Source organism: Jatropha curcas, chromosome 6 (assembly GCF_041381405.1).
Source record: "Jatropha curcas cultivar XTBG-Jc1 chromosome 6, XTBG_Jcur_1.0, whole genome shotgun sequence".
Classification (NCBI taxonomy): domain Eukaryota; kingdom Viridiplantae; phylum Streptophyta; class Magnoliopsida; order Malpighiales; family Euphorbiaceae; genus Jatropha; species Jatropha curcas.
Genome location: NC_143156.1, coordinates 22,420,837 through 22,492,925, shown reverse-complemented (window position 1 = coordinate 22,492,925; position 72,089 = coordinate 22,420,837). Strand labels below are relative to the sequence as shown.

The window sequence follows — 72,089 nt, the reverse complement described above, 5'->3', positions numbered from 1 at the left end:
GTGTTTTTGCCGTTTGTGTCTGGACGGCTTCAATACTTTTAATGATTACTAGGGACTGTATTAATGTTGATTTTATAGCCATAGCTGCCATTATATTGTTGTACTGTGCTTCTAGTTTTTCCTTACATGGTGCCATTATATATACATGTATAGATACACACACACATAAGCAGCCTTCCCCGGCATTTACAAAGATGTTTTCCATAGCTCGAATTCATGACCTCTGCGTCACAAGTGGAGTATCTCCTCTGAACAGTTTTCTTTTATGTTATAGTGAATTTATTTATGCTATTTTAGGATGAAATTTCTAACTAGAAATTTTGATATGATTTTAGTTTGGATTACTTGAATGAAAGGATAGCAAATTTAGATTAATTAAAATAATTAATGGAGAATGGATTTGTGATTGTGATCGAAAACTTATTTGAGGTAGAGGTGCAATAACAATATCGATGGGTATTTCAGAGTCTGCAGTGTTTATGTTTGTTTATAATTTCAGTGACAGGAAAGGTTGATATTTTGCATGATGAGGCGTGAAATCCTGGAATTGTATCTACAGGTGCTTGTTCTTTAACCATTGTGGAACTTTCAGTGGTAGGTACCAAAGCTGCTCAGCAGTCTTCAACAGTTATAGAAGATTCAATTGTAAAGGGCAGATTTGTTGGTAAGGAAGCTGCTGTCACGCTGAATGATGAAAATTTAAATCCCAGAATTGAAGCAGCTTTGGAGGGGGCACATACTGCTGATTCTGTGGAGGGTCCTATATATTCAGTTCTAACGGCAAAAGATCCCATTAATGTTGCGACCTCCAAACCTTTGGATGAACGAACTCAAGATGCTGTGGATGGGAAAGTGGTATTAATGGACACCAAAGAGATTACATGTCCTAACTTTGAAAGTATGGACACTGACGCTTTTAATGAAAATTTTTGTTTTTCAGTGGAAGAACTGCAGGCATCATTTGAGACAGCCAGTGGAAGAACTGAAAATCACTATGATGCATTTGCAGATGTGCAATCTTCACGACAGCCAACACTAGTTGTTGTTGAGCAACGACTTGGTGATGTTGCAGCAACAGATAACAAGGTGCTTCTGAATTCTGAAGAAAACAGGAAATTATTAATTGAAGAGTGCTCAGATCATAGCACAGTAGGTTTAAATTCAACAACTTCATGTCATTCTGCTCAAGCTGAAAATTATACAAATCCTAATTTTAAAGGTCCTGTTGATGCACATCTGGATGGTTTCTTAGCTTCCTCAGGAAATGATCAGCATATAAAGTTTGAGATAGATACCGAAATTACTTCAACGAACAAGGATAAAGTTTTAATTTTGGCTGCTGTTGTTGCAGAGCCTTCTGAAAAAGGCCAAGAGTTGAAGCTGAAAGAAAGCTTAGATAAGAATGTACGTGATACTCTTCAGGCTGATTCAAACATAGGGCAGTTGATGGTTGCTCAAGAACAAGTTGCTCATTTTGAGCAACTTGGAGACGAAGGTAACAAGGCAACAGAACGGAACTTTGACGCTGAGGCAGTTTTCATGAGTGCAGAAATAGGTATACTAAAGGACACTTATGATAAAATAAAACTTCAGGTGGTAGAAAACTCTGAAATCCGAGATGAATCAAGTAAAAGAGATGGCGAGGACAAATCCATGCTTGCTGGTTTATTTGAACCTGGTAAATTGGTGGCTAATATGAAAGCATTAGCACAATTGCCAGCTGGTGGGGCTGATCAACCAGAGCTTGTCATTGCCAAGTCACAGCTGCTGGCCTTTTATCGTTTGAAGGGTTATTCTCAGCTGTCTGAATTTTGTGGAGGATTATCAGAGAAAGTGGACAATTTACAGTTTGCAGATGAAGTTGTGCCTACATCTCCTGTTTATGAGGATGATGGGCATATTTCATCTCGTCAAGAGGTTTTACAAACTCAAAGAAGCTCATACAACAAACGTAAGCATAATATTGAACTTAGTCATAATTACTTAGTTTCACCATCTGGGAAGAAGCAAAAATGCTCTGATTCCTTGGCTGATGAGTCGGCTATGCCAAAAGGAAGGAAAACCATCTCGCTTGCAAAAGTCTCAACAACTGTACCTCCTTTACCAAAGCCTTCCATCAAGGTTGGTGAATGCATCTCTAAAGCTGCTAGCCTGATGACTGGGTCTCAGTCTATAGTGAAGGCTAATAGCCAAAAGCAAGGTAGCAACAGTTATGGCATTGCTTGGGATGGGTCTGATATTTCTTTCCAGAATAATCAGGATGCTGAGATGAGAAGAATGACTGTTCCAACAGAATCCTCATCACTTAATGAATTGTTGTTACAACTTAACATGGCAGCACAAGATCCATTAACAAGCAGCAGTTTTTTGACCACGATTGTTAGTTTTTTCTCAGATTTTAGGAACTCAGTGATTATGGAACAGCATGATAAAGTTGGTGATAAAAGGAAGCATCCAATTGGTGTTTCTCCTGAAACATTCAAATTTGGTTATCCTGAAACGTTCGAATTTGAGGATATAGGTGACACTTATTGGACAGACCGGATTATTCAAAATGGTTCTGATGAACAACCATTGTGTGGAAGTAGAAATCTTGATCATCTATTTGTGCGTATGGAGTTGGACAAGCCTGCTAGTAATTCCAATATTAGAAAGCGGTATTCTGATGGCAATTCTGGTCAATCAGCTAAGAAACAAGCTGGTTACTTAGATGAGAAGGCACCAGCAGAACTTGTAATGCATTTTCCTGTGGTGGATTCTGTTCCTTCAGAAATAATCCTGAATAAGATGTTCAGGCACTTTGGGCCAATAAAAGAATTAGAGACAGAAGTAGACAAGGATACCAACCGTGCCAGAGTTGTTTTCAAGAAGTGTTCTGATGCAGAAGCTGCTTATGGTAGTGCTCCAAAATTCAACATTTTTGGTTCGATTCTTGTAAATTACCAGCTCAACTATACTATATCTGTGCCATTTAAAAGTGAACCAGTAGCCACATTCCAAGAGGAAGATGCAACACTTTTTCTGCAGTACTGAAAAGGTAGATCTGATTTAGATGTTAAAAGTAAAATATTTTTCAGCTGGACGCAAATTTCCAATCTACCATCCTGTCACTTGATTTCTCATTTTAAAGAAATTGCTCCTACCGCATGTTCTAGTGTCTCAGGTCTTTTCTCTTGCATTGTGGGCTGAGGTCCAAATGCTGGCAAAATTGTTACTTTAGTTAAGGTTTCAAAATTATTTGGGTTAATTACAATGTAGTCCCTAGATTCTTTCCAAATACATTAGTGAATACTTTTTGGTTCCTACATTATATTCTGTTACACTTTAAGGTTCAACTTCACTATGTATTAACAAATTTGAAGGAAAATAACTTTTATTTTTGAAGAGGAAGTTAGTTTTGGAAAAGACAAAGGAAAAGTTACTTCCAAATTTCACAAACTATACATGCTATTAATGTCTTCTTACTATAATGAAAGTATGAAATGAAAACATATAAATATATGTTTTTGTTTTTATATATAAATTTCTCATGAGTAATGAGTATCAACTAATCTTGTCTCAATGTTCATGATCCTTTACAAATATTTTTCTACGAATTGATTGTCATATTTTTGAAGAAATAGTCCATTAAATTCAAGTTTGCCTTTATACTTGAATCACTTCTTAAAGATTTATATCTCTGTAATGGAAATCATCAATATAATCTCTGTCGAAAGGCCTACGCGTTTACAAATTTCAGTACCGGACCTTATTTCGATTTGCGGCAAATGATCCAAACTCTATTTCCCTCGACTGTCTGCTGAGTTTCCTTATTTTGTTTCGGCTCCTGCAAAGAAAGTTGCTTCCAGCAAAGTGGCGGGTGAAAGGAGTGGCAAGTTATATGATAATGGATAATTTGGAAGTGAAGCCTATGTCTATGATATCTAGTATCACTTTTCTTATCAAGTTTAATATTACTGATCTTGGTTCTCTCCAAGACATGGATGTAAATTTCGGAGTGGACGAGGTATGTACGTTTACTTAATTTATTATTTAAGTTTTGTTATTTTAATTGGCTTAATTTACAAAAATATCTCCAAACATTGAGTGTTGTTGCAATATCAATATAAAATGATATTTATCTCCGTAAGATTCCAATTTTAAAACTTAAATATATTGCAACTTTAGATTCAAAATTTATCTAGACTTTGCAATATAATAATATCAAAATGGGACCTACCAAACTAGCTTCAGTTAACTTAATCTAAGCAACTAAAATTTGTCAAATGCACTGTTTTGATCGTTGCTTGAATCCCTAATTTCCTTTGCGGCTCCATCATCTTATTTTCGAGTTGCTGTTATACACTACAATGGCAACATGAAACCCTGGCTTGAGATAGGCATACCGAAGTCCTGCAGCTAACTGTCAAAATATGTAGATTATGGTCATATTTATTTGAGAGAATATCATATTAACCCCTAGAATTATCTCTTGTGCACTAGTCATTATAGCTCCACTGCATGCCTTATGTGGCCACATACTTTCATAGGTAGTGCTTTGTGTATTCCAGATATAGTAACTTGTCTTAAGCAGATTAATGTAATTAGAAGTTATGCAATTATTCGTTATTTCTGTAATATTTGTGAAAAAGTTGTAAAATTTTAGATTGATATTTTTATGATAAGAATGAATGAATTTTAAAGAATAGTCTAGTATGTAATTTACTTTTCTTGTAGGCTTATGAATTTTATTTATAATGGTTTGAGTGGTTTGATGAAGATTGATTTCATTTCTCTTCTAAAGTAAATTTTTTAAAAAATTTTGGAAATTTTTGAAACTATTATTAGGTAAAATATTAAATTGTTAAAATATAAATAATTTTAATTGAAAACTAAATCCCTTGTAATATGTTTATTGGGTTTGCTTTATAGTGAGATAAGTCGTGACATGTTTATATATAATTTAACTTTGAGTAATTCATTTAAAATACTCTGAATTTTGCGAGTTGTATTAATTGTATTTATTTTTAACTTAACCGTCTGGACATCTAAATTTGAAACTTATGTTATAATGACATCCCAATTTAAAATTTTGGTATAAAAAGTGACTAAAATAATTGTGGGATGACGGATGACATGAGTTAATTTAACCCAATTTGGATAAAATCTAAATGGCATCATTTCTTCTTTAAGTGAGAAATCCCTATATTTTTCCCTAGGGGTGTCAAAATGCTTATAAATAAATAAATCTTTATATTTATTTATATTAAATATTAAAATAAAAAACAATTTATTCATCTTAAAAATAAAATACTTTTATTTATTTATATAATATTGACAAACAAGTAATGATTCCCCAAAAATAAAATGACGCCGTAATGAATAAAACTTATTTTTATAAGACATTTAACCTGAGTATAAACAAAATTTCATGCTAAAAAAATGACAAAATAAAAACTTAAAATTATAATTTATGCTTATAACTAACTAAAATTTATTATGTTACTTGTTTTTTATGAATTTAAATTCCTAACTAATAATATTAGTTAGGGCGTTGTTAAACAATGAATTTTTAGTTAACTTGACTATAAGAGAGAGTACAGGTCTAAAAAAAATAATATTTTATTCTTTAAATTGGATACAATTTGAAATTAGGTTGCTATTATAATTGAAATTGAAATTTAGGGTACTAGAAGAAAAAAGTTGAATTTAGAGTACAATTAAAATTACTTGCAAAATTTGGGATAGTTTTTAATGATTTGGCCATTTTAATCAAATTAAGAACTAGTCTGATTCCATAATTACTTTAGGGATAAGATTTGGTACAAGACTATTAAATTAATATTTGATTTTTCTCGGGACAAAATTTGAGACGATTTTCGAAAACATGACGGGATTCTCACAGTCCCGTGCGCACCCGAGCATAAACCTTATAAGATGATGAAATTATTTGAGAACCGAAAGGAGAAGAGTAAAAAAATAAGCAACCTATTTGTTTTTGAAATTACAAAAAAAAAAAAAAAAAAAGGAATTGCGTATTAGAATTTTCAACTAAGAAATTTTAATGTGATTCATTTGCGTTTTACAAATTTCACCTTAAACTCAAAATATAAATCGTTTTAAATCGTTTTAAAATAATTATTTTACGCTAAAATATAGTAAATAATTTTTTTTTTCAATTTTACTTTTATCTATATTGGATGCTTCCTCGTCTCAAAATATAAGTCATTCTAGAATGATTATTTCGTTTCAAAATATAAATTGTTTTAAATATTTTACGAAGTAATAAATGATATTTTTCCAATATTATCTTTATTTATAATAGTACTAGATATTCTTGATTTTGAGATAAATAATAATTTGGTCAATTTACTCTTGATTTTATTATAATTTTGGTAAAACTAATTGCTTACTTAATCCTTATGCAAAAACCTTACATGACATATATTTAGAGTCACTCTTTTTTTTTTCCAAAATATAGTAAATGGTTTTTCTTTTCAATTGCACCCTTATTTATATTTGATACAATAATTATTTTCATAAGTTACTCTTAGTTTTATGATAAAGAGTAATTTTGGTCAAATTATCTTAGGTTTTGTTATAATTTAGGGAAAATTAATTGTTTTCTTATTTTTTTGTGCAAAAACCTTAAATGACTCATATTTTCGGATAGAAAAAATATTTATTAAGATAGAGTGTGTAAATATTTTTAATTTTAAAATTTTATTTTCTCTTCTCTAAAACTACACGTGCAATTCATTAAAGTATAATTTAGTGGTAAATGCATATATATACAATCCAACAATAGATCCAAGTTGGAATCCCCTCCCCAATACTAAAAAAAAAAAAAAAAACTACACGTACAATTTAAAAATTGAAGGTAAGATAAATAATTACTACTCAATCCGTCATCAGCCAAAAATCTTATATATATATATATATATATATTAGTATATTTTGATATGAAGGAATCATCAATTAATTAATGTAGTTACTAGGTTTGACTCTTCCTTTTCTTCATTTACTTACAACTGTTGGAAATGAACAATTAAACAACTAATTAATCGTAAGTTTGTACAAATAAATGTAGATAAAATCCAAAAGCCAACAATTAATTACTTGGTTTGACAACCATTCGTTTTCCCATGTACATCAACCTTTCGTTTTCCACATCTGATCATGTATATATAATCAGTCGCAGAACATAAAAGCCAACCTTCCTATAATTATATTTTGCCCAGTCTCTAAAAACCTGAAGTCTCATGGCAACTTCAAATCTCAATTCCAAACTCAGTTTAAAGCTTCTGATAGACAAAATGGCCAAAGAGTCATTTTTGCAGAAGCAGGAAAGGATTTCGTTGATTTCCTTTTCACCCTCATGTCATTGCCCTTAGGAACTGCAATTAGACTCTTAACAGAGAAAAAGAATTCAATGGTGGGTTGCCTAGGCAAGCTTCATGAAAGCATTGAATCCTTAAGTGAAACGTTTCTTCAACCAACCCAAAACAAAGCATCAATTTTAATGCCAAGACTTCCCATTTTCTGCTAGTTATTATCAAAGCCCTTTCTTATGGTCCAACACCAAGGAGTCTCTCGATATATATGCTTGCTTATGTAGTGATTTATTTAACAAGGACCTTGTTAAACTCTCAGCAATTGAGTAATGAGTAAATTGTGAATTAACCCTTTGTAGGTTTAATTGAGAATATTTATATTGGTGGAAAGATAATCATGGTTGGATAAGGATAATGGGAATCCTAGTTTATATGTTAGTTAGATTTTATTTGTGTGTGTGTTAATATATATGTTTATACTCTAACAGAAATTAAATTATGTTTAAATTAATATATATGTGTGTTAAAATTTTAAATCTTAGCATTTCTATCTTATTGAGCTGAACGATTAAAAAGTGATATTAAAAATGGAATGTTGAATGCTTAAAATTATTTGGTAAACAAGATAGCTGAATTATCTTAATAAATATATTTTTACATTTGACCTTCTATTTCAACTAAATTCAATTTCAACTAAATTTATTTAAATTGAATTTAGTTGAGCTTTCTTTTTAAATTAACTTATTTAATTTATTTATATTAAAAATTAATTAATTAAATAAATAAATGTAACCTAAATCTTCATTTACATCTAAAGTCCATATTAATAAATTAATCAATTTAATTTGAAGCCCATGACTACATTACTAATAAATTACTACATTTATCCGAAAAAGATAGTCCATCTTTTCTTTTTATTTATCCAAAAATATAGTTCATTTCTCTTTTTTATATTATAGTTAATCCTGAAATTGTTTAGTATACCCTTATTAAATTTTTTAGTTAGTGATTTTTGGGACAAGGGAGTAATAATTAAAATTTTCTTTCGTTAATTTTGACTCCAAACATCTTGGAGAGAGAGAAGAATTTGTTAGCATTGATATGCGTGCGTGAGTGTGCCTATTTATGGTGTGAAATTGATATGTGTGCTTATCCGTAGCGTGGAAAAGTTCTTTTTGGCTACATTAAATGGTGGCTCTATGAAAGGAGTAGTGACTTGCATGGTTATGAATAATTTGCATGGTTCTCTTCAAGAGAAGGAGGTTGATACTGGGGTCAGTGAGGTATGTATGTTTAATTAATAGATATATTAATATACTAATAAATTAATAAATGTAGTAAAACTAAAATTAATGTAAAAATTATATTATGTATTTTTAGAAAATTAATAAATCTCAATCATTTTCTTAATTGTTGAGAAAAGAACAAATATTGCTATTAGAGTAAAACGGATGAAGTTATATATATATATATATATATATATATATATATATATATATATATATATATATAATTTTAAAGTAAAAAATATTTTAAAATTGCTGAGTTGGCATTCTACTTTTGCGGCATTTGCTTTTTCCTTTTTTTATAAATTTTCTCTATTTTTAATGTATTTATTTCATTTGTTTTGTTGTTTTAAAACTTACAAACTATTTATTATAATGAGATATAGATATAGACAATTATGATTTTGAAATTTTATTTTGTTTAGTATTTTGTTACGATTATCCATCTTACATGTTAAATAGATATGTAATAAAATATTTCTTCTCTCATATTTGATCAAAACTCCTCTACGTTAAACGCTAAAGGACTCTCTCTCATTTTTTTTTTTCCTCTCTAAACCAATATCGTGTTTAATTTCCATTGGAGCATCATCATCCCTGGCTTCTGGCTTCACAACATTAGGATTAGGAATCAGGCTTCTTATCATTCGTATTGGAAATCGTCGAAGAATTAAAGAATTAGTGGAGGCCCAAAATCATCTACTGAAAGTAAATTGGCCTTCTTTCTTTCTAGCCATCAACCGGAATTTGCAAAGTTTTCAGAATAGTAGTCTATACATGAGTAGTGATTTCTTTTATGAATTTAAAATTATAATATAAAATACAATTTCTAGTCTTTATTCACTGATTCTTTTATACTGTATTATGCTGCAATATGTGTTAATAATTAATCTCAAACAATTCCACAATAACCTAGATCGTGCAAACCACTAGATTCAACAAAATAGATTGAATAAGAAAAGGTTGCGTACCTGACATCGTTGTTTGTCGATCTTGATGTGTAGAATTAGGTTTGCAGCCTTCCAGAGAATTGAAGAATCGATTTAGCGGAAGCAATACGAAAGGAACGTAAAACTGAATCGTATTCAACTCCTCTAGGGACCACGACCTTTATATACCTGTAGGGTTAGTACAATTCCTATTTCGGTCCTTTAACGAAATAGGAATTATATAATGGTCTCTACACTTAATATCTATAATTAGTTGATACCTCAATAGTCAATTATTCACAATCAAAACCACATTTAAAATTGACTTTACAATTGGACTGCTGTACATATTTAATTTTACATATTAAGCCCACAATAGAAAATTAAATCCAACAATCTCCCACATGGGCGAACATATGTTAAATAAAATACATACACCAAAATGAGCTCAACAAACGCAGTCATACAAGGTATCCAAAAAAACAATCTCGTCCATTAGTTACATTGATAAAGAGCTGAAGAAACATTCGCCATAGATCTCATGACTAAGTTCATCATCAACTACATTACCAATATCCCTAAATGACATAGATTCATTATAGAAGTGTAGCATGAAAACTACATGCAATGTGATCATCATGTCTGTTTCCAACTGGTCACCAACAAAAGTGAGATCAAGCAAAACAATAATAGTAATACAGAGGGTAACCATCAACCAAAATGAGTACTCAACAAAATTTCATAATAAAACATATCCAAAACAAAATAGAGCATTCAAAAACATAATGCATACATAAAGAGCAAACTCCCACTAAAACTAGACAGTCTCAAACAAAACGATACCCATATGAGCGGTGTGCTCATGGAAAACTTTCGGTATCACTGCCTTTGTAAGCGGATCCGCAATCATAGAGTTTGTTCCAATATGCTCTAAGGATATCTGTCCACTCTGTACCCTCTCCTTCACAGCCAAGAACTTAATCTCAATGTGTTTTGATCGAGAAGAGCTCCTGTTGTTGTTGGAGAATAAAACGGCTGACCTACTGTCACAATACAACTTCAGTGGTCTTTCTATTCCACCTACTACACGCAGCCCAGTGACAAGGTTTCTCAGCCAAATAGCTTGATTGGATGCCTCATAAGATGCTACAAATTCAGCTTCCATGGTGGAGGTTGCTACTAGAGTTTGTTTCACACTCTTCCAAGAAATAGCACCGCCAGCCAATAGAAAAACGTAGCCAGATGTGGATTTTCTACTGTCTTGGCATCCAGCGAAATCAGAATCAGTATACCCAATGATCTCAAGCTGATCTGATCTCCTATATGTGAGCATATGTCCCTTAGTCCTCTGAAGATATCTCATGACTCTTTTGGCTGCTTTCCAATGATCCATTCCTGGATTGCTGAGATATCTACCTAACATGCCAACTATAAAAGAAATGTCTGGACGAGTACAAACTTGAACATACATAAGACTTCCTACAGCTGACGCATAAGGAACCTTTTGCATTTCCTGAATTTCAAGTTCACTCTTTGGACATTGTTGATTACTGAATTTATCACCTTTTGCAATAGGGGTATCCAATGGTTTAGAATTCTGCATACTAAATCTCTTGAGCACTTTATCAATATAGCTCTTTTGTGATAATCCAAGAATACCTCGAGAACGGTCTCGATGTATCTGAATCCCTAAAACAAAAGAAGCTTCACCTAAATCTTTCATCTCAAAATGCTTTGAAAGAAAAACTTTGGTTTCATGCAGCAAGACTTTACAATTAGTAGCAAGAAGTATGTCATCCACATATAAGACCAAAAAGATAAACCTACTCCCATTGAACTTATGGTACACACAATTTTCAACAGCATTTGCCTCAAAACCAAACGAGACAATTACTTGGTTGAACTTAAAGTACCATTGACGAGAAGCTTGCTTGAGTCCATAAATGGATTTCTTTAATTTGCATACCAGATGTTTTGGATCTCCAATTACAAAATTTTCTGGTTGCACCATATATATTGTTTCATCAATGTCGCCATTGAGAAACGCAGTCTTAACATCCATTTGATGAAGCTCAAGATCAAGATTTGCAACTAAGGCCATGATTGTCCTAAAAGAATCCTTCGAAGAAACTGGAGAGAAGGTTTCTTTATAGTCAATCCCTTCCTTTTGAGTAAAGCCTTTTGCTACAAGACGTGCTTTATATCTTTCCACATTACCTTGAGAATCCCTTTTGGTTTTAAATATCCATTTGCAGCCAATGGGTTTCTTTCCTTCAGGTAATTGAACAAAATCCCAAACTTGATTGTCTTGCATAGACTTATACTCTTCGTTCATTGCCTCAATCCACTTATGAGAGTCAGAACTCTGCATGGCATGATAGAAACTAACTGGATCATCATCTATCATGTCTACAGTATCCTCATGTTCCTGAAGAAACACTATATAATCATCTGGAATAGCACTTCTTCTCTCCCTAGTGGATCTCCTCAAAGGCATTTGAACAGGCTCTAATTCTTGAGGTTGTTGAATTTGTTCTTGAGAAAGAATAGCATTGTCTTGAATTGGATCTTGAATAGCGACAGGAGCAACTGGAGTCTGTACGCTATCAGAAACAACAAAAGGAATGAGAACCGAATCATCCTTACTTGGTTCCTCTTCAAAGACAATGTTTCTTTCTTTATTTCTCCCTCCAAAATCAACATCCTCAAAAAATGTTGCAATTCTCGTTTCAAAAAAAGTTCTGGAAGTAGGATTATAAAACTTGTAACCCCTAGACCGCTCAGAATATCCAACAAAGTAGCTGCTGATAGTTTTGGAGTCCAGTTTTGTTTCATTCGGCTTGTAAGGCCTTGCTTCAGCTGGACATCCCCAAACATGAAGATGCTTTAGACTAGGCTTACGTCCAGTCCAAAGTTCATAAGGTGTTTTAGCAATTGCTTTAGATGGAATCCTATTGAGAAGATAAGCTGCTGTCTTTAACGCTTCACCCCACAGAGACTCTGGTAAAGTAGAATGACTAATCATACTCCTTACCATATCCATAAGAGTCCTATTACGTCTCTCAGATACACCATTCATGCTGGGAGTACCAGGCATTATATATTGAGGGACAATTCCACATTCCTGTAGGAAGAGCGCAAAAGGTCCTGGACGTTGTTCGCCTGAACCGTCATATTTACCATAATATTCACCACCACGGTCAGATCGAACAAATTTAATCTTTTCCTAGTTGATTTTCAACTTCGGCTTTATAAGATTTAAACACGTCCAACGACTCAGATTTTTCATGAATGAGATATAAGTAACCATAACGAGAATAGTCATCAATGAATGATATAAAATATCTTTGGCCATTTCTAGCTGCAATATGGAATGGACCGCAAATATCTGTATGAATCAGTTCTAAAACATTGGATGATCGAATGGCACCTAGTCTCTTTTGTTTAGTCTGTTTTCCTTTAATACACTCAATACAAGAATCCAAACCTGTGTAATCAAGTGTATCTAAGATACCATCAGAAACAAGACGCTCAATTCTTGATTTGGATACATGACCCAAACGTCTATGCCAAAGTACAGCTGAGTTATCAATATTCAACTTTCTTTTGGTACCTCTTGTAGTAACATGCAGGGATTCATGATAACTAGTATCAATGTCTAACATATATAGATTATCACATTCATTCAAGCAACCAGTACCCAAAACTTTTGAATTCATAGATAAAGTAAATACACTGTCTCCAAAAGGACAATGAAAAGCAGATTTGTCCAAAAAGGAAACAGAAATCAAATTCCTTCTAAAAGAGGGAATAACAAAAGTATCTATAAGATCCAAAAAATAGCCAGTACTTAAACATAATCTAAAATGTCCAATTGCCTCTACTTCAACCAGATCGCCATTTCCCACATAGACGTATCTTTCACCGTCAGTTGGCTTTCTGTAGTTGAGGCAGCCCTGCAATGAAACACTTATATGAGCGGTAGCACCAGAATCCATCCAATAAGTGTTTTTAGGAGCTGAAGTTAAATTAACTTCACAACAGACTAAAACAAGGTACTTACCCCTCTTTGCAAGCCAAATAGCAAATTTAGGACAGTCCTTTCTCAAGTGATCCGTCTTTCCACAAAAGAAGCATTTTGGCACATAAGGCTTCTTTTGTACTGGATCTACAGCAGTAGCAGCAGCAGGTTTCTCAATAGCCTTTTCAACAGGCTTTGCAGAAGGCCTCTTTCTTTTCTTGTTCTTACCCTTCCCAGCTGAAGAAACAAAATGAGCACTCTCTCTTTTGTTAGAATTCATCTTTTCCTCCTCATCAACACAATGAGAAATGAGCTCGTTAAGAGTCCATTTATTCGGCTGACAATTATAGGAAGTCCTAATTTGTCCATACTGAGAAGGAAGAGAATTCATAACCAAATGGACTAAAAGGTCATCTGGTAAAGCCATACCCAGCGCCTTCAGTCTCTTTGCAATCTGAGACATGCTAAGAATATGCTCCCGAACACCACCATTGCCAGTAAACTTCATGGAGGTTAATTTTCCTAAAAGTGTTCCCACTTCGGCTTTGTCATTCTTGACATAAGCCCTCTCCAGCTCGGCAAGATAGTTTTGAGCATTGTTCTTTTCAGCTGAGACAGAGTCTCGAACATGTTCTGGGACTCCTTTCTGCATGATCATTAGACCTAAGTGATTAGAACGCTCCCACTTCTCATACTGAACCCTTTGAACATCAGTGCTCGTATCAGTAAGAGGAGCAGGTTCGTCCATCCTGAATGCAAGATCCAAATCCATACAGCCCAGAAAGATCATAATATCTGATTTCCAAGACTCAAAATTTGATCCCTCAAGTTTAGGGACACAATCAGGATTAAATGACATGTTAGCTGACATCAGAGAAAATAAACAAATAGATAAGTATAAGCTCACAATCCACAAATGAAACAATTCACATAAGTAGAGATTAAAAAAATGGAAATAAGATACAGACACAACATTAATATTCTCATCTTTGGATGTAAAACATTAACTTGTAATTAGTATCTCAATGCAACAATCAAATATTGATAACATAGTCCTGACAAATAATAAATCTTTCTTTGGGCCGATATATAATTGTCATGGAAAATAATCAAACAATTATCACATATTTATTGCCAAACATGTATTCAAAACTCAGCCAGATAGCAACCTTCCTTTGGGCCGATTAACTATCCGCAACGAATTCTAATACACCTGTCTAATATTCTAAAATAAATCAATTCAAGCAATAGAGGTCACTTTGGTGACTTATTGATCAAATCAATTTATTTTAACAAATATCAAACACAATAGGGACTTAATCACTCCAAAATTTAATCTCAAGTCGACAAATTAAATCATTTAATTGTAATTAAAACAAAACAATTGCAATTAAATGAATTGATTGTCTAAATATTTAATAATCTAAAATTATTTAGTCCAAAAAAAAAAATTATAATCTAGTCTTTAAGTCACTAAATTAGAGACTAAGTTATAAAATTGGACTAAATAAATTTGAATAAATAAAGTTCGGGGTCTAAACGAAAGAAAACAGAAATTTAAGGGCCTAATACGAAAAAACAGAAGATTAGGGGCCTAATCTGAAGTTACAGGAAATTTAGGGACCTAATCTGAAGTTACAGAAACTTATAGGACTAATCTGAAGTTACAGAAAATTAAGGGACCAATATGAAATTACATAAAATTAAGGGACTAATATGAAATTTTCCAGGGACCTAATCGTAATTTTCCATCCCTAACCTTGACACAAAAACGAGCAGAGACAAAACAAAGAAAAAGGAACCAGGTCCGCCGCCAACTCTCTCCACCTGCCGTTCCAGCCCCTTTCGGCCGCCAACACCACCAGTTCCAACCGAAGACAAGCTCCAGTAGCCATTGGACGGTGAATGGCAGCCAAGGGAGTAAAAAAAAAACGGTGTTGAAATCACAAATCTCTAAACTGCAATTTCAAAACTAATTCGCCGGCAACAATGGAGGTTCTCAGGTGGGTTTTGAGGTGTTAAACCAACGGCAACCATGAAAAACACAATCTTTGTTCAATAACTCCCTAAAATCATCAATGGCGTTATACTCAAGCCAAGATTTCGATCAAAATCCACAAACCTATACTGTTTTTTTTTTTTTATTAAACAAAACCCTCTATCCGTAAACAGTAGGAAAAAAAAGAAAAAAAAAAAAACATTACGAAAATTAATCTAAAATCTAGCAATTATGCACAAGGCTCTGATACCACTTGTTAATAATTAATCTCAAACAATTCCACAATAACCTAGATCGTGCAAACCACTAGATTCAACAAAATAGATTGAATAAGAAAAGGTTGCGTACCTGACATCGTTGTTTGTCGATCTTGATGTGTAGAATTAGGTTTGTAGCCTTCCAGAGAATTGAAGAATCGATTTAGCGGAAGCAATACGAAAGGAACGTAAAACTGAATCGTATTCAACTCCTCTGGGGACCACGACCTTTATATACCTGTAGGGTTAGTACAATTCCTATTTCGGTCCTTTAACGAAATAGGAATTATATAATGGTCTCTACACTTAATATCTATAATTAGTTGATACCTCAATAGTCAATTATTCACAATCAAGACCACATTTAAAATTGACTTTACAATTGGACTGCTGTATATATTTAATTTTACATATTAAGCCCACAAAAGAAAATTAAATCCAACAATATATACTGCACATTTAGGTGTTTCGTGTATGAAACTTGGAGGAAAGAGTTGATTTGAAATCTTTTTTATTTTTTATTTTTTATTTTTTGGAGTTGAATAATTTATAGAAAAGACAAATTGCATGTATTTGCTGAGGAATTGGAGGATCATAGAGAAACTGCAAGTGGTGTCATAAAGAGTGGTCTTTTGGCTAACAAGCAATTGACTTATGTTTATACCTTAAGGGGTGAGAAACTCCCAATCTTTTCTTTTCTTTTCTTTTTTTTCCGCTCCAATCATTTTTATAATTTTATTAAAATAACTATATTCACAATTTTAAAATTATCAGTAAGTGATTTTAAAATTATTAAAATAACTATATAAATAATAGTTATATATATATTATTCATATTAAATTATTTGAATCATAAAACTTTATCAATAGTTTATCTATGATAAGATATAATGTTTAAATTGTTGGAATTATAAACTTTAATTAGAAACTAAACATGATTCTTTGAATTTTATAATTATTATCTATAACACAATAATTTAATAATGTAAAAACAGATCTTTAAATAATATACTAAATATAATTTATTAAATAAAATGTATAACAATAAATCAACTTTCAACCTGCGCAAAGCGCAGGCCTCCATCTATTATATATGTAATTCACAAGCAAAAAAAAAAAAAAAAATCTTCAAATAACTCGGCAATCTCTCCTTTAAGGATTTCTATTTTTCTTCGTTTACAATTTTTTTAATTTTTAAATATTATTTTTTTATATTTAATATAATATATACAATATCTAAAATTTTAAATAATTAATATATAAAAAAATTTTGAATTTTGAAATTAAAACTTTTGAAATTTTTTTTTGTTATATATATATATATATATATATATATACCTTAGTTCCAATGATTTGTTTCCAAATGGTTTTCTTCTTTTTTTTTTTCTTTTGTTGCTTTTCAATTCTATGAGTTTTGATTATTGTTTTCTTTATTTATTTCTTTATATATATATATATATATATATATATATATATATATATATATATATATATATATATATGTTCAATTCAGAGATATATCATTGTGTTTTTCTTCGATTGACCTTAATGCTAACTCTTTGATTTTTTTTTTCTTTTTCGGATTTTTAAACTTTTTAGCAATCCTTTATGGTTTTTTCTTTATTGTGCATCCCGTGTAGGTATTTTCTTATGTGTAGATATAAAAAATATCATGTGGAGATGAAAATGAAAGAAAAGCTAACTATAAATCAATTTATATATTTTTTTAAATTTATTATATTTTTTATCAAATGACCCGAAAATTTAGTTTTAAAGATTTTCCATTTATAATTTAATTGTAAATTTAACCAATGAAATTTAGCAAGAAAATATTTTATTATTATCAAATCCGACTCATAAACCAGTTTGAAATCCTTAAACTCGAAGAAAAACTTTATATCAAGAGAAAACCAAAGTAAATCATTGATTTAGACGAAACCGGTTTAAATCGAACCCGAATCACCTAATATGCTCTAGAAGTTTCTTCTTCTCCCATTTCTTTCTTTCTTTCTTTCCTTCTTCTTCTCTTCTCTTCTTCTATCGAGCGGCCAACAGCGAATTTCTCTCTCCTCCTCTCTTGTTTCGGCCACCTGAGCTAAACGAACCCATCCTCTCCTCGTCGTCTGGCCACCAGCCTCTCTCCTCTACCTCTTTTTCAGTTTCCGGTGAACGTAGTAGAGGCAGGCGAATGACCTCAGCCTTCGATCACCGCTTCAAGCGATCCGAGCCTCCAATCGCCACCGCTCAACATCGCGCTCTCTCTCTCTCTCTCCTGCTCGTGATTCAAGCGAGCTGTGGTTCCTTCCTTCTGGACTGACAGTGACACTAATGGCGACTTTAGGCTCCTGTTAAGCCGTTCCGGCTGATTAGAGGGCCAATCTCGCCCAATGGACACCAAATATGGACTGATCGGTGAAATCTGAGCCTGGTGGTGGGAATAACACTTAATTTTGAACAACCGCGATTTCCTACCACTGTCGCGGCGCTGCCGGCGACCGACCAGCGAGTCTTCGGCGAGATCCGGAATGCAGAAATTTGAGATTTTTAATCCGATTTTTAATTTGTATAATTTAAGGTTCAATTTATTAAATTTAATGTAAATTTTAAATTTCAAAATTATTATTTTTGGGTTGAATTAATTTTGATTAAAATAATTAAAAATTAAGTATAAGATATGGATTTTATTAAATTGGAGTAAATTACAATTGCTACCATAAAAATAAATTTAGAATTTGATAAATATAAAGTTTAGATAAATCAAGCAAAACATATAAATTAAATACTTGTTCATAAAAAATATGATAAAAAGAAAAAAAATTGGATATATAATTAAATTATATTGATTCCTTAATTTAGGTTGAGCTAAGGATTACAAATAAATAAGTTAGATATTTAGTGTTATATGAATTGTTTAGGAAATCGAAAGTAATTTGAGTAAAATGAAATTTAAAGCTGAATGGGTACCAGTTATTTGAAATTATAATTATATGAATTAAGATGTTGATGAAATAGGTTACTTCTAGGATATAATACTATGAGTATTGATTAATTAAATAAAAAACTATTTATATTTGTTTATATAAAAGATTTATTATTTGGTGACTATTTAAGTAAAGTCATTTGTTTAATGCACTATTTTCTTTATATTTGTGTTTTATCTAGATTATTCGAGTTTGTCTGCCGTTCCTGCTAGCTAAATCCAAATTAAGGCTTGCTCCTTTTATCACTGTGAATAATAATAAATGATACATACTATCATTTGAATACATGCATCGATCATTTTACATCTTATAAATATATATATGAATGATACTTAGCCTTCACTCTTTTAATACTATATTATAAAGATAACATTATTTTCGTTATGACATATCTTATATATTATAAAATTATAAGCATATAAGAGTTATATAGTTATATACATTCCATAATTACACTCATGTAATACAATTTATCATGTAAAAAATTATTAGTGTGTTATTCAATAAATCTGTGGATTTTTTAATTGACTCTCTAAAAATACGATTGGCCCAATTTACCTATATTATGGACGATGTAAATGGTATATGAAATACAAGTCCGAGCTATAAATTATTTAAAAAATGGAAGCTGGGCTAGGAATATGACTCGATAATATAATTTAATATCGTCGTATTATGCGCTTCTTGTTCCTAGAATCGGCTCGAAAGAAGTGGATTAATGTAAATTAGGTTTACTACGGACTTCGGAGGCCTTAAGCTTACTTGGGCCCTAATGCTGGTCTGGCCTACGGTTTTACGTCGTGACATTTTAGCAAATCATAGAAAACTGTAAATTGTAAGTTTTTTCATTCATCCGATATTCATATATGTTTATGTAAATTTTAATTATTTATAATTATTTTGATCCATGTATTATTCTTGTAAATAATATTTTTTTGTCTCTGATTGTTGATTTTTCTTTTTCTTTTTTTTTTTTTTTGAAATATACCAATTGTTAAGTTAATATATATATTGCATACAATTAAAGTTTTTCATATGATTTGGTTTGATTTTAGTTTTGAAACTAAAACTGAGCTAATAAATTAGAGGAAGAAATAGAAGTATACTCTATATTTATTTTTATTTATTTATTTATTATTACTTTTACTATTATTATTATTATTATTATTATTATTATTATTATTATTATTATTATTATTATTATTATTATTATTATTTTGTCATTTACATCAAAGAGTAAATTTCTTTACTATTGAAGTTATACATATCAAAATGAACATTTACGTCATTGATTTAAAAGGGAAAAAGGAAAGAAACATTAAATTCATTATATTTAAGAAAACAAAAGGATCTTATAAATTAAAAAAAAATATATATATTTAATAAATTAAAAAGAGATTGAGATATCTCATCATTTATAGTTAAAATAAGATCCTTGTCATTTTAATTTTTATTTTATTATCTAAATATTAAAAAATTATATCTAATAATTATATTTTAAAAATTAATATTCAATCTATATCTATATTTCTATTTTGAATTTGTATTTTTTTTCTTTTTTTTTACAGTTAAGTTATTTTTTTAAGTTTAAAAATTATTATCTTTTCAAAAAAAAAAAATTTAAATTATTAGTTATTTAAAATAATTAGCAATATTTATATTTATGTTTGAATATTTGAATTTCTTTTAGTTTTAGATCGGATAGTTTATTTGTTTTGTGTTCATTTATTTATAATAATTATCTATTTTTACATCTATATATTTTTATTATTGTCTTTATATATGAAATTTTTCTGTATGTCTTTCAAATTTATAATTCTGCAAAAAAAATTTAACTAATCTTATTATCTAGCACTTTTGTATTGTATGAATTTACCTTATTTTAGTTTTGAATACATTTTTTATAATTTTTATATTTGCTTTTTTTGTATTTTTCATTGCTTGTAGGATTTTTTTTATGAATATTTATTTTTATATTTTCAATAAAAAAAGCAACCCGCTCGTTGCGCAGCTTCCTCCAAGTTAATATAATCTCAAAATCCTTGCGCAACCTCCTAGTTGATATAATCTCAAAATCCTAAATGAGAACTGTCACGCCCGACTCTAATTACCAGAGGAATTGTCCGCTTTGGATCAAGCCAAATCCCCCATTCAAGATTGACAGGATCCACACGGTTTTGTCCTGCAGATGAAATGAGAAACTTCCCAAGAGGTCACTCGTCCTAAGATTTCTGTTAAGTGAGCACGCTTAACCCTAGAGTTCTTTCAACTCTAGAGCAAAAGATCTACTTGTTGTTAATAGATTAATAAGAGTATTGTTCCGATAGATAACTCTTCTACAGAGTTCATTAATATCTGAACTCATTAGTTTACCTCCCATCTATCTGAATGATTGGTCTCAACTCGGGAGGAAGAACCGATAATAGACATAAAACCATCCATTCTGATTCTATATTTGTTCGAATAAAATGCTTAGCTAATTCCACGCGTCTAACCAAAAAATCCTTTCTTCTTTCAACTTTTCGATCTTCCCATTCAAATTTCTATGCGAATCAAGATCAAGAAAAGGAAATTTCCAATCAATGACTCAAATCCATTGTCGAACCCTACTTAGCAGAATATGGAGGTGCTTATGGTCGAACGGGCCAATCTGGTCTTTCACAATAAAGTGATAGATGGAACTGCCATTAAACAACTTATTAGCAGATTAATAGATCATTTTGGAATGGCATATACATCACACATCCTGGATCAAGTAAAGACTCTGGGTTTCCAGCAAGCCACTGCTACATCCATTTCATTAGGAATTGATAACAATACCTTCTAAGGGATGGCTAGTCCAAGATGCTGAACAACAAAGTTTGATTTTGGAAAAACATTATCATTATGGAAATATACACATGGTAGAAAAATTACGCCAATCTATTGAGGTATGGTTGCTACAAGTGAATATTTGCGACAAGTAATGAATCTTAATTTTAGGAAGACGGAACCCTTTAATCCAGTTCATATAATATCTTTTTCGGGAGCTAGGGGAAATGCATCTCAAGTACACCGATTAGTAGGTATGAGAGGATTAATGTCGGATCCACAAGTGTGGGTCCCGTATATGTATGGCACAACCCAAGAGGGGAGGTGAATTGGGTTTTCTAAAAACTGAAATAAATTTTAGAAATTCTAAACAAAAATTAGAATTCTAAGTGCAGCGGAAAACACACAGAACTTTGTGAGAATAGAATATGGATTAGAATCACCTCACAATGTTCTAATTGCAAAAGATAGAAAGTCTGTGCAAAGTGCAGCTATTGATTAGAACAGCTTTACACTGACTTATACACTATCAGAGCTTCTTTATGAAGGAAAGCTATTGAAATTGAAACTTCCTCATAAAGTTTGAGAAAACGAACAAAGCTATGTGAAAGACAGTTATTAAATTCAGAACTTCTTCATAGAGCCTTAATCAAATATCAGAATGACTTTATGATGGAAAGCTATTTAGAACATCCTCATAAAGTTTAGAACATTAATTAGAAACCCAATCAGTGAAATATACTGTGAATAGAACAATAGTTAGAACATGGTATATTCACTTTATTAGAATACCAGAGCTCTAATGTTCAGAATAGATAAGACTTATTACCGTTTTAGAACATCTGGATTATTAACAATTTGCGTTTCTAAAAATTAAACAAAAATATTATAAAGACAGTATCAAGCAAACTTCAGAAATAAAGAGATCAACACCGAGAATTATAGTGGTTCAGCACTAACTAGCCTACATCCACTCCCCAAGACGCATCTTAAGATCCTCAACTAAGTTATCTCTTTTAAAGGGTAAGAGACAAACCAACAGTACAAGGCAATAGATCAACACCTAGATCTACCCTTTTGTCCCACTAGATTTTCCAAAGGTTCTAGTTGACCTCAACCCTTTCTGTTTTTGGCAGAGTACAGAGAACTCAATTCAAGACATTAATATCCCACACATGGAAAAGGTCGCTTGATAACCTCTATCTCAATAGCTTCTAACCTAAGCTATTACACACAAACGTTTAACAAATAAAGAGCCTGTCTACTATAGATTACACAATCTAAATAGACAGAAAGAAACGCCCATATAAGTACAAGAAAAACAATTTTATCAGATTAGAAGATCGATTAGAATACAGAATTGTTTTTCAAAAGTAATTGTAAAAATTCTTTTCACTTTAAATATTGAAAACGTTAAGTGTATAGATGAAAAGATAATGGGGGTAGAGAGTAAGTTTTGAGAGATAAAGATTTGATCAATGAGAAAATGCTCTTAAAACAAAAACTATTACTTCACCAATGTTCAAGACGTGAAAGCTCCTTTATATAGGAAGCTAAGAAGCTGTCGCTTTTGGAAAGAGATTTTGAAATCAGAATATCTTCTTTCCTTATTTTAGAAGATATGAAAATCTTTGTTACCAAAAAAATCTATTTTATTCTTTTTGGTAGGAGAATAAAACACGATTTTGCTTTCCTTTAAATAAAAAGATTTGCGACAGCAATATTTGGAAAAATATTTTTGCGGAAGAATGCTCTTACTAAAAACGAAAAATATTCTCCTTCGTTTTTAAGGTACAAAAATAATTTTAAGTATTTTAGATCTTTCAAAATATATTTCTGAAAAAGTGTATGATTTTATTACCAAAAACATTAGAGAAGAAATCTCTTTAGTTTTAGGAAATTAAATCATTTTGATTTAAAGAATATTTTCGAAAAATAAAATATTTTTACGATAGAAATTATTTTGAAGAAATCTAACTTTCCGAAAAATATTTTTGAGAGAGAAAGATAATTTTTGTGCTCATATATGGATTTTCTCTCTATCCTACAAAGTATCCTAAATACCTAGTTACTAGGATCTTCGAAATCTTCACACTCAATGTAGGACTTGCCTTGTACGATTTCTTTCCATAGAAATTCTACATAAAATAAAATTAGTACACATAACATAATTTAAATTTATTTGTTTTGTATCAATCATCAAAATCCGAGATTTAGAAATTGACTCTTAAGCCAACAATATCCCCCTTTTTTATGATGACAAAAACCAATAAATTTAGCAAACATAAAAGCGTGTGCTCCCCCTAAATTTTATGCATATAAGTTCTAATCATGCCAAAAGATTTTTAATATGAAGCAAATTAGAACATGTATTTTGCTCCCCCTGAATAGATGCAATAAAACTGTTTTATGAAAATAAGAACTAGGGAGGCATATTTAAAAAATGATTTAGAACTAGCAAAAATAGGCAAGATATTCTAAGTTCTAACAATCAGAGCACATATATATTAGAACTAGCAGAAATAGACAAGATGTTCTAAGTTCTAATAATCAGAACATATGGTCAGAGCAAAGAAAGTAGAAGCTGATATATTAAAAAAAATCTTATGTCCAACCTGCAAAACAGTCGTTAGAATAAGAATCTAAGTTCTAAAAAACACTTAGCTTATCATATAGAAAATATGCTCAATCAACATAGACCATATAGAAAGTAATAGCCATCACCAATCAACACAGATATAAGTACCTTAGTTACTAAGTACGTACCAAAATATTCAGTACCTGCGTTCTCCCCCTTTTTGTCATCATACAAAAGGGTTAGACAGAATTAAAGCAAAATAAAGAAAATTAAACAGTTCAAAAATATAATCCTACGAAGATAAAGCAAAAAATAAATTGTTCAAAACACATAAAAACACAAATCAGAGAGGCTTAGAACCAGTTCTAAGTCTCTTAGAACTCCTCAAGTTCTGAGCTGGAGCAGTCTCAGAAGAACTTTCTAGCCTTTTAGAAGACGGGTGTAGTGGAGGCTTCTTTCCATGAGTCCTGTGCTTTCCTGCAGTGTGCTTCACGTTCTTGGGCTTTTCTGAGGAGGGGATGTAGGTTGTTCCTTTCACTCTGAGAGTGGCTAACTTCCTTGTATTTACATCCTTCATTCTTTCCAAAGTCTTGATGAGAGATTGATTTTGTTCAATTATAGTCTGACACTGCTGCATTGCTTCATCAAGTTCTTTATTGTGCTCTTCTATTAGCTCCTTTTCTATTCTCCCCAGCATAATTTCCCTGCTTCTTTGAGCCAACAACAACTCAGACTCTTGTTCTGTCTTATCCTCAGTTGTTTTCTCTTCATCACTAATTTCTAGCTTCTCAGTTTCAGCATCACTACATTCTTCCACTTTCTTCCCTTTTTCCATCTTCTCAGGCTCTTTCTTCTTTTCTATTTCTTCTTTTTCTGATTCTTCTTTTTCTGATTCTTCTTTTTCTGCAGTACTCTTCTTTTCAGTTTCCTCTTTTCTCTCCTCTTCTAATTCCTCTTCTTGTGTTTCTTCTTTCTCTTCTTCTGCCTTTTCTTCTATCTTCTTTTCCTCTTCTCTCACTTTCTCTTCTGATTTCTTTTCTTCTTCTACTATTTCATCTAACTTTCCTTTTCCTTTTTCCTTTATCTTCTTCTCAGCTTCTTCTTTACTTTCCTTGTCCTTCATTCCTTTTTCTTTCTTTGTATCTCCAGTTTCTCTTTTTACTTTCTTTTCTTTTTCAATCTCTTCTTTTCTCTTCTCTTCCTTCTCTTTCTCCTCCTTCTCTTCTTTTTCTTTCTTTTCCTTTTCTTTTTCTTTCTCTTCTCCACCTTCCTCGTCCTTCATTTTCAAGGACCCGCTATCCAACTTGGAAACAGAACTACCAACATGCTCATCTAGATTAACATTCAGAAACTCAAACACAGGAGTGAGAATCATACCGTAGGGTATCTTCTTGGGATTGTTTTGCAGCTTATCAAATATAATGTGACATAGATTGAGGGGTTTCCTCTCAAATATGTGCCACATTATACATAGCTCTACTTGATTCACATACGTCAGTGAAGCGCTCTTGGGATAAATATAATGTACAATGAGCTTGTACAACCATTTCATGCTCTCTGTTAAGTTAGAGCACTCTATCGAGCCCTGTTTGTCTGCAGAAAACTTTTTCATAATCTTTTTCACAAAGTCTTCCTTTTTGTAATCGCTAACCCTAGACAAGTCCTTAATTTTGGTCACCCTAGACCCAACATTCGGTACATAAAAAATTTTCCCAAAATCATCATACGATAACTCTCTGGTCTCACCCTGAAGTTTGACAGAGATCGACTCTGTCCCATTCACTTTCAAAGAGCCGTAAAATTCCTTAACTAAACTCTCATAGCACAGTTCATTCAAAGACAAAAAGTTCATCCAACCTTAGAACTCAAAAAGTTCCTTAAAATTAAACTCATCACCACCAAAGAACTTCCAGTCAATCACATAAGAACGCATGAGAGGGTAAGTTGAAAGAACTGATTTACCTTATCACGAGCTTTCGCTACCTGTTTCTGAGATGTAGCAGTTTCGATTTTTCTTTTCTTTGTTTTCTCTTCTGCCTTTTTCTCCTTCGACTCCTTTTGTTCATATTTCTTTGAGAGCTTCCTTAGAAGTTGAAGCTCTTGCTCGGTAAGAGAGTCGGATGAAGAGTTTGAACTAGATTCGGCCATTGTTGCAGATTTCAAAACTCAAAACAACTTAGGGTTTCAGTTAGCAAAGAGACAATAGAGAGAATAATAAGCAGTTAATAGAGAATAAAGACACTTAAGTGGCGGAAGAAAGAAATAAAGAGCAGTTTTTAAATGGAAATCAAAACGACAAATAAGACAAAAGAAACAAAATAAATAAAGGAAATAAAACAAAACAAAAAAATAAAACATTAAAACCGCCAAAGCACTAAAGACACGAAAACATAATAAAAAAAACTCAATAAATAACTGTTTTGGTCTAAAGCAAGATTCTGATAATGACTTTAGAAAGTCATATCAGGGCAATGTGCGTTTTTAGACAAAAATCAGTTTTCACACAGAATAAAAATTAGAACATAGCAAATCTTCTATTTTCGAAATTAGAAAGCAGTTTAGAACATACTTACAGAGTTCTAAAGTTACGAGTTTAGAACTAACATACCAAGTTCTCTTCTAATTGAGCAGAATTGACTTTCATTCAAAGGTTTTGTAAATATATCTGCCAATTGCTTTTCTGTGGGAATGAACTCAATCACGATATCACCTTTTTGTACATGATCACGTATGAAGTGATGTCTGAGTTCTATATGCTTGGTTCTAGAATGCTGAACTGGATTCTTAGATAAGTTGATGGCGCTTATGTTGTCACACTTGATTGGCACTGTTTCTAATTTCAGTCCATAGTCTGCCAACTGTTGTTTGATCCATAGAACTTGTGCAACACAGCTTCCAGCAGCAACATATTCTGCTTCTACAGTGGAAAGAGCAACAGATGTCTGTTTCTTGCTAAACCTAGATACAAGGGCACTACCTAGAAATTGACAAGTTCCAGACGTGCTTTTTCTATCTATTCTGCTTCCTGCAAAATCAGAATCACTATACCCAACAAGATCAAATGTATCATCTTTAGAATACCACAGACCCAGATTAGAAGTTCCACAAAGATATCTTAATATTCTCTTTACAGCAATTAAGTGAGATTCTTTGGGACACGATTGAAATCAGCACATAGACAAACCCTAAAGTGTATGTCTGGTCTGCTTGCCGTTAGATATAGCAAAGAACCAATCATACTTCTAAACATCTTGATATCCACGTCCTTGCCTTTTTCATCTTTTTCTAATTTTGACGAAGGACTCATTGGTGTACTACATACCTTGGCATTCTCCATTTTGAATCGTTTCAACAACTCTCTAGTATATTTTTCTTGATTAATGAAAATTCCGTTCTCACATTGTTTGATTTGAAGTCCAAAGAAGAAATTTAATTCTCCCATCATACTCATTTCGAACTCACCCTACATAATCTTAGAAAATTCCTTACAAAGAAGGTCGTTAGTAGAACCAAAGATTATGTCATCAACATAGATTTGTACAACGAGAATATCATGTGCTTTGTTTTTAATAAATAGTGTTGTATCAACCTTTCCTCTTGAAAAACCATTTTCTAATAGAAACTTACTCAATCTTTCATACCAAGCTCTACGAGCTTGCTTTAAACCATAAAGAGCTTTAGTAAGTTTGTAAACATGATTAGGTTTATCAAAAATTTCAAAGCCAGGAGGTTGTTCTACATACACTTCTTCATTTAGAAAACCGTTTAGGCACTTTTCACATCCATTTGATACAACATGAAGTTTTTAAAACATGCAAATGCACAAAGCATTCTAACAGCCTCAAGTCTAGCAACCGGAGCAAAGGTTTCATCAAAATCGATGCCTTCTTCTTGGTTGTACCCTTGAGCCACTAATCTTGCTTTATTTCTCACAACATTACCTTGTTCATCAAGCTTATTTCTAAACACCCATTTTGTTCCAATAACAGAATGGTTTTTAGGTCTAGAAACAAGTTTCCAAACTTGGTTTATCTCAAATTGATTTAGCTCTTCTTGCATAACAAGAATCCAACTTTCATCATTTTGAGCATCTTCTAAATTTTTAGGTTCTAATTGAGAAACGAAAGCAACATTACCAAAATATCTTCTAAGTTGAGCTCTAGTCATCATCCTTTCTGAGGGATTATCCATAATGTCTTCTTGGGGATGATACTTATGAAATCGCCATTCTTTTGATAATTGAGAATCTTCATTTTCTGTTTCTGGCATTTGACTTTCAACTATGTTCTGATCTTCATGTTCTAATTCTGGTTCAGCCTGATTATTGATGTTCTGATCGCCTTCTGGCTGTTCTAGTTGTTCTGATTGCTCATTCTGCTTTTCAGGATTAGAATCTACAGCATCATCACTTTCTAATGTTCTTTGTATAGCTCATATGGAGTCTTTTTAAGTTCAGATCTTACCAAAGCCCTGTTTAGAATATAACAAGTAGTGTTAATTGCTGCTGCCCAGAAATACTTTGGTAGTTTAGAATCACTTAGCATGGTTCTGGCCATCTCCTGAAGTGTTCTATTCTTGCGTTCCACCACTCCATTTTGTTGAGGTGTTCTAGGTGCTGAGAAGTTATGGAAGATTCCTGTCTCGTTGCAAAAAGCATCGAATTTTTTATTTTCAAATTCTCCTCCATGATCACTTCTAATTGCCGTGATGTTGTATCCTTTCTCATTTTGTATTCTCTTGCACAAATGAACAAACATGTCATATGACTCATCCTTATTTCTAAGGAAGAGTGTCTAGGTGAATCTTGAGTAATCATCTACAATAACAAATGCATAGAATTTTCCTCCAAGACTAGAAGGAGTAATTGGACCAAATAAATCAAGGTGTAGCAATTCTAAAGGTCTAGAAGTAGAAACCATGCCCTTGGATTTAAAGGAAGTTTTGGTTTGTTTGCCCATTTGACAAGCATCACAAATGTGATCTTTTTCAAATTTCAACTTTGGCAAACCACGAACCAAATCTTTCTTAGACAGCTTAGAAATAAGGTGCATGCTTGCATGTCCAAGTCTTCTATGCCATAACCAACTAGAATTATCAATAGAGACTAAACATATATCCTAGTTATGCATATCAGAGAGATCTACTAGGTATATATTTCCAAACCTTTTTCCAACGAATAAGGTTTTATTATCATGCATGTTCTGAACTTCACAATGAGAAGGTTCAAAGATCACTCTTCTATTTTTATCACAAATCTGACTCACACTTAACAAGTTATAATGTAATCCTTCTACTAAGCATACATCTTCTATTGAAGGATTGGAACCTACCACACCAATACCAATGATTTTACCTTTTGCTTTGTCTCCAAAGCTTATTGTACCTCCTTTTTCTTTTCTAATCTGGTGAACTTCTTTTTGTCACCAGTCATATGCCTAGAGCAAGCGCTGTCCATGTACCACATCTCTGTTTTCAGATCGCTCCTTAGGCACACCTGAAAAGATCAAGCAGATTTAGGTACCCAACTCATATTGGGTCCTGGAGGATTAGTGGTAACAGGTGCACTATGACTTTTCTTTCTGTTGAAGCTTTGATGTTCTAAAGTCACAACATTAGAAACAACATTTTTCTGATTAGAAACATGATTCAGTTTAGAAATGCTGTTAGAACTTGTCTTCTCTTTAGAAAATGATTCTGAAATTGACTTTAGAATTCTAATCTCAGTTTTCAAAGATTCATTTTCAGAATTCAGATTTTTGCATTTTTCTTCAAGATGTGTCAGATTTTCAGAAAATCTATTATTACAACTTTTAAGATCTTTAATTTCTATTATAAGATATTTGCATGTAACTTCTTGATAAAAAGCATCTTTTAAATGAATACTTTTAGATTTTAATTTTTTGAAATCTTTCTTTAGAACTTTATGCTTTCTAACAAGTTTTTCAAACTCATTGCAAAGATTATTGTAAGTATTTAGAAGATCACTTTCTGATTCGGGTTCAGAAATACTTACAGTGCTTTCATCATTTTCATGGATCATTGCATTTGTTTCGTTGATTCTAGCTTTCTGTGTTGAAGTCAGAGTACTGTTTTCTTTAGATTCAGAGTCAATAGTAGCCATTAGACAGATATTAGCAATTTCTTCTTGATCACTGTGGCTTTCAGGATTAGAATCATCTGAATCACTCCAGGCAGCTACGAAAGCCTGCTTTAGCTTCTCTTTCGTCGACTTCTTTTTCAATTTAGGACAATTAGGCTTGATATGTCCAGGTTTGTTGCATTCATAACAAATCACTTCAGAAGGTTCTTTATTTGCCAAGTTACTATTTTTGGATGGAAAATTCTTTTTGTTAACTTTTTCTGCGGCCTTCCACCCTTTCCATAGAACTTTTTAAATCTTTTAGCAACAAGTGCTAAATCATCACTATCAAGATCAGAAGAACTTTCTTCACTAGAATCTACCCTCAAAGCCAGTCCTTTCTTTTTCTTATCTTCCGTTGTCAAGGAAGATTTCATTTCTTCTGAAACAAGAGCTCCTATAAGATAATCATAAGTGACGGGAATCTCTTTGTAATTCATGTGATAAGTGCATTATCAAGTGTTTTTATTGTCTATATTCATATGCATTTTTGGGTTATTTATGTGCTTAATTCACTTTGTTAGACAATTTTTACCAATTAGACATTATTTTAGTTGCATTTGGAGTAATATGATTAAATTGGTAAAATTCCAGCATTTTTTTATCTTGACCTTTGTTCGGTTTTTCAGGGATATCTGGAGTTGTAGACCTTCAAATTGGACTCCATTTGATGCTCTAGAAAGATGAAATAAAGTTATACAATTGTCAAAGAGGAATCAGAAGCTAATTCAGTCTCAATATTGATCAAATTCATCTCTGAATTTTGAAGCTATGTGCTGTATAACTCAGCACAACCTGTTCTGTTGTGGACTTCATATCTGGAGTTCCAAGTGTCCAAACTAACTCAGCCCAGGCCCATTGAATTCTTAGAAGACAGCCCTACAGTTGTTGAGAAGACAATTAAATGAAATGAAGTCGTTTTGGTCTTCAAAAACGTCATAGAAGATTAACATTTTGAGCAGAAATATTTGCTTCAACCTGATCTGGTTTTTAGGTCGTATCTTCTGCTGTGAATGTTCGTTTTGGGCGAGCCTTAGTTCGTTAGAAAGATGAGAAGGAGATCTGCAAGTTTGTTGAAGAAGTCAGAATCAGATTCGAAGAGGAAGATGCTGAAAAACAGGGGAGAAATCAGAATAGCAAATATTTTCTGTTTACTGCTTTTGAATTTCCCAATTGATTAGGGATTCTTTTTCCTTTTGGAGGTGTTATATAAGGAGTGATTCTACAGCAGCTAGGAGGCACGTTTTTCTTCTCTTAATTCATCTATTAATCTAGGTTTTTGTTCTTTATTCTTTGTTTTGGTGATTGGAAGCCATGATTATGAGTGGCTAATTTCTTTACACCAATTTAAGGGATTTATCATCCTTGCACTTTTGTGAGACTCGGGTTTTAAATGAGTAGTTTCTTCTTGAATATCTGTTGTTTCTTGTTCTTATTGAGTTGATTCTATTGAATTCTTTGTTGAAAAGGCCTATTAGTGAATTGTTTGGTAGGATTAAGTGCTATTTCAGATTTCATAATCCGTAATTGTTATGAAAGTTTGAATGTTAGTAGCAATTAGGTATTACTGATTATATTTTAGGTTTTCAGTAATAATCTATAGAGACAATAGGGTTGAACTAAATGGTTTATGCTTTATAAATTGTTTTTCAAGTTTAACTATTTCCTGATTCTTAATGCTTTTATTAAATTAAAAAGGATTGCTTAATACCCGATCGTTTAATAATTAGAGTTAATGAGGGTGCTGGGCTCAAGTTAACGAAATAGGGGAGTTTTGGGAATTTATCATGCTTTTTGGTAAATTTCAGTTAAGTATTCAAAGAGTAATTAAATCATAAGTTGTCTGTGATCAATCGTGCATTGGATTAGAAATTACCTTGAATTGGTTTTTCATCAATTTGCATTACTACTTTAGTTTAATTAATTAATTTTCTTTTTGAACTGTTAAGTTGAATTTTTCACAAACAAACCCCCCCTTCTTTTTAAACACAAAAATTAAGATTTCAGTCTCTAAGGTTCGACCTGAATTCACCACTTCTACAGTTAAATTCAGTAATTTAAATTTGGTGGAACCGACAAACATCATCATGACAGTTCCTATAAAATCCCATTTTCTAGGTAGAATTCTAAGGATTTTTTTAACAAGCTCATCTTCTGAAATTTCCTTTCCGAGAGTTCTCAAAGGATTAACTATATTGGTAAATCTAGAATTAATTCTGCAATAGTTTCCCCTTCTTTCATACTAAACATTTCATATTCTCTCCAAAGGATATTTATTCTGGATTCTTTTACCCTATATGTACCCTCATAGGTGACTTTAAGCTTTTCTCATACCTCTGTCGCAGATTTACATCCAGACACTTTGTTGTATTCAGTTGCATCTAAAGCACAATGAAGAATATTAATGGCTTTTGCATTTACAGCAATGTCATTCCAGTCAGCATTGATATATTCTTCTTTTGTTTTTCTAACTAGCTCATCTCCTACAGTTTTCATGGGAATACGAGGACCAGTGATAACATTTCTCCAACAGTTTATATCAACTGATTTCATGAAATTCTCCATTCTATTTTTCTAGTAAGAGTAATTTGAGCCATTGAACAAAGGAGGTCTAGAAACAGATTGTCCTTCTAAAGAAGAAAGAGGAAGTGGGGTTGCCATGGGATCTTATCTCTTAAGCGGTTAAGCTTCGGTAAGTCAAGAGCCAAGGCTCTGATACCAGATTGTGGGTCCCGTATATGTATGGCACAACCCAAGAGGGGGGTGAATTGGGTTTTCTAAAAACTGAAATAAATTTTAGAAATTCTAAACAAAAATTAGAATTCTAAGTGCAGCGAAAACACACAGAACTTTGTGAGAATAGAATATAGATTAGAATCACCTCACAATGTTCTAATTGCAAAAGATAGAAAGTCTGTGCAAAGTGCAGCTATTGATTAGAACAGCTTTACACTGACTTATACACTATCAGAGCTTCTTTATGAAGGAAAGCTATTGAAATTGAAACTTCCTCATAAAGTTTGAGAAAACGAACAAAGTTATGTGAAAGACAGTTATTAAATTCAGAACTTCTTCACAGAGCCTTAATCAAATATCAGAATGACTTTATGATGGAAAGCTATTTAGAACATCCTTATAAAGTTTAGAACATTATTTAGAAACCCAATCAGTGAAATATACTGTGAATAGAATAATAGTTAGAACATGGTATATTCACTTTATTAGAATACCAGAGTTCTAATGTTCAGAATAGATAAGACTTATTACCGTTTTAGAACATCTGGATTATTAACAATTTTAGCGTTTCTAAAAATTAAACAAAAGTGTTATAAAGACAGTATCAAGCAAACTTCAGAAATAAAGAGATCAACACCGAGAATTATAATGGTTCGGCACTAACTCGCCTACATCCACTCCCCAAGACGCATCTTGAGATCCTCAACTAAGTTATCTCTTTTAAAGGGTAAGAGACAAACCAACAGTACAAGGCAATAGATCTACCCTTTTGTCCCACTAGATTTTCCAAAGGTTCTAGTTGACCTCAACCCTTTCTATTTTTGGCAGAGTATAGAAAACTCAATTCAAGACATTAATATCCCACACATGGAGAAGGTCGCTTGATAACCTCTATCTCAATAGCTTCTAACCTAAGCTATTACACACAAAAGTTTAACAAATAAAGAGCCTGTCTACTATAGATTACACAATCTAAATAGACAGAAAGAAACGCCCATATAAGCACAGGAAAAACAATTTTATCAGATTATAAGATCGATTAGAACACAGAATTGTTTTTCAAAAGTAATTGTAAAAATTCTTTTCACTTTAAATATTGAAAACGTTAAGTGTAGAGATGAAAAGATAATGGGGGTAGAGAGTAAGTTTTGAGAGATAAAGATTTGATCAATGAGAAAATGCTCTTAAAACAAAAACTCTTACTTCACCAATGTTCAAGACGTGAAAGCTCCTTTATATAGGAAGCTAAGAAGCTGTCGCTTTTGGAAAGAGATTTTGAAATCAGAATATCTTCTTTCCTTATTTTAGAAGATATGAAAATCTTTGTTACCAAAAAAATCTATTTTATTCTTTTTGGTAGGAGAATAAAACACGATTTTGCTTTCCTTTAAATAAAAAGATTTGCGACAGCAATATTTGGAAAAATATTTTTGCGGAAGAATGCTCTTACTAAAAACGAAAAATATTCTCCTTCGTTTTTAAGGTAAGAAAATAATTTAAGTATTTTAGATCTTTCAAAATATATTTCCGAAAAAGTGTATGATTTTATTACCAAAAACATTAGAGAAGAAATCTCTTTAGTTTTAGGAAATTAAATCATTTTGATTTAAAGAATATTTTTCGAAAAATAAAATATTTTTACGATAGAAATTATTTTGAAGAAATCTAACTTTCCGAAAAATATTTTTGAGAGAGAAAGATAATTTTTGTGCTCATATATGGATTTTCTCTCTATCCTACAAATTATCCTAAATACCTAGTTACTAAGATCTTCGAAACCTTCACACTCAATGTAGAACTTGCCTTGTACGATTTCTTTTCATAGAAATTCTGCATAAAATAAAATTAGTACACATAACATAATTTAAATTTATTTGTTTTGTATCAATCATCAAAATCCGAGATTTAGAAATTGACCCTTGAGCCAACAACAGGGACATATGATTGATTTACCCATTCAAAGCAATTTACGTGAAGGAGTGTCTTTAACAGAATATATCATTTCTTGCTATGGAGCCTTAAAAGGGGTTGTCGATACTACTGTACGAACATTAGATGCTGGATATCTTACACGTAGACTTGTTGCAGTAGTTCAACATATTGTTGTGCGCAGAACAGATTGTGGCACCACCCGAGGGATCTCTGTGAGTCCTCGAAATGGGACGATGTCAGAAAGGATTTTTATTCAAACATTAATTGGTCGTGTATTAGCAGACAATATATATATATGGGTTTACAATGCATTGCCGTTCAAAATCAAAATCTTTGTAGACAGAGCCAATCATTAGTTCCCAACTGTGGGGTGAGTGGAATCCTATACATAAATCGGTTAATAAAAGAATTGAAAGAGCTTTTATTGTGTCGCTTAAGTTATAGTGTCCAGGTAAGAGTTATTTTAGAATGTACCGGTTGTGTTCGAAACAGTGTTAATAAGAAATCAATAGGCATTTCAAAATATATTACTCAAAAGAATCAACACAATACGCCTAATCGATTGGAATTGAGAAAATTCTGTCCTTATTGTTACAAACATACAATTCATGGGGAGATAAAGAAATAGATGGAATCGATCGCTTGCGTGTCACCTTTACATACAAGGACATACAAGGAAGATGAAAAATGACATAAAAGGCATATTCATATTAATATATAATATGTTATGTTTATATAATATGTTATGTTAATATTAAAATTTTCTATTTAAATTGAAATATTTAATGAAATATTTCAATTTATAATTATAATTTTTTCTATTTAATTCTATTTAAATAGAAAAAATAGAAAATAAAAAAGCAAAATCCTCTTTCTTAATTCCGAACACGGGTATATAAGTCATGTTATACTGTTGAATGACAAGCCCTCAATTTTCTATTTCGATTTACAGAGAATTCGTGTGCTTGGGAGTCCCTGATGATTAAATAAACCAAGATTTTATCATGACTACAATTTTAGAGAGACGCAAAAGCGAAAGCATATGGGGTCATTTTGGTAACTGGATAACCAGCACTGAAAACTGTCTTTACATTGGATGGTTTGGTATTTTGATGATCCCTACTTTATTGACCATAACTTCTTAGTTTTTTCATTTAATGCCTATTGGTGTTACAAAAGTCCCTTTTCGAAATCCTGGGGAAGACGATTCAATTTGGATTGACGTATAGTGCGACTTGTCAGATATATTGGGTCATATGGGATTCCCCCGTTCTCTCCCCTAATTGAGATATCCTCTGTTTCGCCTAAAAAAGATTGATTAAATCATCAAAAATTTGGAGCGTGAAATGCAATGAAGTCCAATTAGATCTATGCTTTTGAGGTACCCAGATTAGTATTATCAATTAGAATAATTTATGGTTGGCTTGTATGGACAAAAAAAGTGAGTTATAAAATTTCAATCTAGTAAATTTCTAAATGAATCATTATATATTTAGACACCAGACGAATCAATGATTTAGCAGAATTTTCCCATTCAATTCTAGATCGACTCATGAGATAGAGTAGAGCCAAGATACTTTTATTTCTTACGTTTTTGCAAACATGATCGGATAAGTTACTACGTATCATACATGCCAACTCGAATTAATAAATATGAAAATTATATTCAATATGATTAAAACTACTTATTCAACAAATTCGATTGATTGATACGGGTTGATTTTCTATTACGGTAAATTGATGAAACAATAGCTGGTCCAATAGCTGCTTCAGCGGCTGCGATAGCTATAACAAAAATTGAAAATATATTTCCCTTTAGTTGGCGACTATCAAAAAAATCAGAAAATGTTACGAAATTTATATTAACTACATTCAGTATAAGTTCAAGGTGCATAAGGGCTCTAACCATATTTCGACTCGTGATCAATCCATAGATACCGATAGAAAATAAATAGGCACTCAAAATAAGTACATGTTCGAGCATCATTGACCAACTCCTTATAAATTTCGATTTTTTTCAATATGAACAAAAATTCAACATCAACAAATTGGATTGACTAGAATAAGAATATCACAAGTAGAGAACAACGAAATATGTGGATCAAATAAAATAAAAGAGTTTATACATAAATGATCTTTAAATAGAATTGAAGGAAAAAAAAGTGATAACATAAAATGAAATTTGTTAAATTTGGATTGTGGTTACTTATTCCACCAAAAGGCGCCTCTAATGATTAGTTCTCTCATTTTCGATATATGATTCGATTCATTCCTGTGAATGATTAGTTTCCCCATTTTTTATATATGATTCGATTCATTTCTGTATCTCGCATTCCATTACCCTAGCTAGCCTGCCATCCTAGAAGCTAACTAGGAGCTTCGCTCTACCCGCCCTCTTAGGATCGCTTTGCCGGGTCGGGATGTCACAAAAACTTAGAGTATAACAAGGTAAATGTCTATTTGTTGCTACTAGTGAAAGGAAGGGAGTCATATAATTAATATCTGTATAAATTATAATGAAATTAATAATATCATAAAAATTTTTAATTTTTTAATTTTAAAATACTCCCTCTGCTTTCTTTATTTAGAGAAAACAGAAAATGCACCAGGAATAAAGTGGCAGTTAAACTGAATATTTTTTCCATTTTTTACTTAATATACCTCTAATTTGCATTAATTGCTTTTTTAGTTTTGATGAAGCCAACTCACAAAGAGAAAGTCCCAATGGTACATTTATTGAATAATTAATGCATGAAATGGAGGGAATATTTAAGGAAATGTTGTAATTATTTTGAGAAATTAAAATTTCCAAATTTAATTTTTACAATTTGAAATTTTGGCCTTCCTGCATTTACATTAAGTATCAAACGTTTTCAATAATATGCATCCAAATTTAACAAAAATTTGGAGCTAAAATTTTTTATTAAACTAACAGTCTCCTCAACTTCTCCAATATGGCTATATATAAATTTCAACCGGACTTAGAACATGTAATTGCATTTATAGAGTTTCCGAGAATAAAGGAAATAATTTTTCATACCTTATGAATCCATCATTTTTTATTTGATCTGAATGACATCCCAACGGATTCGACACACATTCTGAAGATACGTCCACTACTTTTTCAACTGTCAGACTTGAACCACTTACCTGAAGACCAAGAAAGTGTTGTGCTTGTTGTTGACAGTAGTCAATCCCAAAATGTTGTCTCAAATTATTGTGTCTCTCTATATTTCGAAACCCTTATTTGAAGAGGGGAAAGAAAAAAATGGTGCATAACCCTATAAAGACACGCTATCAGATGTAATAAAAACATAATGCTGATAGACAGATATAATAAACTGAGCACACATTTGTAAATTGAGTACATTTAAATGACATAGATTCTTGTAGGAGAAATAGATGTGTCCAATATATTTTTTAAAATGAGCACATTTGTCAATTTTAGTAGTTTACAATTCTTTGATAAAATAACCGTGTACTTTTACTTTGGAAACACAAGGGCATTAAATGCCCAACCTTTTTTTTTGTCTGTCATTTTCTCTTGCTAACCGTGCGCAATTAATACAGAGACTCAAATCAAATGAGGGTATTTTAGATTTTAAACAATTGTATCCTTCTGAAAATTTCCATTTTAAGTAAATTTCTTTATATAAAAAGAATACTCAAAATAGAAATTTTCACTGAATAAAAAGAATAGAGGGAGTATCATTTATAGTGTTAATGATGTTTTTCAACTTTTCATTAATTAATAAAATTAATAAATTAATATTTTCTCAAAGTAAGAAAACGTTTAAGTTTTTGGTGGTAATTTAATTAATAATATTATTTTAAATTAATAAATAAAATAATAACATCATTAATATTTTCAATCTCTTTCCAACAAATATTGTTACTAATAATTTTTAAATAATCTGCGCAACAGGCGCGGCATATCATTAGTTTATAAATGAATTCCTATTCAAGAAACAAAGGGGTAGATGAACTTTTGCGAATTCTTAACGTAATCACTTGTTTTGACTCGTGCTCTCTCTCCTCCTTGTGTGCTTCAACTGTTGGAAATCCAAAAATTAACAATTAATTAATGTAATTACTCGACACGACTCTTCTTCTTCTTTGCGTTCTTCGACCATTCGCTTTCCACATTTGATCATGTATAAGAACCTCAAAGCCATCGTACCCATGATTATCTTTCGAACAGTCACTAAAGCAAAAAGTTCAATGGCAACTTCAAAATCCAACCTAAGAGTAAAGCTTCTCATAGACAAAAAGTGCCAAAGAGTTCTTTTTGCAGAAGCAGGAAAGGAGTTCGTTGATTTCCTTTTCAGCCTCATGTCATTGCCCTTAGGAACTGTGATTAGACTCTTAACAAAGAATTCAATGGTGGGTTGCTTAGGCAAACTTTATGAAAGCATTGAATCCCTAAGCCAAACGTTTCTTCAACCAACCCAAAATAAAGAATCCATTTTAAAGCCAAGAGTTCCTATTTGTGCTACTGAGTTCAAGAGTCCCCTCTTGTTATCCCAAAGCAATGAACCTCTCAATCAAAAGGCATATGTGTGTTGCAATTTCAATATCAGAACTCCTGTTGACGGTCGCTATGTGTATCATCAATACGTGGCTACTGGCCCGAACTCTATCTGCCCTAGCTGCAACACCATAATGTCTACACAAGTGCCTTATGTTGATCCAGCAGCTACAGCTGAAGAAGGTTCCAAGGAAGATGGTGATCTTAGTTCTCTTGAAGAGAAGGAAGTTGATATTGGAGTGAATGAGGTACGTACATTTAGTTAAATACATCAATTTTAATTTTACCAGATTAAGCATTTAGTTTTTATGTATAATAATAATTTCGTATAAATTATAGTAACATTAAAGCTGATGTTTGTTTTATTTGGATTGCTGTCAGGGTTTGAAGCTGCTGAAAGAGTCTTTGAGGTCTGAGAATGTTTTGACTGATGTCTTCCTCAATACTAACAAGTTTGTTTAAGGAGCATTGTTCAGTGTTTTTGTTTTTATTTAACGTAGAACTTATAATATGCTATTTGGAAGATTTTGTGTTCCGTTTTAAGTTAAATATGTCTTGGTTTATGTTTTGGTTTATGGCTGTGGCCATATATATATATATATATATATATATATATATATGTGTGTGTGTGTGTGTGTGTGTGTAGGCTATATTTGGAGCTCTAGTCTTTCAATCTTCCTCTCTGATACTGCAAAGTCAAGCCAATTACAAAGTCAAGATAAAATCAAGCACTAAACTAATCAATGATGGAAAGCTCGTAAAATTTCAGTCACTGATTCACCTAATTTATGTACTAAGATCTCTTTTCATGCTGCAATTTGGGTTCAAATATTACTTTTGAAGCAGCTGAATTCAAGGAACTAGTGTATGCAAAAATTGTCTCAGTTTAAATATTTCTACAGATATACAATATAAGAATGAGTATAAATTAGTATTATACATACTTTTAAAGATAAAGAAAAATTATCCTTAAAAAATAAAATAAAATAAAATAAAATATGCAACTAAGTGGTCTAGTTTTAGTTGCTAAGGTTTGTTAAGTTTTTTTCTGGAATTATTATTAATAAAATAAAAATTTGCCGATAAAAAAAAAAATTAGTTTCGACTGTGGAAGGCACGTTTCTTTGTAATTGCGAAGCACGATGCAGCGCGTCTTGTCCCTTCTTGGTTCACTGCAGCTTCCTTGAGATCCTGAACTCGAAGGATCCTCCCATAATGGCCTTTTCAAGAATATAGATACAAGGCAAACTCAAAGTCAATGGTATATCTGATAAATCTAACTCTCTCTACAGTCTTAAGACTTCGGTGCAGGGTTTTGATGAATGCTTGTTTTCTCTTCCTGAAATATCCTTCCCATATGAGCAATTGAATATTGCTTATGGTTAAAAGTACGCAGTTCATGCAGCCAGGATTTACACAGAAAAAGAAATAAACCTGATTAAAAAAACACCTACAAATAATATAGATACATAAAAATATTAGGCTCAAACTAAAAAAAATTCTGACTTATGTGACTTGCTGCAGAAATACCATAAACTAACCTTCGTCTCTTGGCACTCAGAATTAAAACTTCATAATATTAGCACCCTGAATTCAAATTCGGTTAGAGTTTTGAATAAAAAACTAATAAAATGAGTCTCAAAGAATCATGTTGGGTTAATTTATCCCAACCTATCCAAACACACCATTTTGATACCAAAACGCACCATTTCACTTTGGGCTTTTTTTTTTTTTTTTTTTTTTTACCAAAAATCCCTATTCCCTAACCCTAATCTCTCTACCGCTCGTCTTCTTTCTTCTCCTTCTTCCTTTGCGATAATGATGGGTTAACCCTAACCCTTACATAATATGATTTCAAGTTAACTTCTTCGAGAGATTAGGGATGGTGAGTCGCAGCTTTTGCAAATCGAACATTAATCCTTCCCTTTTGTTCATCTTTTGTTAGTTGATTGTTTGAATCCTTTGTAGCTCTTCAAAATCTCAATTGTAAATGTCTTTTTGAGCTCAATAAGGAATAGAGAAATCGAAATTGGGTTAGAAATGATAACCCGATCGAATTTGGCTGAGTAATTGAGAGAGTACCAAATTCGATCCAAGCATGACTGCGCATCTATCTCCTTCTCGTACACCACCAATCTAACTTCTTCCAGGTACACTTAATTACCTCTTTCTCTCTTTCTTCATCTTCAATTGAGGTGCTTTCTCATTTTAGAAATTTTAATTTTTTTTCTTTCTCCTTACTACAAGATCGCTGTGCTTTCTGATTTGCATATGCAGATGTTTTGTTTAGTTGGAAAAATCATTTATAGCTTTTATAATGTATAGTTTAGAATTCTATCTTTTCTATTGTAATTAAACTTCATCACTGTGTAGAGATACATTTTGTTCCTGGAATGTTTATATATCACTATAACTAATAATTAAATTCTATATGCCACTATCAAAATTTAAGGATCATATGTATCATTATAGTCCTATGTGTTATTATAATCCTACGTGTCATCACTAAGAATTTTATGTAGCAAGAGTAAGGGAAGAACATTAATTTATGAAATGTCACATGTCAATTACATGGAAAAAAATGCTTGCTTTGTATATAGACTAGCAATACCCGTGCTAGGTTAAAAAAAAAAAAAGAAAGTAAAAAATTGAAAGAATATATATATAATTTTTAAATTCTTAAATGAAATTTCTTTTATGATGCTATCAAAAAATATTATTAAGATATGTCAATAGTTAAAAAAATATAACTGTTTTTAATTATTAAAGTAAAAATTAGTAAATATGTTCATATTATTAAGATATGTCAATAGTTAAAAAAATATAACTGTTTTTAATTATTAAAGTAAAAATTAGTAAATAAACATATGTTCAGAACTATGAATTAAAAATGTTGAAATTTATAGAAATAAATAAAAAAAAAGTAAAATGAAAAGTGGTAAAATTCATTAATTTGATATATTTCAGAATAAATGTAAAAAATAATTAACTTGAATCCATGAATAAATAATTTATTTCGTAACTAAAAGTTGTATAATCATCAATGCATCATGTTATTAATTCTCTAAAACTATAATTAATCAAGTACATTTAACATAATTTAATTTAATAAAAAATAATTTATAATTTTTAAAATGAAATAATAACTGTCCATATCAATAAATTCATAAATTATGTGTCGTTAAAATTTATGTCAATTGTTACTTAACATGTTATTAATTTTCTAACGTTATATTAATCAATTATATTTAAGATGGTTTAATTAAATAAATAATCATAAATTAATTTATTTTTAAATAAATATAAAAATAAATAATTAAGGCATTACGCATGTCATATATGACATTGATTACTTAAAGACATTAATATATTAAATAATCAAATCAAATCAAACCAAACCAAAAACACTAATTCAAAATAAATTCAAACTAAAATAATACATTAATACATTAAATAATCAAATCAAACCAAATCAAAAACACTAACTCAAAATAAATTCAACCAAACCAATACATTAATACATTGAAAAATTAAATCAAACCAAACTAAAAACACTAATTCTAAATAAATTCAAACCAAACCAATACATTAATACATAAAATAATCAAATCAAACCATGCAAAGTGGAAGCTTAATTGGAAGAATATGTCATATGTTCAATTAAAATGACAAATGGATATTTGCACATGTGAACTTAAAAAAAAAAAAAGGCTCGCTATGTGTATATATATATATATATATATTGAAAATGATTGATGTCTATGAATGTTATTCTAATTAAAGTGTGTTGATCCCGATCTAAAAAATTAGGCCCAAATAAGAGGCCCGAAATGACACAGTGGAGATAAAGTTTATTATTAGCAAAATGAGCCAAGAGGGATACTTGGGCCTAAAAATCCCCTCTACATACAGTATTTCCTCCGTTCCACTTTAATTTATAATAAATATTAAAGTAAAAATATGAGAGAATAATAAAATTTTCTATATTACCCTTAATAAAATTTAAATGTTCTAAGATACCCTTAATAATGGCCAATTAAAAAATTACAGTTTATCAGTTGATAGGATATAATCTATAAAAATTATTTTTTCAACCAATCATGTGCGGCCTAATTATCTTCTCACTTATGTGGGGAGTGAAAGGTCTCAAGTTGAATCCTCTCGACCACAAGTGTAATATAAAAAAAGAAAAAAATATTTTTTTTCTTTATGTTTGTATGATATGATTGCATATTTTTTAAAAAAATAAAATTCAAATAGAAAATATATAATATTTTATTTAGGAGAGAGATAAAAAACAATAAAAAGTATATTATTTTTAATAATATTTTGTTTATGTTTGTAAGATTTGATTAGATATATTTTTTAAAAAATAAATTTTCAAATAGAATTTACATAATTAAATCTCGATGGTAAATAGTTAAAAGTTTTAATTTAGAAAAAAATTTATTGATATATTTATATATCTATATACATTGCGTTTTTTTTTTTTTTTTGTTAGGCGAGTTACCAGTTTAATTGTTGTATAGCACGCAGTATTATTTCAGCCATCAGGCTTCCTAATGAATCGAAAAAAATAATTTTTTAAATAAGTACATATATATAATTAAGCATTTCAAAATTTTAATTTTAATTTTTAATAAATTTATTTTTAATAAATATAGTAGATAATGAGACATTGAAAATTTTTTATATTTTATTATTAAATATTTAATTCTTCTAAGATATAGATAAAAAATATATTTTTTTTTATTAATATTCTTTTTTCTTTATGTTTGTATGATATGATTATGATTAGATATATTTTTAAAAAATAAATTTTCAAATAGAATATATATAATACAACATTTTATTTAGGAGAGATAAAAAAAGGAAGAAAAAAGTATATTATTTTTATTAATATTTTTATTCTTTATGTTTTTCATATTTGATTAGATATATTTTTTAAAAAGTAAATTTTTGAATAGAATTTACGTAATTAAACATGGGACAGTAAATAATTAAAATTTTAATTTTAAAAAATATATATAATATTTTATTGATATATTTATATATCTATATACATTAAAACGTTTTTTTCTTTTATTAGATGAGTTTTGAAAGGGTTTTTTTTTTAATAATAATTTTTTATTTTCTTTTCATTATTGAATAATTTGTAACTACTATCATTTTAATTTAGTAAGAGATTTATATCTCTCTTGCAATAAATAGATGGCCTATTGATAGTTAAGCATTTTTAATTTTTTTGATATTTTTGTTTATTATATTCTAAATCTGTTTGACTTTAAAGAAAATAGTGTTTAGAAAACTGGAAAAAAAACAAACTAGAACTACATATTTTTGTTGTCACTTTTTGGGATTTCAAAAATTTGTATATATGTGCATATATTCCTTTCTATGATACATTGCCTAAATAATAATGTCACTGTAGTCAAAGTGATTTTCATTATCAATTCAGATTATCTTTTCATTTTTTTTTTACTTAGCAGTAAAAATAATTTTTTATTATTATTCATTATAGTTGTATATAAATATTGATTTGAGGTTGAGAGCAGAGAGTTAGAGATTGAGTGATGAGTTGATTTTCTTTTTGAGCACCTATTAGGATTTTAAAAATCTGCATTTATAAATTATAGACTAAATGATTAGGTCTAAGGATTTGGTTGAACTTTATTCTAAAATCACTTCATTATATAAAAATAGAATTAAGTACTTAATAAGTAGCATTGCAATTAATTTGTACGGAAAAGTATAAAATAAATTAACCAATTGTATTTATTTTAATCTAAATAAAACTCATGATATATATAGATAAAAAATGAGTATGTAACGAGTATAGTCAACGTGCAACGTATGTCATATAAAAGACTAGCAGTAACCAAATGTCATTTTACTTTTTCAACTTTATGTGATTATTTGTGATTTTTAGAATATATTAATAAATTCTTTTTCAATTTCACCTATATTTATTAGGTGAATTTATTTTTATATTTATATTTATTTTTTTCTTTTTTTTTTTATCGTAGTTGTGTTGCTTGAGTAATTTCTACAATGTACAAATGGATAAAGGTAAAATGTAGGAAAGGCAAATCTATATAATGATATTCTAAAATAATGTAAGATTTGGATTATAAGCGATTTTAAATTAGAAGCAATTATATTTAAAGAACTCTCTAAAATGTTAAATGTCAAAAAAAAAAAAAAAAAAAAACTCTCTAAAATGTTGACTCTATTATTCCATCCTATATGGAATAAGGATTTTCTCATTTTATTTTACGAAAATATTAAGATTGCTAATTCGATTAAAATATTTTTCCCTTCTAATTGAGTTAAAAAACTCCTAATTAAGTTAAAATTGTTCCTCTATTTTTTTAAAAAAAATTAAAATTATTAATTGAGTTCAAATATCAATCTTTTATTATTATTGTCACAAAATAGATACTAAGCATAATTTTTGTTTTTTTTTCTATATTGAGTAACATTTATCCTTTTTTTAATATGATGATTCTTAATTGAGTTTAATATTTGTAATCAAGTTAAAATTATTTCTTTTTTTTTATTTTATAGAACTATTAGGACTCCTAGGTGAGCTAAAATATTTGCCCTTTTTATTTTTTTTAATATTAAAATTTCAAATTGAGTTTAGATATTTCAAATTTTTTTAATATTAAATTTATCTTTATTAGTTATTATTAATTAATTAATTAAGTTCATCAGAAAAAACTCAACAATTTCTAAAAACATGAAAAAATGGAATGCTTAATAAATAGAGTACTAAGTAACGCCTTTTTTTTTTTTTCTTGAGGATTATATATATATATATATATATATATATATATATATATATATATATATAGATGTTATACATCATAATGTTTAAATATATTTGCTTTTAATTGTTTCCTGGAAACATTATTATTTTTAATTCATATAAATCTATTATTATTCGCTATATTCTTTCTCTATAAATTATTTATTTATTTTCATAATTTTTTGATAAAATTTATTTTAATAGTTTTAATTACATTATAGTTTTTGAAATATGTCATAATGTTAAAAATCAAGGAGAATTTTAAAAAATAATTAAAATAAAAAGTAAAAAATACGTAAAATAAATTTTCCATAAACATAATTGCATGTTAATTGAGAGTCTAAATTACAAAGTAGTTAATTAATGTTATATCCTTATAATAGTGATAGTATTAAAATTATTTTTTATAGTTAGCTTATTTACTTTTTGTATTTATTTTGAAAAGGCATGATTAGCTTATTTACAATATTAATGAGAAAAATGGATTAAATATATTTTTTTATAGAAGAATTAATCTTTTTAATTTATAGTTTTTTGAAAATATTGAATTAAAAAATTTTTTTATTCAAGAAACTAATTCTATATTTAATAATAATAAATAAAAATGATAATGTTATTACTACATTGTTAACCTAATTTACAAGTAGCAAGTATCCTTATAAATCCAATGGTTTATATAAAAATCAGTTAAACTTAATAGTTATGAAAATTTTTTTATTGATAGAAAAATTTTTTATTCTCCACTGTAGTTTTATCTCCCAAGGTAACCTAATGTATAGAGATGGAACCTAATGAATTCCATCATTTTTAAGAACTTCTGAAGGACTGAAATCTTAAAAAAGAAAAAAGAGTTGTAGACATTCTAAAAAGAAGTACAATGCATTCAAAATAAATTTAATTACAACCAATAAAACAACTAATTTCAAAATTTAGTCCTCTGGCATGCTTTATTCAAGGGAATAGGAGGATTAGAAAATAATCCAGTAGAAATTTTATCAAAAATAAATTTATTGGCAGCTTCAGTATAATGAACTCCATCCCAATTTACTCTAGCCCAAGGACGATCACAAGACGAATCGAACACTATTTTGCTCCCATTTATTATTGCTGGACTTCCACATCTTGCTGTGTTGCTATTGTTGTATTTCCCTCCATGGCCACAACATGCTACTAGAGGAAGCTCAAACCCTAAAATTCAATATATACATTACAAAAAGATTAGCATTTAGCGACAGATTTTACCAACAGATAAATTTTGTTGTAGTTCCCAACATATTAGCAACTGTTTACATACAAAATTTAATTTCAAAATTAAATTCACGCCCAATTTGACAATTTACATATTGATTATCGACCCATTACTAATAAATTACCAACTAATTTCTATAAAATTTTTGAATTTCAGATGGCATAAACAGGTAGTAAAAATAAAAAAATATTGAGAAAGTTCAAACCTTAAATTCAATATATATAATATATGAGAATTAATTTTAAGGTTTATATACGAAGATTAATTACGTAATGTGGCTTACCGTATCTTTGTGGTTCACTAATCAAAGAATATATGACAGAGTAAATGTCAACATATGTGAATGCAGCAGAAGGAAGTTCTTTCCTGAGTTGGAAAATTGTTTCATTCAATTTGAAATTAAAGTGTTGAGCTATTTCATTGTATGGTTTTGCACAACCAGCATTGTCTTTCCCTGCTAAAGGAAAATTTGTTAAGATGTAAGGATGACAACCAATTGGCCTTGTGTTGTGAATCCAAAAGGATCTTGCTCCCAAATTTGTTATATTCTGCAACAAAATTAATAATTAAAATTGTTTAATGAATATGAAATAATCTTTTAAAGTATTGATAAATATGAAACAATCTCAAAAATAAGAATATATACAATTAATCATAATAATAATAATCAGTGTTTTTAAAATTGGACCGGACTGGTCGGTCGGACCGGTTCAACTGCAAAGCAATAATTGGATCTATCTAGTTTGACATCTAAAGCCGAAATACCTAAAAATGAGAAAAAAACTGGATTTTTGACAGTTTTGCCTCTTACTAGTATCATTTTTTTTTTGCCTTTACACAAAGTATGTCCACCTATTATTATTACAATCACATCCATGCGTAAGATTAATTTAAAATGGTGGAGTTTTCTAAAAAACTTAAAAATTAATAAAAAAAATGGTTGGATATCGGTCCGATTTTAAAAATATTGCTAATAATACCTTAATATTCACTGCAAACCTGTTGAGAATTTCTGGAATAGATGCTTTTACTTCTTCAATAGACATGTTACTAAAAATTCCAGCTTGAATATCATTTTGACCAATATCAAATGTGTATAAAGCTTTTCCAAAATATTCTTCCTTTGGCATCAATTTTGCAAATATACCACCTATATATACAAACACAGATTGAAGCTTATTGATACTAATTCATTAGGTAAATGTTAGTCGATGAAGATTTTAAAGACACAGGAAATTAATGAAGTTACCTTGTTTCCTTATTGTTCGAGATCGGTTCTTGAATTGCATGAACTGCAGGAATTGTATATCAAGAAAGAATGGACTGTATGAACCACTAGGTATGATACTGGATGGTAGCCTGATGCTGGATCCTCCAGTTGCAAAATTTGCACCATTTTTGAAGCTTGTTCCCATGGAATTTAGGTATGCACTAAGATATGGGAGGTTGAAGCTCTGGGCTGATTAATCTAATTAATATTACAATATTAGCTCCATTTTTAACTCCAATATGTAACAGGAAATGAATATGAATGAAAAGGAAAAAAGAAAAAAAAAAGATTATTGCATAAGGTAAAAATAATACTTGCCAATAAAATCAATAATTACTCTTCCATTAGAGTACCTCCCGGCTGGCATTTGAAAATAGGTGTTTCCATAAGGAGGATTAGGGGGAAAAAAGGCAGCCGGCAATCCTCCGGTATCGGAATTCGAGTCACCGAAGTTGAATATTGCCGGAAACTCGCAGCTTCTCAAAGCAAATATTGGGTTCAACGTGGCAGCTAAAGTTACAAAAAACAAGCACAAGGAAAATGAGAGAGAGATGGCAGATATATTAGCGCGAAAACACTCCATTTTGCAAGCAGTAAAACAGTATTTTGAATCTCAATAAACATCAACCTATATATAGGCATGGCAGCGGATCGAATACCCACTTAAAATGCATTATCGAACCCAATTATAAATTAGGTATTTAAATCTATAGCAAAACTTGTTTAGATAGAGATTCACTTTAGTATCCGAATTCATCCCGAATCGTACTACAATTACCCGTTTAAATATCCTAATCCATTTAAAAACTTATTTAACATTAGAAATGTTTCTTTTTCAAAAATAAAAAGTAAGTAAAAATTATAAAATATTTTTGATTTTATAAAAAATATAATATAAATATTAAATATAATTAACACCGGCAATCCCAATGTTTCCATCCATTCCCACTTTTATATATGCCACTTTTTTTTTTTTTTTCAATCTTTTATATATTTTATAGGTAGATATAATTCAACTTGCCAGATTTTATTAATACATAGCTCACATGGATATATTATCTATATGTACAAGTTGAGGCTTGACTAATTAGTTAATACATAGCTCACATGGATCACTTTTCCATTTTTAGTTAATTAACAAAACTTAGTTATTTAATTTATAGTCAACTCAACTTGCTGACCCTTTTGTGTGCAGAAAAATATTTCTTAGTTCCTTAGTTTGATGATTTTGATTAGGTATTCACTAATTTAGATTAATTAAATAATAATTTTAGATCTGACAACAACATCACTATTTATTAAATATGTTAATATATGAAAATACATTCACGTGCAATGAAAATATGGTAATTGTAATAATTATTTATTTGGAAAATGTACAGTAAATTAAATAAGCATTTTTTTATATAACATATTTAATGGAATAGGAGGATGGGAAAAAGATCCCGTTGAAATTTGATGGAAAAAAAAAAAAAAAAAATTGTTGGCAGCCTCTCTACAGTGAATCCCAAAACCAATTTTGATGGGCGATCACATGGACCTGCACCCACTTGACTACCATTTACTGTAATTTTGTCTCCATTGAGCATTATTATTTTAGTTGTACATTCCTTCATACCCTCAACATGCTATCAATGGAAGCTCAAATCCTACAGAGTGTATATACCCAATAAATCTAATAGTGATATTTGACTTAAAATACGAGCATAAGTTAAAAAGAAAAATGAATAAAACAGTAATAAACAATATTTTGAAAATCGAATCAGTGGTTCAATCAGTTACCCAGTAAACTGGTGATGGATTTGATTTAGTTTGACTTTAAAAACAGTAGAGTAAAAACCGGATTGAACTGGAAAATCAGGAACGATGAACAAGAATTGACCGGGGGGGTTTTTTTTTAGCATTATATTCCAAAGGTACCAAACAAAAAAACCAACTTCTTAGGTTTTGTAGTTCATTATCCCAATCTCTTTTTAAGCAAATCCCACCATTTTTTCTTGAAAAGACCGAGAGAGACACTACTTTCTCCCTCCTTTTATATACAAGTTATTAGGGTTATATTTCCAGAGAAACCAAAATAAAAGGGAAGGAAGAGAGAAAATCTACATAGAATAAAAAGATTGTGGAAGCCTATCAGAGAAAAAAACGGCAGTTATATAAATATCAGAAAAGAAATTAAAAGAGAGAGAGGCCAAAACACGATGCCTTGAAGAAGAAATGGTTTGTTTTTCTTCTTTTTGAAAAATTAAATTCTCTTTAGGCTTTTACTATGGTAAAGAAATAAAAAATTCTGCGTAGATAGAGAAGTTGTATTTGTGTATTTAGCATGGTAATCTATTATAACAGGTAATATAAACATAACCTATTGTATATGGCTTCTTTTTGTTCTTTTGCCTTTTTTTTTTTTTTGGTCTTAGGAGAGCTTTCTTCTTCGTAAATATATATAAAAAATGTTATTGAAATACCCCGAATTTTTATTTTCAAAACTTTGAAATTTTTATTAAATCAAAAATCCAAATTTTTGATAGTATGGGTTGGTAAGATCGAGCGATTCTAATTTGAGCCCAAAGTTTTACGAGTTGGGCCCAAGCCCAAATAAAATGTCGAAAATTTTGAATCGTAAACAGATAAGATTTTTGAGAAATAATACGAAACCCCGTAATTTAACCTATTATGAATATATATAAATTAATTATCCTAAAAATCAAATATTGTTACTATTAATATTTTTATTATTATTATTGAGTAAATGGAGAAAAAGTTACGGAACCTAACTAAAACAATCGAAATAAATGGAACCGGACCCAGAAATCAAATTGATTTTTTGAAAATCACACAAATAACCTGAAAACCAAGTGAAAAACCTGCAAACCGAGCAAAATCAAGCCAAATCGTTGAAACAGACCAAACCAGTTTGAATCGAACCGGAATGGCCTAGAATTTGCTAGAGACCGCCTTTCTTCTTTCTTTTTTTTCTTTCTCTTCTTCTTCTTCGGGCGGCGACCTCACCGCCTCTCCTCCTCTTGTTTTTCCGACCACCAGAACCAGCGCCACCTCGCCGTCGGGTCACCGCCGCAGATGCTCAAGCTTCCTCCTCCTCTCTGGCGAGCGCAGCGATGGCAGAAGTCGTAGTTCTGCTCCACCGCCAGATCGCGTCTCCTGCTCGATTTCCGGCGATCTCATCGTTTTTCGGCGATCCCCCGTTAGTAAGGTGAGTCCAAAATGCCTTCTTGTTATCTTTAGATAAATAATTAATGGACAAACTGAATTTGAATGAGCCATTTGAGATGATTGAAGATTTGGGTTTTGTCAATTGATAAAATTTGGGGTTTTAGTAATTAATTGCCATATTTTGTAGATATTGATCTCAAAATCGAACTTTACAGGAAGCATTCTTTATTTTCAATATACTATTGTTTGATCTCAGGCCTGCTGGCCGTCCGGCCACCGTGGCCTGTGGCGATGGTGGATGTTTCCGGTGACTGGAAAGTGCTAAATAGGCAGAATTTTGCACTCAACCCGTAGAGTATGACTATATTATTAGATTTGCAATCTGACATTGATTCATATTCAAACTATTGTTTGACTTGAATTTATAATTAGGCTTAGAAAGTATAAGACTGCAGAAAATTGGTAAATTAAGGATATTATGCCTTAACATTAGTTAATCAAGGATATTAGCTAAATAATTACATGAATAATACCTAAGAATGATTGTTATGAATCCAAACGCGAAAGATAAATTGAAATATTTGAAATAGTAGGTTTAATTCTTGCTAGGAATAGTTAATCGGTATATTTTAAGTTGTAAGTTAGATCTCTTAGTAGATGTATTCTTTAGATTTTAATTTAATAGAAACATTTGTTCGTAATGGCTAATATAAAATTTAACAAAGGGTATAAATATGTGGCTATTATCTTTAAGCAAGAATGAAGAAATGAAAGCTTGATAAAGAGTACTATAATAGTTAGACACTACGAAACTATCAAGTGAAAGTAATTGAAATTAACTTAATGATATAAGTTTTATTCGATTATATATATATATATATATATATATATATATATATATATATATATATATATATTAAAGCTTTCATTTGTTTGGTAATTAGCTATAGAAGCTAGTTATAATTATCTGAAGTAAATAGTGATCGTCATTATAATTGGAACATGATTATTGTAAATTAATGGTTGAGTGTTGACATTGTTGTTTTGGAAGGAGGATGGGGTTTTAAATTGATTAATTGCCCGACGGATGGGCTGTGTGTATTGATTGATAAATATATATAATGTTATTGTGACATTTAAACAGGTAGATAATCCTATTTTTAGGGAAGATGCTGTTGAAATTTCGATAGAACCTATACTAGTTTTAATTAATAACATAATAAATAAGCCTATTTAGATAATTTCTATAATTTGATACGTAATAAATAAAGTGCTTTAATTACTTTATCATTATCATTATTATTCATTCAATTATTTACTTATTTTCATTATCATTGTTTATTATTATTATTATTATTATTATTATTATTATTATTTATTTTATCGTTGTTGTTTATTGTTAATATTATTTATTTAATTATTTAATTGCATTTGAGAATGGATGTCTAGTTGTGCATTGCATCACGATGTTCAACTGATCAATATGTCTGCATTTAATTGCAATGTTTGATTAATTGTGTTGTGATAATGCTATGCTTGTTTGTGTGGAATTGGGATGAGGTGGGTCACCATGGGTTTGTGAGACCGTTACCGTTATATGGATCCTGATTATGATTACCGTTAGCCGGGTAAATAAGAGATCGGCGCCCCCGTGTGCACCTACTGTTATGATCTGTATGATATGGAAAACCACAGGTTGGCTTCTTTAATAGGCGCACCTGATAATCTAGATCTGATCACAGCCCACAGGGTGGCCTCCTGTTGTGAGCGCTTGAAGATCTAGATTTGATGGAGACGACCGGGTTGCCTCCTGTTGGTATAAAACAAAAAAAAAGAGAGAGATTATACTGAAATCACAGGTTGGCTTCTTTATTGGGCGCACCTGATAATCTAAATTTGATCACAGCCCACAGGGTGGCCTCCTGTTGTGAGCGCCTGATGATCTAGATTTGATGGAGACGACCGGGTTGCCTCCTGTTGATAAAAAATAAAATAAAAAAATAAAAAAAATAAAAAAAAGAAGAAAAAGGAAAGAAAATAGAGACTAGAAAAATAATGAGAGGATTGGTTGTGTGAGGATTAAATCGGTCAGCCATAATGGGAGATTGGCTCCCTGGTGCACATGTGAGTGGATGAGCCATGTGGGAGGACGGCTCATCGGGGGTTCGGTGACGCCACTAACCAATTTCCACGTGATGTGATTATATGAAGATATTTATGATTGTGAGTGCCGGTGATATGCCATTTGTGTGACTGGCTGCGTGAGTATATAATTAGTCGGATGACTAGATTAATATGTGTACACATTTGTGTGACTGCATGTGTTGTGCAATAATTATTACTCCTTAGAAAACTCACATGTCTTGTTTAAATTTTTCAGGAAGTAAGTTTATCTTTAATTCGGTTTAAACTATGTTTCTTCGCCGCAGGGTTATTAAGAAGTTTTCCTAATTCCATAATTATTTTGCTATATAATTATATGTATAAGAAGCTATGTATAACAAACAGTTAGTGACTCCGCAGTTGTAGAATTTATATATATCTAGTCGTGTAGTAATACAGATGAAGTAATTCTGTTAGCCCATATTAAAAATGTATTGTATTGTAAATGAGGCTCGAACTGTGAAATGTTAAAGATGATAAATTGGGCCGAGATATAATAAAATTTTGAGGGATATTTTTCATATTAATATAGGCTGAATGTTTGAAATATTTATTGAGATGATATATTTTAGTGATTCAGGCTTACTACGGGCCTCAGGGGCCTTAAGCTTACCTTGGCTTTAGTGTCGGTCCGGCCTATGGAAACGGGTCGTGATAGTTATATATTATGATTTTTAAATATATTTATTTTCTAATTGTTTCTTGAAAATATTAATTTTTTTAATTCATACAAATCTAGTATTTTTCTCTCTATTCTTTTTTCTATATAAATTATTTATTAAATTATTTTAATAATTTTTTTATGAAATTTATTTTAATAATTTTAATCACATTTTATAGTTTTTGAAATATGAAATAATCTTTAAAAAAAAAAGAACCTAATTAAAATAAACAGTACGTAAAAATAAGTTGTCTATGTACATAATAGTATGTTAAGTGAGAGTCTAAATTACAAAGTAGTTAGTTAAGGTACTGTACTGTACTTCTGGATCATATTTCCAAGTACCCAAGGTACTTATACAGCCATTGCTTATCGGTTGCAAAGACAACAGTGGTTGACGTGTATCTACGTTATGTTCATTATATTTGTAAGTATTCATATGATATTTCAACCCATTTATGCTTTTTCTTGGATCATAAAAAAATTCTTTTGAATCATAATTACACTTAATTAGAGATGTAAGATACTGCTTATGGTAAATCTATGGTCAATTATTTGATATAATTGATTCTTTTATTTGGAGTTGTCAAAATGCATGTTGATTCTTTTATACTCCCTTCATTCCATGTTCTTTGTGTAGTTTGACAAAATATGCATATTAAAATTTAGTCAACAAAAATTATTTTACCTTTTTTTACCCTTAACTCATTAAGATATTAATAAAAGTCCTTCATTTAATGAACAATCATAAATATTATTATGAGAAAAATAATTATTTACATATTTAAATTTAGAAACCTTGTAAATATTTTGAGACATCCAATAAAGGAATAATAAGCAAACAAAATGAGAGGGATGGTATTTTTTTTTTTTTAAAGGAATTTTGATACTCTTCGATCAATAATTTGTTTTCTATATTTAGTTGCAATATTTTCTTTATTATTTTTATAAGAAATTTTATATTCTTTGACCAGAATATAAATTAAAGTGGTTGAAGACGAGGTTTAAATCCAGATGTTAGGTCAGGACTTCATTAATTTGTTAGGTTGTATTATAATTGCGATTGAATAAAAAAAAAAGATGCCATTAGACATTTTATACATAGAATATCTCATTTTTAGTAATACAGCTGGACACAGCTAGAAAATTACACATTTAAATGCCAGATGTGGATTTTGATTTTTTTTTTTTTTTTAATTTTTATACTTGCTACATATAAGATATAAATTTTCATTCAATTCAAATCATGAAATACATATCTCCTAACTATTGGGATTATTTACACTGTTGTTTCTCAAGTATACCCCTTATTTTTTAATCGTTCCTATGGTTCGATTCGTCACTTAAAAATACATCAACTTTTATTGGAGTACATAAAAGTCATTTTACTAATTTTCCGGTTAAGGGGTTGTAATTTGCTGACATGAAATTAATATTTTAGCAAATCATTTTGTTCAATAATTTTTTATCTCCTGTAATTTTTTCTCTTTTTAAATTAATTCTTCTCTCTCCTATCTCCGCTATCCCTCTTGCTATCTCCTTGCGGCTTCAACAACTTAGTCTCCAACTGATTTCATCCTCTCCGGTGAGACACAGAGACGGAAACTAGAGAATATTGGCTCCAAATACATCTCTAAGCTCAATTCTGTTCTTCAATTTCACAATCTACTATGTACAAATCAAACGAAATATTTTGTATTCTCGGACGGAAATTAGTAGCTTCCGGTTATCTCCAGCAATTGATATAGGTACAAAATAATTCCTTTTCTTCTAAATTACAAGTTTAGTGGAATAGATTAAAATTGACTGTGAAACTCAGATTTCCTCTTTTGCTTGGAGTAATTATTTTTTTTCAGTTTTGATTTTAATTTTAATTTTTGATAGATTATAAAAAAAGGAAATTCGGATTAAAATTTGCAGGCCTTTTTGACATTTTAGATTTTGGGTTACCAATTCTTATATAATCAATAAAAAAAGGAAAATAAAAGAAAGAAACTAGAAATCAAGAACAATTGTTTTAAAAAATTAAGAAAGTATTTTGTATTATTTGTTCAACTAGGAAAGAGAGTGTTTTTACTCCTGTAAATCTTGATTTTTGAGATTTAAGGTAGGAGCAATTTAAGGTAAGAGGGAGAATATTGCTTTTGAGCAGGAAAAACGAGAGAAAAGAGAAAAGAAAAAAAATATATGATATGACATTTTTTTTATTAATTTTCCAAAAAAATAATTGCAGTCAGCTTTTAATCGGAATAACAAGAAAATTGATTAATAGATTTTTTCATTATTCAAATAAAAATTTATGTATTTTTAAGTGATAAATTGAAATATAGGATTGATTTTTCCGTTACTCAAATAAAAGTTTATATATTTTTAAGTGAGAAATTGAAATATAGAAACCATTAAGAAATGGAGTTATAGTTCAGAGATTACAGGAGAAAATAAGCCCTGACTAATAGCATTATCAAATAACTAAAATTTAAACTTATCAACTCAATTATAAATCTATTTGGGCATATTTGCTTTGATTTCCACTTTCAATTTTTTCATATTAAAGATGAAATGATGAAAAAATTCAAGAGTTTTCTTTTTTATTCATTATCTTTTTTTTTTTGAATTTATGGAATTTTATTTCATTTTTTATGATTTAATTGGATGTATTTTTAAAATAGATATATTAGACCTTTGAAATTTTAAGTTTTTTAAATATTTTTTTAAACAAATATATGTGACTTTGAAATTTTTGAATTTAATGTTATATATATATATATATATTTGAGAGAGAATATTTCATTACCAATATTATTGTTTAGCATTGATTTTTAAGTTACATATTAGCATTTATTTATGTCTTTTTGTAGCCTTTTTTAGCAAACAAAAAATCTTGAAACAATTGGAATAAAAGTAGTTGCATGTTAAATATAAAATTGGGTATTGCAAAGCTTTTAGTTATATTGAATATACTTTTAATTTAACTGAGTAGTAATAGTATTTTTTTTTTCTCAACGAGTTTGATCTTTTTATCACTCTTTTTGAAATAATAGTCCTTTTATTTTTTTAATTTTTTAACGTATATTAATTAAAAGGGAGAAAAATATTTTATATGTAAATTTCAAATGAGTAAAAATACATGTTAATTTTTATTTTTTTAATAAAAATAAATAGTAATGTAATTTAATAACAAAATTTATTCAAATAATATATTTATGTCCACGCCCGATGCACAAAATTACGAATAGAATATAAGATATTAATTATCACATTTAAAATAGGTATTTGAAATAAAATCAAACTCAAAAGAAAATTGAAATTAAAGAGATAAAAATCTCATAAGCATTTATAATCTATTAATTCAAGTTGGATAACTTAAAAACAAATGGCACAAACCTTATTTAGATAATAATTATTAATATAATATTTTCCACATTATAGCATGCTTTAAAAAGAGTATAAATGAAAAATGCTATTTTTTAGATTTTTCAAAAAAAAAAAACCAAAATAAAATTGCTATTTTAAAGGGAGAAGTAGAAATGTCATTTTCTTTTCAATTAAATGTTATATTGCAAGACATGTAACAAAAAAGAATTCATAAAGTATAAACAAAATGCAATATAAATTAATCATTGTATTTATTCTATTAAATAAAAACTTATACTTTAATATTATATAAATAAAAAATTAAACAAGTTAAAATAAATATATAATGAGTAACTTCAACGTGCATCGAACGTCATAAAAAACTAGTAATATTATAAAATCAACAAAAATAATATGATTCATATTAGGATGTAGCAATATATATAGTCACTATATGCATTAAAAAGTGCTAAATCCACAAAAAATATATATTGAGTCTAAGCATACTAAAATCTTTCAAACCATATATTCTAATGAAAAGTAAGACATTATAACTTAAAATCATAATTTTCAACCCAAAAAAAGTATACATGAGTATTCAAGCACATAGTATGAATAGAAATTTTCTTAAAAAATATGAAAAATTAAAGATATTGTATTTTAATCTTTAATCTAATATTTTGTTTTCAAATATATAATTACAAATTAAAGAATAATAAAATAAAAATTCAGTAAATGGATTAAATAATAGGATTTTATTTTTTGTTTCCATTCCATATTCCATATACCAATATTTTAAAAAATACATTCGATTTTAAATTCTGCATCCCAAAATTTCATTCCAAAGTAACATTTTGTTTGGAATTTCAATTTGGATTGGAATATTTTGATGAGATTTTATATTTTGGATAAAAATGACTCTTTCAAATTGATTATTGAGATTAGAAATATTTATATACAAGTAACCACAAGATAAGTATCTCAAACTATCTAATAATCCTAACACTCCCTCCTCAAGTTGAGCGTGCCAATACTCAACTTGCACATAAATAAACCTATTATATACAAGTTCTATATATGTACAATCCTTTCTTGTAGTTTTCAATGTTCTTTCTCTATATACAATGAGAAAAGAAAAACTAAAACTATGACGAGAAGGGAACAAAGAAACTAGAAAAGTCCCTATTAAAACTCTTCTTTGATGAGTTAAAGAAATTTTTACGATCAAATAGTTAAAGTACCCAAGAAAAGATAAAGAATTATCATTACTTTCAGTAGCATTCCTTTTGAAACTGGTGACATGAAACCAAGGGTTGCAAAAATAATAGTGACAATTGCCTTTCAATAATCTGAACTCCATCCCCAACCATGGCATAGAGAAGCTTTGAGCAATCTGGTTCTCTGAACACATCACCCACAATAAACTTCCAGCCTGAAAGCTCTTCTTTCATCTATGCTTGAGCTTCTTTGTCGAATTCCTCATACTTAGTCAAATTCATCCTTACAGTTCTTAAGAATATGACAAAAACGATGCTAGTTAAGAAAAAAAAAAAAATCACCATAAGAGAATTTAGGATTGAGAACTAGCGGACACGAGCACCTTCCATTTTCAAATAAGCATCCCAATGAGATGGCCATCTAATATCATCATATTTAACACTGCATATGATAACCTCAAAACCAACTATCTCAAAATTAGAAGTCTTCTTTTGTCTACTTCAAAAATCACACCCATACCAATATAGTACCAGCAAAAGAATAACCAACTGGAACAATCACATCTTAAGATAGGGATGTGAATTAAGCAATTGTTGACCATGAGGGATCACTTCATCAAAACATTTTTAGTTGAATTAACGATAAAAGAGGGAGAAATTGATGACTAAATGAGGAGAGCTTGAGCGTTAAAGAAAAGAATAGAGAAAAAGAATGGCTGACGCAAGAATAAGATTTACAGATATCAAAAGATGAACAAGAGGTTGAAAAACAACGAACATTACAAACACCAATCAAAAGGTAAACAAATTTAAGGATCAATCCAAAATCAGGTAATCAAAATGGATATACTCCACAAACCAAACAATCAATCATCAGGTAAAGTGGAAACAATCCACAAATCAAGTAATCAATCAAGGTAATGCTTAATTCAATAGAATCTAAGCACAGATCAAAGGTAAGAGGGATAAAACCCTAGAATCAATTCTAAGAGGGATTAAAAATCCTAAATTGATATTAATCGACCAAAAGACCTCAAAATAGAGGAAATATCATAAACCTAAGAGAACAATCTCAAAGATAGATCAATCAAAGTAAATTATAGAACAAATCTTGAATCAAAGTCGAAATTTCTAGCAAAATCAACCACAAAACAGCGAATCATTCAATGGGAATGAAAAGAACGAAATAGGAAGATAAATGGTAGTAAACACAACAAAAAAATTGAGAATCAAATCTGAACAAATCTGGAAAAATTAATGAAGCATCAATAAACGTCAATTAAATGAAAAAGAAAACGAAGGAAAGCCATGGAAAATGAAGGAAAAACAGAGGAAAATATGAGTAACCATTTTTGTTTTTATTTTTTGGGAGAGAAAAAGAGGCTCTGATCCCGTGACGAGATTTGATATTTTTAGATAAAAATGAGTCTCTCAAATTGATTATTGATAGTACAAATATTTATATACAAATAACTACAAGATAAATATCTCAAACTATCTAATAATCCTCGTATATTTACACCCCTGCACACGGATAAAGCAAATATTTGTTAATATAAAAAAAAAAAAAGTTACAGATTGGAGATATAAATTATAGATAGATAGATATATAATATATTGTTTGATTGATTAATAGGGTAAGAGTGCTCACTTCAGGCCCAAACCATCAAAAATCAATCACCAGGTCCAACACAGTATCTAAGATAAAAGCCCAGCCCATAAACCATGGACTATGTAATTGGTAACTGCAAGGCTTAATTAGTAATTTCGTAAATCTTATATAAACGATCATTTTATCTTTCCTGCTTTCCAAAACCCTACTGGAAGGGAGCAGCTGCACAACCTCAGGTTCGTCGATTCTCCTTTATTCATCTTCCTTTATGTTCCTTAATCAATTTTTGGCACTAATCAACCTCTGTTATGACAGTATAGTTCGATCACAAAACCTAAATTTAGCTTAGCCCTTTTCTTTTTCTTCAATGATCTACTGTTAGTTTTGAGATGAGCTGAAGGTTACATAGATCTGAAAAGATTTTTAAAGTTTACTACCTGATTTAATATTGGCAGCCTTCGCGTTTTTATTTATTAATTTATACTTTTTCTTTCTAATTTTTGTTGGGTTAATGTGTGTGTGTATTTACTTCCGTATTCGTGTTCATAATTTTGCAAAAAATTTTCTGAATTTCTTTGACTTAATTTTTAATTTGGGCTTTTCCAGGTAAGTTGTGTCTTTGGAAGAATTTGAATCAATGGCTCCAGTTAAAGGTTAGCTCCTCCTCCTGCATTGTTTCTTTCTTTAGTTTTTTTAATAATATTTGTTATTTTTCTAGTTTTTGGTTAGTTCTTATCTGCCTATCTTTACATTTGCTTGGAAGATCATTTTTTAAAAATTTTTTTATATTAAACTGAAACTTATGTTTTATGCTATCTTTTTGGATTTCAAATGGCTACTTTTCTGTGGTTAGCTTTTATTGCAATAGGAGCCTCTTCCTTAGTTGTTGTAGCTATTGTAATATGCTGCCAGTTTTTTCTTATATGGTGATTAGTTGTGGTTTGTAAGATATAAATTAGAAAGAGCAGTTAATGATTTATTTATTTATTTGTAAGATATAAATTTGTTGTTTTTTCTTATATGGTATTATCGTTTGGAAACGTGAATTTATTTATGTTATATTATATTGGAATTCGAGACAAGGGATTTTGAAATGATTCATGATTTTAAATTAGCTGTTAAAGTTTAGCCAATTTTCTCATTAAATCCGGTTAATATGAAATCTAGCTAATGGAAGAAAACCTGATGGAATGGATTTGCGTGCTTGGCAGAGGTACTAAAACTTATCATGTGCATGAAATAGGTTTTTTTGGCCTATTTTGATATTCTTATTTATTGTTTGTGGTTATATTATGTATTAATATGCACCTACTTCAGTTCTGAAGCAATTTTATTTTTTCTTTGTATAATCGCGGGTCCAAATTCATTCATTCTATATCCCTCTTCTGGTGTCATCCGTGTCAGTGATTGTATTTTTTTGTCTTATTTTTGTTAAGTTTATTATGATTTGATTTTTTGATCTTGAGCATTGAAGTTTGAGAACTTATTCTTGCTTTCCTATTTAGTTTTTACATTTTCAACAAAACAAGTACATTTTGTCCGTGGTTTTTTTCTTTGTTGCTTAAAAATTTATTCTTCAACTCTTGCAGCTGATGCTACCAAGAAAACGGATCCAAGGGCACAGGCCGTGAAGGCTGCCAAGGCTGTGAAATCAGGACCGGCATTTAAGAAGAAAGCCCAGAAGATCAGGACAAAGGTCACATTTCACCGTCCCAAGACATTGAAGAAAGAGAGAAACCCAAAGTATCCACGCATCAGTGCGCCTCCAAGAAACAAGTTGGACCATTATCAAATTCTGAAGTATCCATTGACTACTGAGTCTGCCATGAAAAAGATTGAAGATAACAATACTCTTGTGTTTATCGTTGACATTCGTGCTGACAAGAAGAAAATCAAAGATGCAGTGAAGAAGATGTATGACATCCAGACCAAGAAAGTGAACACATTGATAAGGTAACTGTTTTTTTGTTTGATGGAGTCAATTTGTTTATTTCGGGTAAAATAATGTAACTTGGTGATAGTGATCTGTTCATACTTTGACAGAAATCTAATTAGTCATTAGTTATTTTTTCGTTAAATAGGACTCTGTTGGTGGTAGAAGTAAAACCTCCTGTTATTTGAATAATGAACTGTTTTATGCTAATGCAGGCCTGATGGAACAAAGAAGGCATATGTTAGGTTGACTCCAGACTATGACGCCTTGGATGTGGCAAACAAGATTGGCATCATCTAAATGACAGTTTTGTAGCTATAGATCTTAAGTAAAGAGAAATCATGTTCTGATGACAGTTTTGTTAGGTGTTATCCAGTGTGCTAGGACACCAGTACCATGTTTGTTTGTTTGTTTTTTTTTTTTAACATATGTTGAGAACTATATTCTGTTTAATTCTATTTCAGTTAAAATTTTTTTTTGGCATTGCCAATTTATGAGAATCTGGAACCTTGTCAAAAGAATTAGTTAAATTTGATGTTTTGTTGGAATTATTTGGTCAATGGATGGTTCTTTACCGATTTAGGATGGCCTAGCGTTTGGAGAAGAAAATTTTGGAATGAAAATAATAACAATAAAAACAGGAGTGTAATAAGAAAAAGGGAGGAAATTTTTGTTCAAGACCTAGGATTAGAGCTTTGGACAACCGGCCGGGATTAGATCAATTTCCTATAAAAGGGAGACAAATTAACAAATTATAAAACAATGACAAATTAGAATAAAGATTTTGAATCAGAAAATTTTAAAATTATGTATAATTGAATCAGATAACATAACCCCGAAAGGGTCAGGAAGCAATGTACAGAGTAACAAGTTCTTGGTGAAGGCAAAGACAGGCAGAGGTACTCATAATATCAGCAAGGGTTTTCGAGTTTTATTATAATAATCAAGGTTTCAAGAGGAAGCCCAACAATGACATTCTCAAGCATGACTTAAAACGGCAAGTCTATCTCAAGCGTCTTGTGCTTGAAGAGGAGCTTAATCAGATTGCAGAGAAGCTTGAGGAAGCTAAGAATATTTTGGATGCCAACTCCAGCTGACGATGTCTCTTTTCCATCCATAAATTACCACCATTTTTCCCTCTGCTCGCCGAGGGCTGACAATGTCTCCGCTATGCATGTTCTTGCTTCCTTAGTGGGGCAATAAGAAACAACAAAAATACAGATGGCGGAGTTGGAAATACGGAGTTATGATCTCTTCGTGGAATGGTTATCATCAACATTCGAACAATTGTTAGAACAAAGGGTATAGTATTTGCATACAAAATTGACTCATACAATTATGTTCCTAATCATTTTCTGAATTCAACAAAGTATATTACTAATGGGTTATCATTTGAAATTTTCTTTTAGTCGTCTGTGCTTCTGGTTGTTGAAGTGAATGCCTCGCCTCATCCGAAACCTCCAACTGCAATTGTTTAACGTTTGGCCTCGTAATATGTCCTTGGCTGTTAGACCTTCCGAATTCTGTATGTTTGAACATATTTTTCCATTAACAGGTCTGCTTCCTATCTGTTTCTCGCAGGCTCTCATCCTTGCTGGCTATGAGGTTTCAAATGGATCAATCAATGTCAATTTTACTTAAATTCCAGGATTAAGGAATTTATGTGTTGTCTGTTTCTAGAGTCATGAGTCTGTGATTGTCAGTTCTATTTTTCTTCTGGATTAAGATTTGGATGATGTTCTTCCTCTGTAAATACATGAAGTAAATTTTACGTAGATTTTCTTGAAAATGACATGCTAGCTGCTATATATGTATACATGTCTCTCACCATGCCAAAAACTTTATCACATTACAATTGTACTTTTTTGAAACTAAAATGGATAAATACTGAATTTTCTTTCCAATAGAAACAAGCATGTGGAATTTTGCAACTGCAAAACTCTTATTAACGAGCCAAGAGAATTTTCGCAATGCAAACAAAATACCCTAAAAAGAGAGAGAGCCAAAAAAAAAAAAAAAAAAAAGCAGCAAGAGAAACTATCAAAGCCTCACATCTTGCAAGAGCAAGAGATTTATTTCAGTAGATTATGTATTATAGGTGCAGTTTTAGCAGGCATTAGGATTTGCCAATAGGTAGGCTTCAACAGCCTTGAACAATCCTAAGGCCTTTTCTTTGCCAGCCTTAATTTGGTCGGCGTTCAGCTCAAAGTCACCAATGGTATAGTATTTGCTGCTTTCTTTGCAGACACAACCTCCATCGGGGGATTGCTCAAGCTCAATATCGTAAGTGATTTTCTCAATCACATTCATCAACATGTCACCTTCAATCACACTGTGACTAAATTTGAAGTTTTCTTTATCAATTGCTTCAATCTTATGCTTGGAATACTTGAATTGGCTACCTGCACAAAAATTTAACATTCAAAAGTTAGAAGAGTTAGAGTTTATCCGACAAAATTAGCTGTTTTAGTAGTTTTTTCATAAAATATTAAAAGTTAAACATTACATGATTTAATTTATTATGAAATGATACTTCAATTTCTAAAAGTTAGATCAAACCCTTATATTATCAAATACCATGAAAAACAGTGTTTTGCCGAACATATCTCGCTACTGAATTTAAATTAGCAATTTTAATAAAATGACCATGCCTTTTCCAAAAATAACTTTTTTTATGGTTCCAGGCCCTCCATCTCCTTCAAGGATTTCGACACTCTCAAAAGCTTCTGGTACAATCTTTGGTAGGAGAGTGTCAGCATCAAGGACCAAGGCCTTGTAGAGCTTAGCCGGAGGGATAGAGGAGGTGACCACCAATTCATAAGAAACAACACCCATTATGACTATTAGGAGATTGAAAGTGATGAAGGAAGGAATAGGATTGAATATTGGTTTGTGGGTTCTTCAATTCCTAACAAAAGAGTGTATTTATAGGCATTGTCAAACATAAAACATTATGATGAAGTTGTTTATTTTGTTGGATTTCTAGCTTTATGTTGCCTAATTTGATTCTATATGGCTTCTAAATCTTTTCATGAAAACAAAATTTTGGATCAAGGTTACCACTGTGGTTGGAAAATAATTAAAAAAGTTCATAGAAGTTAACGATTACTTGCATAATTAATACTTGACGGAAGCTTCATATATATATATATATATATATATATATATATATATATATATATATATATCTAGTAACGGAGCCAAGAATTTTGTTAAGGAGGAGGGCGAAAGAAAATAAAATACTTTGATTTATCGTGTAATAAACGTTAAATTAGAAAATAAGTCGTATTAAGTAGACAACTTGTCTTTAATAAGGTATCAAATAATCTATTATTTTGATGCAAGTGATATATAATAACGGTTGTTATAATCATGAAAAAAAAAAAAACATATTTCATATATGCATTGTAATTCAAGACTAAAATTTCAAAAAATTGGAGAGCTGCCATCTATTAATTGAAATTTTTGAGGTGAAAAGATAGCATCTATGAATAAATATAGTTGATTTTGTCTTCATGTTCATATTTGTATTCATTTATTTACCTATGAGTATTCCTAAATCCTTTTTAATATAAAACTAATCTCGTTTCAGAATTCATGATTGCTTCTCTCATAACTGATTTATCTAATGAAAGGTCGAATGTAACTTTTTCTTTTCCTTCAAATTTACTGATGGGGATAGGAAAATGTAATCAATAAATATATATTACTATTTTATTGACTTTTAATTATTTATTGTAATATTTTTAATATTAAAAATATGATTTAAATCTATTTTAATATGATGTAATTAATTAGTTAACTTTAAATTAATTATAAAATACTAAAATTTTTAGCTTGAATATATACAATTAAAGTATACTTTATTATAAAAGTTTAGATTATTTATTTATATATAGTGTTTAGATTTATAATTTTTTTATTATATATTTTGCAAAAATGTTATAAAAATTAATTACATCTTACATCTATCAATTTGTAATACAAAACTCTAATAAAGAAATATATCATAAATAAAAATGTGAAATATGGAATGTTTATAATATATTTATAATAGAAAACTGCAACAAATATTTTGAAAAGTGTAAAAAATTGGAGAGATGTTCATGGGCACGAATCTAAGCATATCCGAATCTCATTAAATATTATTCTTAGAAATTTTAAAAACTCATCTATTTACTGAGATTTTCATAGTAAATGTGTTATTTTCAAATGATAATCCTTTGCCTGAAAATTGTTACCATTCTCATCAAGCTTATATAGTTGTATTTATACAATGAAAAGCAGTGCAGGGTTCGGTATCGTTTGAACCCATGCAAGTCTCTTGCGATATAAAGTAATTCGGCACATTGGATAAATTATGAGAATTAACGATATTTTTATTAGGTATGGTTAGTGTTTTAAAATTGTCAGTTTCAATTTTAAAATTGTTGATTTCAATTATAAGGAAAGCGAAATCGAAATCAAAACTAAATCGTTTTTAGGTGGTTTCTAAGACAAATTTAGAATACGATTTTGATTTGATTCCACTTTTGAAACCTAAATTATTTCAAGTTTTTTAAAATTCTTTTTAAATTTGTAATTTGAATAAATAATAATAATAATACTATTTAAAAATACTAAATCAATTTAATAAAAATTGTAAAATTTTTTTAATTTTTTAAGAATATATTTTTTTCATAATTTCAAACTGGAACAGTTATTTTTAAATCAAAACCGTTGGTTCCAGTTATAAAAATAAGGAATCAAAATCGAACTTTATATACATAATTTTGATTACGATTTAGAACCAATAACCATTAATAATGGTTTTGTGCTGATTTTAATCAATTTGATTTTTAAAATCGAATGGTGTTAGATGGCTAAACTTTTTAGCATAAGACATTTAAATTTTATGCTTCTACGGGAATTATTTGCTCAATGTACCGGTAGGTACTGAAATCTGACGTTGAGTTTTTAAATTTGGTGAAGATCATTGGAGAAAACTATTTTACTTTCGTACATAAAAAACAAAAATTTCTATTATTTAAGATTAAAAATTTAAGAGAGCATTTAATTTATTTTTGAAGAATTTATTAATCAAGTCAAATTACATTTTGGAAAAGAAAAATGAATGGCTGGGGATGTGAACCGAGGGATGTGAATGGCGAGCCAAAGAGCCATACAGGTGTCAACCTGGACCCGCGCCTCTTCAACGTCAGCCTATGACCAACAAACAACACAGACAGATTCTATTAGAGGATAAGCAAAGCGCAAGAACTCAAAAACGAGGATAAGCTGTCCACCACAAAAATTTTGCGGCTTCCATACTCGATAACAACAACACTCTCATTTCGTCCTCTCAGCTTCTACCCATTTCTCACAGCAATGGCTTCTCTACAAAATTCACCTTCACTTTATCGCACATTGTCTCCTACCTCTTTTCCTCAGGTCTTCCCTCCATCTTTCTTTGTATATATGCCTTTTAATGCACTTAATTAAGAGTTTTATGGGTTTGTTCTGTTGCTTTTTAGATAGGACTACAAACGTATCATAGCTCGTTTCCTTGCTGTAGAAGAGGCATTTCATTTATTGTACGGTCGGAGCAACCTTTGGCTCATTCTCAAGGTTACTTCTCTGTTTGATTAATTGCCTCAGTCAACGCCATTAGCTATGTCATTATCAATCTTGAGCGATGAGCATTTAGTTTGACAATTGGGATAATGTATATGAAATAAGCAAATTCTGACGGATTTCATTCTCATAAGCATTTGAAGTTTATTTAACCAAATTAATGTGTAATTATGTTTAAAATTACTTTACCATTTGATATATATTAGATGTCCACTGCACTTCAAGTGAATTTATGGAAAATGCTGTCCTTTACTGGCAAATTGGTTTTAAAAATTAAGGTCAAGGTAATAGGCATTTTGATTAATGTCAATGGTATAGATATGCCTAATGTTATGCGGGGTTACTTACTGAATGCTTTTTATTCTAGAGTGGTGTTTTGACAAGTATTGATGGTTCATTATTGGCCAACTTAACAGTTCATAAAGAGGCATAAGGTTTATTCTAAAATTCATTCATGTTGCTGTTGTTACATTAAAGTAAATGGTAGAAAAGACCACAGAAAATTCCATTCTAATGCAGTAATGCTTATATGGGAAAGTTGATATCAAGAATAACATGACTAGTAACTCATACTTGTGGTTGCTTGTTGTAGGAAATCATTTTTCAAGAATATTGTTTGTGAGCTATAAATATATTTTGTGGACATGGCATTTCAGCTGATTGAAATATTGAGAATAAAATCTAGCCATACCCTTGAATTTCCTTAATGAATTGAGAATTAACAACTTTTTGGAAACAAACCTTACTCAGACCAATAAATATAATCTCTAATATGATTTTCCACTCAATTGCATATGCAACAATTACAAGTTGATTATAATTGGTTCTGTTATTTTTTGTTTAATTTTGATCTACTTTTGCAGTTATATCAGCAAGACGCCAATTGATTGCTGTCAGTTTGATTGCTCCTTGGGTTTCTCTGGTTAACCAAACTCCATTATGTAAGCTTTTGTCATTCCAGATGTGAACTTTTCTGTTTTGCTTTTCTTATTATATTAGCTAATGAAATCCCTGCATCAAATTCTGGGTTTAGTAGTATATAGAAAGAAATCAATTGTTATCAATGCAGTGTGTTTGTACCTTGAATATTGATTGATATCCTAAGAGGACATCCTTGATATGGTTCAGTTGCTGCAGAAACTAAAAAGGGATTTCTCTTAGTCACAGACAAGAAAGATGGCTACTCATTCCTCTATCCATTTGGGTGGCAGGTATATTTGCTATATTTTTCCCTTACCTTCTATGTTCCTCTTCTCATGTCCATAATTTACACTGTTCATTTGGGTGTGCGAACAGGAAGTGGTCATCGAAGGTCAAGACAAGGTCTTTAAAGATGTTATTGAACCATTAGAAAGTGTCAGTGTAAATACAATACCAACCACCAAACAAGATATTCGAGACTTTGGACCTCCACAACAGGTTTCCATATGTTCTCTTGCATTATATGTATTTGTCAAAAGAATGGGAGGGTCCATTTTTTTATGCCCTTGCAAAGACATATAATGGTAGTTGATATATGTAACTGATAGAAGGTGCTAATTTTCACTGGTGCATATTCTCAGGTTGCTGAAACATTGATTAAAAAAGTTTTAGCCCCTCCATCCCAGAAAACAAAACTAATTGAGGCATCTGAGGTATATTTTCCAAACCATCCTGTTTCTTTTGAGTTAAATTTATTGTTTGATTTAATTTCAAATTGGCAGAAAAGCATCAGATAATATTTATTCCCTTTCCAACTGCTTCACCAAGCTTATAACTTCATGATGCTATAACCAGTAAGGTTATGAGGCTTTGAATCTATACTTTTATATTGTATATTTTCATACTAAAACCTATTTGCACAATGTTGATTCAAATGATGAAGAACATAAAGAATTTGGAATTGCCAATGCTAGCCATAACCAATTGGTTGTGTAGACTAAAAGTGTCCTTTTGCATCTATGATTCAACAGCTACAGGTGTTTACGAGTTTGTTTCTGTGTGCATGCGAGTACTTGTATTTGACTAATGAAGCTAAGGAATGGTAATAATTGTCTTTTGTGTCTATGCAGCATGATGTTGATGGAAAAGCTTATTACACATTTGAGTTTGTTGCGCAAGCTCCAAATTATACTCGCCATGCTCTTAGTACTATCTCAATTGGCAATGGTATGAAATTAATTCACAATTTTTGAATATGTTGTTGGGAATTGTATTATGCACTACACCTTGTTGTAATGCTTTCCATCATTCATTCACTGATATAGAATTTCTGAACAACTTCCTACTCTTAGCTCTCAAATACCTCATTGGTGGGATTTGAACCTCGGACTAGACCAAAGCCTCATTTACCTATGTGTATAGTTAGATGTGTCTTCTAATATCAGATAATCAGGACTGTTGAAAGTTATATGTTGTCATTTTCATTTGGATTTGGCCTTCATTTTTGGCAGGTAAATTCTACACAATAACTACAGGGGCCAATGAGAGGAGGTGGGACAAGATGAAAGATAAGTTGCACACAGTCGTTGATTCCTTCAAAATTTTCAATGTCTAAGTTGGTTGCTAGATCTTTACTTGGTCAAGAATCTTCTCCTAGAAGTGAAGCACCATATTTTGCATTTCTCAGAGTTTTGTTGGCCTTTAATTCTTATCAGCATGTATGCTGCTTCAATTTTTTTTTTCCCTTATTTTTTTCAGAGCTCTATGGAAATTTCTCTTTTAGGAAAATAATTTTCCCGCAACATTGTTCAATGCAAAATGAATATTTATTACTGACAAAACACTACTGCTACTGTCTTATTTTACATTTTAAATGAATTTTTATTTGTTTACATTAATGGAGGAAAAAAGAAGTTTGAATCAATTTTTCTAAGAGGAAAACTGAAGATTATGCCTTCCAGGCAGTGAAATATTCCCAATGGGGAAGGACACTTAAAAATATTTAAGTATGGTGTTGGAGATTTGTTAAATTCTCCTTTTTTTAATTTTTTATTGGATGGGTTTGATGGTATATTGGTGATATGTGGCTAATTAAGTTAAATCGGCTAATTTTTATTTGTTTGATGGTATATATTAACAAAATATTGACATAAGTACATATTATTTTGTAAGTAATCACTTCTAAAAAAAAAAAAATCACGTTTTTTATAAATTTTTTTTAATATTGGGAAAGATCTAAAAAAAAGGAATTTGAACTTGATCTATTGTCTGTAAATACACTTATGGCTTGGTGTGTTTATATATATATATATATATATATATTATTCTACAACTCGCTTAATTTTTACACCACTTCTAAAATGTCCGTTATCAAATCATTTTTATTTTTAAAAAAGTTATCTTTTACAAAATTCTTTCAATTTTTACAAAACATTTAGAAAAGTAATTTTATTTTTTAACTCACATTTACATATATATATATATATATATATATTACAAATTCCTTGAGATATTACAAGATATTAGCAAAAGTATATACTATTTTATAATTCAACTATCTTTTATTAAAGAACCATAACATTTTACAAAAATATTTAAAATATT

General features: G+C 30.3%; 7 protein-coding genes across 7 annotated transcripts in view; 4 read left to right on the top strand and 3 right to left on the bottom strand.

Annotated features, from left to right (window-relative positions):
- Nucleotides 1-3,305, top strand: part of LOC105634663 (uncharacterized) — a 3,686-nt gene extending 381 nt beyond the window's left edge. Inside the window, exon 3 of the mRNA XM_020679496.3 lies at nt 560-3,305. Coding sequence (XP_020535155.1) covers nt 560-3,033 — 2,474 coding nt within the window. The 3' untranslated portion in view covers nt 3,034-3,305. The remainder of the gene's footprint in view (nt 1-559) is intronic.
- A 9,998-nt stretch (nt 3,306-13,303) lies between these two features.
- LOC149495727 (uncharacterized) lies at nt 13,304-14,024 on the bottom strand. Its single transcript, XM_089722385.1, has 2 exons — nt 13,592-14,024; nt 13,304-13,484 (listed from the first exon to the last, which is right to left on the bottom strand). The coding sequence occupies exons 1-2, from the start codon at nt 14,010-14,012 to the stop codon at nt 13,456-13,458; spliced, it is 450 nt and encodes a 149-aa protein (XP_089578511.1). The 5' UTR covers nt 14,013-14,024; the 3' UTR covers nt 13,304-13,455.
- A 25,179-nt stretch (nt 14,025-39,203) lies between these two features.
- Nucleotides 39,204-39,972, top strand: LOC149495726 (uncharacterized). Its single transcript, XM_089723243.1, has 2 exons — nt 39,204-39,758; nt 39,892-39,972. Exons 1-2 carry the CDS (start codon nt 39,204-39,206, stop codon nt 39,970-39,972), a joined length of 636 nt encoding a protein of 211 aa, XP_089579369.1.
- Nucleotides 39,973-47,243: 7,271 nt separating this feature from the next.
- LOC149495725 (esterase-like) lies at nt 47,244-49,423 on the bottom strand. The gene is made up of 5 exons (XM_089723345.1): nt 49,159-49,423; nt 48,820-49,029; nt 48,551-48,720; nt 47,854-48,118; nt 47,244-47,509 (listed from the first exon to the last, which is right to left on the bottom strand). Exons 1-5 carry the CDS (start codon nt 49,421-49,423, stop codon nt 47,244-47,246), a joined length of 1,176 nt encoding a protein of 391 aa, XP_089579471.1.
- Nucleotides 49,424-61,158: 11,735 nt separating this feature from the next.
- LOC105634662 (large ribosomal subunit protein uL23) lies at nt 61,159-63,451 on the top strand. Its single transcript, XM_089723495.1, has 4 exons — nt 61,159-61,254; nt 61,625-61,671; nt 62,608-62,971; nt 63,167-63,451. The coding sequence occupies exons 2-4, from the start codon at nt 61,656-61,658 to the stop codon at nt 63,249-63,251; spliced, it is 465 nt and encodes a 154-aa protein (XP_089579621.1). The 5' UTR covers nt 61,159-61,254; nt 61,625-61,655; the 3' UTR covers nt 63,252-63,451.
- Nucleotides 63,452-64,843: 1,392 nt separating this feature from the next.
- Nucleotides 64,844-65,871, bottom strand: LOC149495724 (major allergen Pru ar 1-like). Its single transcript, XM_089723065.1, has 2 exons — nt 65,603-65,871; nt 64,844-65,353 (listed from the first exon to the last, which is right to left on the bottom strand). The coding sequence occupies exons 1-2, from the start codon at nt 65,784-65,786 to the stop codon at nt 65,058-65,060; spliced, it is 480 nt and encodes a 159-aa protein (XP_089579191.1). The 5' UTR covers nt 65,787-65,871; the 3' UTR covers nt 64,844-65,057.
- A 2,317-nt stretch (nt 65,872-68,188) lies between these two features.
- Nucleotides 68,189-71,377, top strand: PPL1 (PsbP-like protein 1). Its single transcript, XM_012217543.4, has 8 exons — nt 68,189-68,381; nt 68,465-68,558; nt 69,428-69,505; nt 69,693-69,775; nt 69,861-69,983; nt 70,127-70,198; nt 70,616-70,712; nt 70,997-71,377. The coding sequence occupies exons 1-8, from the start codon at nt 68,319-68,321 to the stop codon at nt 71,098-71,100; spliced, it is 714 nt and encodes a 237-aa protein (XP_012072933.1). The 5' UTR covers nt 68,189-68,318; the 3' UTR covers nt 71,101-71,377.
- The last annotated feature ends 712 nt before the right edge of the window (nt 71,378-72,089 follow it).

Excerpts from the sequence above, each read along its gene's own strand:
- PPL1 (XM_012217543.4), top strand. The coding sequence starts at position 68,319 with ATGGCTTCTCTACAAAATTCACCTTCACTTTATCGCACATTGTCTCCT. Across the intron at positions 68,559-69,427 it reads ACCTTTGGCTCATTCTCAAG|TTATATCAGCAAGACGCCAA; the intron begins GTTACTTCTCTG and ends CTACTTTTGCAG. Across the intron at positions 69,506-69,692 it reads GGTTAACCAAACTCCATTAT|TTGCTGCAGAAACTAAAAAG; the intron begins GTAAGCTTTTGT and ends GATATGGTTCAG.
- LOC149495726 (XM_089723243.1), top strand. The coding sequence starts at position 39,204 with ATGGCAACTTCAAAATCCAACCTAAGAGTAAAGCTTCTCATAGACAAA. Across the intron at positions 39,759-39,891 it reads TTGATATTGGAGTGAATGAG|GGTTTGAAGCTGCTGAAAGA; the intron begins GTACGTACATTT and ends GATTGCTGTCAG.
- LOC149495724 (XM_089723065.1), bottom strand. The coding sequence starts at position 65,786 with ATGGGTGTTGTTTCTTATGAATTGGTGGTCACCTCCTCTATCCCTCCG. Across the intron at positions 65,354-65,602 it reads AAAAGTTATTTTTGGAAAAG|GTAGCCAATTCAAGTATTCC; the intron begins GCATGGTCATTT and ends ATTTTTGTGCAG.
- LOC149495725 (XM_089723345.1), bottom strand. The coding sequence starts at position 49,423 with ATGGAGTGTTTTCGCGCTAATATATCTGCCATCTCTCTCTCATTTTCC. Across the intron at positions 49,030-49,158 it reads AGTAATTATTGATTTTATTG|CCCAGAGCTTCAACCTCCCA; the intron begins GCAAGTATTATT and ends TAGATTAATCAG. Across the intron at positions 48,119-48,550 it reads GGTTTGCAGTGAATATTAAG|AATATAACAAATTTGGGAGC; the intron begins GTATTATTAGCA and ends ATTTTGTTGCAG.
- LOC149495727 (XM_089722385.1), bottom strand. The coding sequence starts at position 14,012 with ATGTCTCAGATTGCAAAGAGACTGAAGGCGCTGGGTATGGCTTTACCA. Across the intron at positions 13,485-13,591 it reads TATTTGGCTTGCAAAGAGGG|GGCTGCCTCAACTACAGAAA; the intron begins GTAAGTACCTTG and ends GTTTCATTGCAG.
- LOC105634662 (XM_089723495.1), top strand. Across the intron at positions 62,972-63,166 it reads AAAGTGAACACATTGATAAG|GCCTGATGGAACAAAGAAGG; the intron begins GTAACTGTTTTT and ends ATGCTAATGCAG.